This window comes from Aythya fuligula, chromosome 3 (genome assembly GCF_009819795.1).
Source record: "Aythya fuligula isolate bAytFul2 chromosome 3, bAytFul2.pri, whole genome shotgun sequence".
NCBI classification, from domain to species: domain Eukaryota; kingdom Metazoa; phylum Chordata; class Aves; order Anseriformes; family Anatidae; genus Aythya; species Aythya fuligula.
Window position 1 is genome coordinate 40,761,455 of NC_045561.1, and position 58,234 is coordinate 40,819,688.

Below are 58,234 nucleotides of genomic sequence, written 5' to 3' on the forward strand. Positions count from 1 at the left end.
AAGCTCCACTTTGTGCACGAGCTCCAGTTTCCAATGGTCTCAACGTACAGTCCTGTATGGACTGCACAACAATAACATAACACAGCCTCAAGGTGTCTAAGGCATGGCTAACTATGACAAGGTTTCTCCACTGGACAGAAAAGGCCCATTTTTCTTAATATCAACATGCTTAAAAAAAAAAAAAAAAAAGGTGAATATTTCTTCAAAGACTTTTCTCAAAGTGTTTTTATGCCCTGGACACCGCCAGCCTTGGAGCCCTTATAAAAGCTCTATTATGGACCTGGTCTCTGCTTTGAGAGAGTTTTCTGACTTCACGCTGATGAAATTAATAAAGTTGCCTAGGTGTGAAAGCAGTGGAGGGGGGGGGGTCACATCAGCCCCGGAACTCCTCTGGTGTGAAAATTAGCTAGGATATCCCGAAGAAATGTTAGTGGATAAAAATGTCTATCTTTGTTCTCCACAGAGCTTATTTCTGTCACGCCCCATGAAGGTTTACAGTCAGTTAATTTGTCCGCATTTCAATTCAGGGCTGAGCTGTACGAAGCTCTATTTTTTTGAAAGCTCATTTAAAATCATATCTAACTGAGCTGATTTTCTCTGCATTTCTTATTTTGATACTCACACTTTGACTGTAATAACATAGTTAATGCAAATGACTGTTTAGGACTAGATAAGAAACTAAAATAATACTACTCTTTGCTCTAACAGACTTTTTGACCAAAAGCATCTCAGCTGAGATAAACAAATACTGTGCATCCAGTTTGCAGTAAATTGCTGCATACATAAAAGCAATTCAAGCCCCCAGTAGTCCAGGTGGGAGCGTCCACCACAAGCTCTGATATAACAGACTCCCTGCATTATTAATTTATGAGTAATAATATGCAGTAGGGATGCAAATTAGGCATGCCTGGAGATTTATTAGAATTTCCTCTGTGATAGAAGTAATCTATGTAAGTAGGAGGCTATGTGTTGAATTACCAAGAATGCATCAAGGTATTTCCAGCTAAGTACCTTCTTCACAAGTGGCGAGTCAACAACATAAGGCTCCTGGCCAAAGTAACAAAGCTGCTTCTCCTGGCTAAAAAGCTGGAGATCAAAAGACCACTTCAGTTAAAAAGCCTTCTAAGAGGAAAGGGGTCACAGAAGCTATCTAGGGAGATAGACTGACAGAAAGACTGAGGGAAAGACTAAGGAGTGGGAAGGGTTCCTCCTCCATTTTATTACAAACAGCAAGCATTAAACAAAATTCAAGCAGTCTGGTACCTCAAAAATAAAAACGTTGTTTCTGAAGTAAAAGAATGTTAAAGTAAACATACCTCCAAAAATATATTTTTGCTTTAAAATCCATTTATTCTAAACTACTTAGCCAGAAGAGAACCTCAGGTCACTCTCCCTCCCCTGGAAGGAAGAAAAATGAGAGATCAGTCATTCCCACAAAAATGGTTACACTTAGAGACGGATACACAACCAGGGGTTGATCTGAAAATCAGAAAATATTTTTATATTCAGGTTCAGCTTAAAATATAATCAAAGCCTTAACAATCCAGGCAAAGAGATTTCCAAGGTATTGTGAGCTCCCCACCAACAACCATCTATGATGACCACAGCTCCTCAGGATATGTTCTCCACAGGCATTTTCAATGTCGGCGTGCTTTCCTGTTTCTAGTATGTGCCTCCAGGATTTTTCTGTTCACAGCAATACTCATAGGGGGTCCTCCCATGCCTTTTTCCTTACTTGGAAAGGTATATGACTTGGAGCCCATCTTCAAGCTCTCATCTTTTCTCGATTTTCAAGTCAAAAAGTTCTAGACTACAAAGAACTGTAAAACCAAGTATCAAATGTGAACGCAAGTGGAATACAACTCTTGAAGGATACCGATTATTGCTATGTAACTTCTCAAGAGAAAGACCACGCTTATTCAAAACTAGTGACTGCAAGCTGTATCCAACCCATTCACAAGTTCCCAGAGTCACAACCCCAGATCTTCAGTGGAAGAAGGGTGGGAACAGAAAAAGCATGATTCTGAGATATTTTAGCAATTGTACTGTGCTCCATATGGTATCAATGGAGCTCCAGGCAGCCAACCTGCAGATTCCTTAGAAAGATAAATGGTCTGGTTTTACTATAGTGAACTCCAAATACTGTGAAGGCTATGGGTAAAGAAGATCTAGCATAGAAGAATATTGGCATAGAAGATCTTAAGAGAGCCCATCACGATCCACTCTCGAAATCTCTGCTCAGAGGTGACCATCACTTTGGGGCTTCATTCCAACAGAGACAAATCATTTTAGGTATTATCTAGAGAACCAGAGAATATAAAAAAGGCAAAGTCTTTCTTATGTCTTGGATGTATGGGAAAAAATTGAGGCAGCAAGATTTAGGAAAGAAAGTTGGCAGACTCATGTTTTTGTTCTGGTGAATCTTAACCAGCTTTAGGAGAAGCATTGGTCAGATTATGGGATACTCCCACTGATAAAGAAGATTGTAAAGGAATAACACAAACGTGTGTAATACAGTGACTGCTAAAAAAAGCCACCTTCTTGGAAAGGCATAGCAACAACACGTTGTCAGCAAGTACTAAGCTCAGAAGTCACTTAGATATGGGTACTTAATTAAAACCCAAATTATATTCTTGAGAACTTGAAGAATTCTCTGTTTAGAAAAAGATTTTGATATAGTAAGCCATCTAGAAGACATAAACCTTGGAAAGCTAATAGATAGTCCAGTATCCTAAAGGACAAAGAAAAACTCTCAAGGAGTCCTTATGCAGCCCTAACTGATCATCAGCACAAGAAAAACAAAATGAGTTTATTTGGCTAGGTAATCACATCTTTTAGAAGCAATACTGCTGTTCTGTTCATCATTTGAGCAGAATAGCCGCAAGGATTAGGAAAGAAGATGTGCTTACACACATGAAAACCAAACTCTAAGAAAAATAAATGGAATTTATACGAAATACATCTATAAATCCAAACATCCCTTAAGATTTTTTTCTACTCCACTCATGACAGGCTAGTATTTGTTCCTAAGTCTGTTATAACTCGTGTCTTTGTTAAATTAGTAAGATCCCCCTGCTTTTGTCAACAAATGTTGAGATATTCCAAACTTGAAAGGTCTGTCATGTACATCCTAATGTGTCCTGTACGCTGTACCCAGCACATTTTACCAGTACATACTACACCTGCATTGTAGGGGGAAAAATGTACAGCTGTTTGGATTGGACTTGGCAGAACTGGAAATAAACTGTAAATATATTATGGAGATTAACAAATTACATAGCCTGGACTCCAGAAACAGTGACCTCTATTAAAAAAAAAAAAAAAGTTTCTACTTGGCAAAAAAAGAATTCCTCACATCAAATCCTATTGAGATGCACCTCCCAGATATGGCCACAACAGAAATACACAATATTCATTATAGAATCACAGCCCCACTTCAGAAGGACACTGATTTTAATTGTGACAGAAGACCAAAATATTTAGGCATAAGGAAGCTATTGATTTTTTCTTCCACTGACAGCAGCAAATATTTTTACATTAGGTCACTGGTTCAAACTTATTTCAACTGTTTGGGCACCATTTAATTTCTTTGCCAAGAAATTAAACACCCTATCTTGAAAGTACCTGAAGACAACACACAGCATCTGAGGAGAGGCTTTCCAGTGTTCATAGACTTATCTGAAATAAAGTTCATTAACATAAGTCATTAGAAGATAAATAAATAAATGCAGGAAACACCACATTATAATACAGAAATATCTCAAAAAGATGTCTTTCAAGAAAAAAAAAATCCAGAACTCCTACCAACTACCTCCAAGTTAAAAGAAAACAGAGGTCATATGTGAATCTAGAGAATAAATAGTAAGTTAATAAAGTATCCTCCTCCAAGCTTCTAGGAGAAGAAAAACAGAAGGGGGTGTTAAATCTTTGAATAAATCTCCAGTAAAGACAGCCAGAAATGATGCTGCTGTCAGCCACATGAAAGAGAATAGAGGGATTTCTCTTTTTAAATTAGTCTTTATTGTCTTCTTCGTAAATCGTGATCACATGTGGTATTTATTACAATGAAATTTTATTGTTGCCATAGCCCTGTTTCTTGCATTTGGTGCATTCTATTAATTTTAAAGAGAAAATGTGCAGAATTCCTTCAGTTCCGTGACTGAAACTTTTTGGCTGTGGACATGGTGGAGGGTCACAGTGACAGCCAAGGAGATTGCAGAAAATATGCGTGCATTCTTTAATTCAGAGTCAATGCAACAGGAAAAAAAAAATGTAGATTGCATTATTCCATCTCTCCATTTCATCCTCGCACAGATAACTTTTTATAGGTGGGATGGGAATTCAAGTATAGCAAGAGTTTTCTGTGCCTGTGCAACCTGGGGACTTGCACAACTCACTCTAAAGCCCACCAGAACCATTCCAGTTCTGCACAATTATTTAAGCCTTTCTACAACTGACCAAACCCTTTACAAACCTGCCAAACAAGCAAAGCCAATTCACAGATTGACACAAATTCACCTCCCCACTGAGGACGGGAATCAACACACATATAAAACTAAAAAGAAGCACTGATATCACCATGGATAAACACATTCCTCACATTTTTTTCAGCTGGAAACTGACCCGCGTTTGGTTTGAATTAAAGATTCATCGCAGTGCAGCAAATAACTAAATGGGAAGATATGAGTCCCTTTGAAGAGCGTGCAAATCAAATTTGGGTGATAATTAGCAGCAGACAATGGAAACTTACTGTTTATTTGCACAGAACCTGATGTTACTGAAATGCAGCTTGAATTTAGGCACGCTGAGAACCAAGTGACTGAGTTTTCAGGAATTAATTTAGCAGCTTAATATCTGAGGTAAAAACAACCATACTTTTTACAAAAGGAGACAGATGTACACGCGCTTAAATATTTCATTTTAGCTACTGTCCCCTACTGTACAGTTACTGCACTTTCAAGACTTTTTATGCGGTAATTTTTTCCCGCAGAATACTCCCCTCTTGGGAAAGTGATGCATAGTGATGCCATAATTGGAGAGGAGAATAAGCTGCTCGCAGTCAAGTTATAATGAAGTACTACCTCCTGTAACGTCTGCCCAACTTAGTCCCTGTTTGTTTAACTTAGTTTGCCAGGGAGCATAAATACATGTGTCATCAGCTGCGTGTTTGGCAAACCGAGCAGTTTTTTCCTGAGATGTGTTTGGCCTCAGCATAAGAGGAAGCACAGTTTTGTAGCACAAGTGAAGATGAGAAAAATGGCTCTCCAGCACAGAGCAGGACAGAGCAGCAGCTCCCAAAAGATAGATTTGGCCACAGCACTGAAGGGAAATTTTGGTGTATTTTTCACTTCGCCACTTCTTTTTTTTTTTTTTTTTTTTTCTCATTAGTCCAAGCTGCCAGCAAATATAAAAAGGCCTGGTTAAGGAAGAAAGAAAATAAATAAATAAATAAATAAATAAAAGCAGTAGCATATTTGTGATGAGGGGAACTAGCACTAGTGCAATCAGCAGAACAAATTACACAGGCTGTGGGGTGGGAGCAGCATCCCGGGGGTGCTGCAGTTTTGAGAAGCAGGGAGGGCAGCTACCCAGCTGGTGTTCCCAGCCCTAGGACACCTGGCCAAGGAAAGACCACGAAGCTGGACCTCACTCCAGCCCAACCCCATAGGGCAGCAATCAGAGCTTTCTCTGCAGCACCCTGAGGTGCTGCTGGTGGAGAAGGTGGGACAGTCACTGCCTGCCCAGCCAGCCAGCAGCAGCATACAGCATAGGGCAGCTGCCAGAGGCTACAGATGGTACCCCTGAAAGAGCAGAGCTATCCTCCCACATAGGGGATGCACAACGTATAGATTCAGCCAGGTGCCAGGGAAAAGCTTTGGCTTCTCTGGACAGACAGCTCACATAAATGGATGCTTAGCACTGCTTGGGGTCGGTTATCTCTGTCCAAGGTTATGTTCGTCAGGATAAATGCAGTTTTCTTTGGGTAGTTTTGGAAGGAGCACCCATATATTTACAATACCCACCAGAGACAGCATACTACTGCTAAATTTCCTTATTACTGAAGCAGAATGATTTCTGTTAACACAAACACTGCACTATCGTGCCTAAGGCCACCGGACCTTTCAGCCTCCATAGAGTAAATCCAGCCCGGGCACCTGACCGATTTACCACACTAGCAGGTTATCACTCCTCAACCAAGCCCTCATATTTTGGCAAAATTGAAGGATGTTGCTTATTTCCTTTAGTTAAATAAATACAAATAACGCTAGTTAAAACAAATAAACAAACAAAAACCCCATAACATTGACTAAACCAACCAAACAAGTGTCTGCCCCCACCCCCAGAAAACAGGAGCTTTTGTTCAATAAGAACAGGACAAGAACAGGTCCACTGACATTTTCTCTAGTGGAAACATTGTCTGTCAAGTCTGCACCCCCCTCACCTTCCACTGCTTCCTACCAGGAGCTGCAGCTCCCAGCCCTGCACTTGGGGCAACGCGGTGTTTGTGGCAAGGTGGAAACTGCCAGCTCACAGAAAATGTTTGGGTTAAAGGAAGCAAAACGGCATTTTGTGTAAGCACCTAACTGCAGCCTCAGACAAACCTCTGCCAATAGTGGTATGGGCATAGTTGATCACATTACAGATGAATAAACAACTCACAAGTACCTCTCAGACCCTTTTCCAGCCTTCCTTCCAAGCAATTTACTATTTTAGTCTTCAGTTCTACTCCTCTGCATACTGTATGTCACCTAAAAACATCCCATTCCAATGGCTTTTTATCTTCCTGTCCTTCTTTCACAATCACCTAAGCACTGAGCAGCGTGAAAACAACCCTAACACCACTGTAAATGCCTTGAAAAATAACTCACATCACCTGCCACGTGATGACCACCTAAAACAGAAGTATGTTGTCATGTCTACATGAATAATAACAGATTTATTTTTATTTTTTTTAACAGGACTTAACTGAATTGAATTTTAAAACCAGTATTTTCTTTTTCATGCTGTTTCACTGAGAGCAGAGATCACAGGCAGAGACAAAAATCAGTCAATTGAGTAATAGGTTTTGAGACAAGGGAGAGGGCAGACAACAGCAAAACGAGCCTCTTGGCAAAAGCAGAGCCCTGAGCAGACACCTAGCCCAAGTTAAAATATCCTCCTTCTTCCCTTGGCAGCAGAGCAAGCATCCTTTAGGGAGCCCTTGGCAAAGGACAATGACTGTAAAATCCCTGTTATGGTTTATAAAGGAGGGAAGTAGCAAGGAGCCCGTTGCACGGAGGGGAGCAGACGCCGGGCTGCAGCATGAGCTGCTTCCCCCACCTCGTGGAGGAGCGGGAAAGTGGTGGGGAAACTGCAGCCGCCAGGCCTGCATCAGGTCTGGGGATCTTAAATCCAGGCAAATGCCCCTTCCCCAGCCCCCCCACAGCTCCAGAATTTGGGGAAGAGTTTCATCTTCTGGCTGATCTAGCGTAAGCAGTTAAAAATCTTGGGTTTGTTTTGTTAGTATAGAGCATCGTTAAATTTACGGGAGATTTAGAGAAGCAACCTAGAGGCCACTACTGAAAAGGGATGCTCAGTTCTTTACCTCAAAACTTACAACACTTACAGATTTGTTTCATAAAAAAAAAAAAAAAGTGTAGAGTTTCTCCTCATTTGTGGTGATTTATTTTTAGTCCCACCATGCTCTAGGTTTCAAACCCTTGTACCAGTACGTTCCACTCCTGTTACACCAGCTAGTAATTACTACACTGTTATTATTCTGGAACAGTTTTATTCTTAATAAAAGTTTTTATGGCCTCACTTGGAGTTTTTCATCTCATTATCTGTCCTTTTTCTCTTGTACTTCAGGTTTAAGTGGTGGTAGCCGATTCACCTTCTCTCTGTCAGTCACTGTTTTGGCAGGTTGCCTTTTATTTGATTCCTTTGTAACCCTGTTCAAACATTTTCTTAATTTCCTATCTCTCAACTCCCTCTCTTTTTGCCATGCTTTTTGGCATGACAGAAAAGAGCACTTTATTCAAACTAATGTTAATAGAATTGTAACACGACCAGATTTTCCTAGCCCGCTTCCACAGCCTCAGACTTCGTTTGCTCTCCGACTGCTCACTTATCTCAAACGGATGTTTTCATTGAGGTGTCTGCACCGACACCCACCCCAACACAAAGCAAGGTACCAGGCAGCTGAACTAACCAAACCTATTAACTGGGTGTTAATTGCATAGCAAGCAGCAGTCAAATTAGGTTTGAAAACCAACACTCCATTAAGACAGCTGGGAAAAATTCACACTTCGCAGTGCTATTGTGTCTGGTCACAGAATCTATACATGCTATTTCTTTCTGCAAAAACAGGCAAACAGGAAAAATAAATGAGCCTGCAGAGTAAATGTTAGCTTTTACCTAGACTGTAGTGCTTACTTGCCCCCATGCCTTCTTTCTTCTCTCAGGGAGGGAGGGGGAACACTCCCAAAAACATGTTCTCTGGAGGTAGAAGTGATTTAAGCCTAAGCCCACTTACCTGACCAAAGGTAAAGCAGGCCAGATCTCTGCAAGGCAATTGCACACCCATGGAAGGCTTTACCATCTGCACCAAACCAGCACCTCGCTGCCCTCGCCTGACAGGAGCCTGGCACGGGCAGGCTGTGACTTCCCACACGTGGGACAGCAAACGCTGTGCAGTCTTAAATACAGTTTTTGCAAGAATCTGTTCCAAAACTCCATGCAACCATACAAACCTGCTACCAATTAGCAGAGCTAGCTAAGTTTCTCTCCCACCTCTGCAGACAGCAGCTCACTGATTGGATTTACCATTTCCCCTGCTGGGGCTGCTAAGTGCCTGGCCAGCTGGATGGCAGACTGCTCTTCGCGGGATCAATTACAGCACAAGGGCCCTAAATAAATAATGCACTGTGCTGCAGACCAATTTCAAGGTGCGGAAGAAGTAGGGGCTTGAGTGCCTGCACACGACCTTCCCACCTGCCGCCTGTGCTCCCAGAGCAGCCGCGGGATGAAGGCAAGCCTGCTCTTGAGGGGGAGCTGGCAGCCACGGCAGCGCCGGGGGCACTGGGTACAGGCAGGGACTGCAGGGGACAGAGGACATCAGTTATCCTTCGTGCTGAAAGCAGGCAAAGCCTGTTAAAATGAGGAGCTTGTGCTGTGCAGTGAACGCTTTAGGAATGACTGCCTGGAGTTAGGAGCTACAGCACGGGCTGGACTCTCCAGCAGAGGATCGATGGCTGGCACTTTATGGTAAACACTCAAGAGCCAGCTCTGCTACGGATGACACCTACTTCATTGCTGTGTTGGCTTCACAAAGACATGAGGCTCAAACCAGATTCCACAGGACCAGGTACCAAAAACCTGTGAAATAACTGGTGCTGTGAGCAAACACACGTGGAGTATGAAAGGAGCATCTGACAAGAGTCAAGGCACTGATCTGCTTGGTCTTGGCACCAGCCAGCCGTTCCCCAGCAGGTCAGGGAGGCAAAAAATGGACACGCCTTACACTGAGTACAATACCCGGAGCCTGTGCCACCCTGCACACTGAGACAGGCATCCTTGGAGGAAGAGCAGGCAGTGCTAATTGGGAAGCTGGCAGCCAAAGATACTTGCAGGTCCCAAAGGTCAAAATGCAGTGAGTCTGCATAAGCACACAAATGCACGGTATGACAGAGTACTCAGGGCACAGGGCAGTGCTAACTTGACAGCACTTAACCTACAAGTGCATAAAAATGAAAAATATGCTCCCTTTGCAAGATAAATAGCCATACAGGCAACTGTAATTCTGTTCATTTTGTTCCCCCACCTAAATATATACTAAGGAAATGAGTGGAAACTTGCTCTTTTGACACGTTTCTGACACATTCTCTTCCCAGGTCACAAAGGACTGAAAGCAACCCTTTTTTTTTCAATACAACCATCACCTGTGTGACCCTCAAATGTTCAATTCAAAAGTGCAGTCAGTGAAACCAAGATAATAATTAGTGCTACATACTTAAATGTCCATTATTCACAAGTCTCACTAAGCATTATTGGCACATGGTCACAGAATGGCTGAGGTTGGCAGGAACCTTGGGAGGTTGTCTGGTCCAACCCCCTGCTGAAGCAGGGACACATGGAGAAGGTTGCCCAGGACCTTGCCCAGACAATTCAGCCCCGTGAGATTTTTATGGCAGCCTTAAACATCCACTTAGTCAATCGATGTATCAGATGTTGCCAAAATTGGCTCATTTCCTCATTATAGACCCATGTCCTGTAGTTGGTGGGAGGAAACGTATGCAATGGTTATTTCAGTGCCCTCAGAGACTTCAGGCTTTATCACTGCAGACAGCAGAGCAAGTACCCTGCCTACCAAGATTTTAAGAAGTTAGGGAAGTAGAAAAAGAAATGTGAACAGAAGACCAACTGACCCCACTCTGCATAACGCAAAATATTATCTGAGAAAAAAAAAAAAATGTACCCAGAATGAGAATTTGTTCTATCTGTATGACTCTGAGACTTAACCTAGTTACTCTAAAGCCCACCAGAACCATTCCAGTTCTGCACAATTATTTAAGCCTTTCTACAGCTGACCAAACCCTTTACAAACCTGCCAAACAAGCAAAGCCAATTCACAGATTGACACAAATTCACCTCCCCACTGAGGACGGGAATCAACACACATATAAAACTAAAAAGAAGCACTGATATCACCATGGATAAACACATTCCTCACATTTTTTTCAGCTGGAAACTGACCCGCGTTTGGTTTGAATTAAAGATTCATCGCAGTGCAGCAAATAACTAAATGGGAAGATATGAGTCCCTTTGAAGAGCGTGCAAATCAAATTTGGGTGATAATTAGCAGCAGACAATGGAAACCTACTGTTTATTTGCACAGAACCTGACATTTCTGAACTGCCCCTTGAACAGACACACAGACAGTTGAGTATGCTGCTTTCCATCCCCATAGTTCACCATTTTTCTCTTTTCTTTTTTTCCTAGGCTTTTACAGATGACCAAGTCAACTCACCAATCCAAAGCTATTGCCATCTTTTTAAGTAAAGATGGGAAAGCAAGAAGCAAGTAAATATCCTCTTTCAACTGTTCTAAAAAAAAAACAACAAGCAAACAAACAAAAAAAACCTGCCTTTAACCACTTACGTCTGCTACTTCTCTTCCCCTCCATACATACAAGAAAACTGGATTTCAGGTCACAAACTGCCTTTGGACTGCAGCACTAACAAATACAACTATATTTGCCTGTAACATTTGGAGGCTTCTTTAACCTGGTCTCACCATCCGTGGCACGGTTAATTCCAACCTTTAGTGTTGCATTCTTTCAGTGACTGCACCCTGGTATCAGAGTTGTGAGAGCTGAACTGCCATAAAACGGCTATTAGCACCTTCTGTTTTGAAAGAGCATGGCAGATAGACAAATAAATAAATGAATAAATCCAAGTTTTCCCTGTCAGTAATCATCTTGCCCTGATACTTACATTAATATTTATTTATTCTGACAGCCAGGTAAGAAAGAAAACACCTTAACCTCTTGGGATAGATGCTAAACACACACTCGGGCAAGTAGCAGGGGGCCATCTTAGCTAACTAGTCTACAAATTCGAAACGAATTCCCCCCCAAATTACTATGACTTATTTAGAGAAAATGAGAGCACAGATAAACCTTTACAATTATTTGTATGATCATCTATGATCACAACGGCTCTGATTTAAAACGAGCCATCTCTGACAGAAGACTACTGCAGAAACAGTTGGAAGAGTCTTTAAGCTACAGGTTTTTGAGGATGCTTAGTTACTTAGGGGCTTGAAATTTGACTGCCAAAGGACAAAACAACAGCAAATCAGGGTAGGGCAGGCTTCCCTTTGGGCTTAGACAAATCAAATGCAGTGTAAGTCAACTTTAAAAAGAACAGGTCTTCAACTCCCTGGAAACAGCTGAAATTTAGGTCTCAGACTGTCTGTCACAGAATTCAAATTGCCCTCCTCATCAGGGAAGAGTAACATTCTTAGAAATTGAACACTAAATATTACAGGCGTCATAAGGTTGTGCATGTCTCCACTGAACGCTCAGAATTTACCTTTTACTGTATGGAAGCTCTCTTTTTTTTTATCAGTAGGGAAAGTAGCCTTACTGGAAAAGAGAAAAAACAGCACAGTAACAAGCAGATTCCACATCTTCTTCACCTCTTGTATGGAGTATTATCAATGATGATCACTCCGTATCACGAAAACACTTGCAATCCCACAATATTTTAGAGTCTACTCACAATTTTTAGTAACCTGTTCTTGCTCAATTTAAAACCAGACCTTGCAGACTTGCAAACCTTGAAGCCTATTCTCCTTCAGGTTCATCTGAATTTCTTCCTCTGTGCATAAAGGTTTCTGAGTCCCTCCTTCCTAAGCACTCAGTGTTTAACCCTTCACAGACACAGACTTATTATTTGCCCCTGCTAATAAGGGCCTTCCAAATCCCGTTCCCTAATTAATTTTACCTTGAAAGTAAGGTGACACTGAATTGGTCAACCTAAGCAATATTAACCACGTGCATTTCTATTATTTGCCTTTTACTCGTATATCAGGTACACCTAGCAATATCAATCTGTGAGATGTACTAAAGCAGGTTTCTGACTTTGTTCTGCTGCTCGCTTAAAGGATATGCGTAACACACACATCATTCACAGTCTATTTTAAAATAATAATAATAAATTATAAAAACTAAGAGATCCATTCAGAAATTAAAATATATACATTTAGTTTCTGCGTATTATTGCATTTCAGAATGAGACTTTGGAAAGAGAAGTTCTAAAGAGAAGTGCAATCAGCTTCAAATTGAACTGAATTAAAAACAGATTATTCAAATTCAGTAATAGTGCAGCAATATTAATTATATTGTTTACATCACTTAGAGAACCCAAGAGGCAAGTGAAACAGTTATATATATATTTTGTCAGTGCTGGCCCAGTGGCTGAATGCTGCAATGTAAGAAAAGCAACTAAATACCCATATTTAGAGTATTATCCCCTTGAGCACAAAACAATAATCGCTGAAGCCAGACTGGGCCAAATTCTCTGTCACTTTCTCTCTTTTTGTGTAGGCAAACAAGTGCACACTGCATGAAGCTCACTTCAAGCTGCCTGACTCGTGAGCAAATGGAACTCATTCACAGAAATAACAATAGCATGATCTCTGATTGCACTTTCAAAAGCTATTTGAATAGTTTAAAAAGCAGGTACCTTTTTCCAGGGTCTCTTATGCGCCATCTGAGAATTTCAAAAGGCTGTACGCTTCAAGTTTCTCTGAAGGAACTGCCATAGCTTGAAGCCAAGGAGAATCCAACTGCTGAGATGAAGCACCAGGCTGTGCTGACGTAGCTCAAGAATGACATATTTTAATGATCTCAACCTCACGCTGTTCCAATTATGCTTCACAATTTGTAATTTCAGAATTTCACTTGAACTGAATGCTGAGCATTTCATGACAGTAATCCAGACAAGACTTTATCCTCATATAATCGTTGGCTATTTTAGCATTTAGTTTGTATCATACTGGCCACTGTACCACTTAGCACTTGCAATGATTTCTTACTGTGATTTGTGCATGGTTTCACATCTCAGCATGAACATTTGAAGTCAAAGTTCACAGAAGAAAATAAAGCTCCGTATTTTCAGAACTGTGCAGCAATTATTAAACACATATAATGTTTAGAGGAAAACAATTAGCAGTTTGATTATATGAAAACGTTTCCTAAAATCAACACCCAAAATAACTTCATTAATTATATTATGCTGTCCACTTGCATGCTGAGATGTTCACCATTGTAGACTCTGAAAGTCCTTGCATCACTTTCTACCCAAGGGCATAAAGTAAATTTCTTTGATTTATTTTGTTTGTTTAAGAGAAGTATTACCATCATAACCTTTAACTGAAAATCATTTTTTCCACTGATTTCATTGGACTGGAGATCAGGTCCTAAATGCCAGATTTCTAGAAAGGCCTGTCAGAGGTCTACACCACTTCTATCTCAGTGGTGTCCAGAAACAGTGACAAGACTGTAATAGGAAATTAATTAGAATGAAACGTCATTATCTGAACGAGTTGCAATATTGACAAATAAGTGACAGTGAGCAATTCATACACCTAGGAGTTCAGCACAATTCTGAAAATTTGGCATGACTGCACTATGTAATGAAGTAGACTACATGTATGCTATGCAGACATAAAAGCTAGCTGAAACATTAAAGCTGTCTAGACATACCAGCATGGACTAACTAATCTTGCTTCTCCTTCAAAGCACTGAATTATAAGATTGCTGTCATTTCATTAATTTAATATAGTTACAAGAATTTACCTCAAATTCAAACACCTCCTTTTCTACACATTTCTTCAAAAAATAAAAAAGATTTTTTTTTAAAAAAAAAAAAGGAATTAACTGGAGAGAAAAGAAAAAAAAAAAAACAATCTTGCAGTACAAAAGCAGTAGTGAAGCAGACAGAGCACTACACTCCAGACAACTAATAATCTGCAGAAATGATGGCACACACCTAAACAAAAGCCAGGATGCAAGGCCAAGCTAAGAGTATTCTCAAGAGGAGCCTTAAATTCTGACTTAGCTTGTTTCTGTATTTGTAAAACATATTTCCCCCATAAATTGTGTCTTACCTTAACTCTGAAAAAGATAAAACAGGGTTTTATGCTACGCATACAAGGGCTTTTTTTTCTTGTAAATCAAAAATACTGCTTCAGTGGAACACTTTATGTATCCTTTATCTTTTTCTTCCGTACTACAGCAAGATTATTCAAGTTTGCTTGTTTACCTGTTGCAACCGGTTGTTATGGATAATTGTTTCATTTTCCAATTTCCACTACAATAACTAGCTGCAAGACTAGCAGCACAGAATGACAGGTGCTGATCCATTAGGTATAAACGAATATTGAGCGTACCCACCACTACTAATTTGAAATCTGCGTACAGGTCCATCAGTGCATTATAATGTTCAATCTCTGCCTGACCCTGCTTACTTTATTTTCTGCATTGACTTCCTTTAACCAAAATGACAGCTGATCCCCAAGACAAAGACAATTTCTTGCATTTCTTGAAGCTGAAGCTGTTTCACAAACATGTTGTTGTGAGAACTCCAAGCAACAACAAGTACAATTTTAAAGGGAGAAGTCAAAGGCTTACATAAAAAAAAAAAAAAAATCCTAAAGAGAAGAAGAATTTCTCTAAGCTTTAAAATTACTTACATACCTGCTCTTGTGGCAAGCTTATCATGGCGATTTTTTTCTATGTATCCTCAAAATGAAAGATGTTCAGACTTTCTCAAACAAGCTACGTGTTAACTTGCATGCCCAGATCTTGCGATATTCTGCCCTGAAGATTGGAATAAACTCAGGCAGCCCCCTCCTCCCTCAAAATGCTATTAAAAGGTGATTAAAAAATATACCACCTTCACGTAACAAAAAGATATTCTGTAGTGAATACAGATACATAGTAAGCTGCACATCCAATGTTTCACAGCCCAGAAGGCACCTGGTAAGCCTACTGGGAGATGCTAAAGAGGAAAAAACAAAATGCAAGATACTTAGCCATCCTAAACCAAACAGATTAAAATAACATATAGCTGATTTTATTCATTTTGTTATTGACTGAACCCATGTGAGAAGCATTCAAAATGCAAGTTTATTTTGTCTCATTGACAAAATAACTGAATACTAACCATAAAGACTGCTACCTTTCAACACTGCAGGCCCTATTCCAAGATGAGAGGCAGCGCACTTCAGCAATCCTTCGTTTTCATTGCCTCCGAAAATAAAGTGTTGAAGTTCCAAGCATAAGAGCTTTACTAGATCAGAATCTCAGCATGCTTTCTGAAAAATTCAATCATAGCAAGAAAAAGTTCATCACCCCTATAAAAGCAGGAGGAAGCATTACATCATCAGCAACTGAAATGTCTTCTCACAGCCAAAAGGAAGGAATGGGAAATACCACAAACACTGCTATCTGCAGCCAAATGTAACTGGCACTACTCTGAAACCTGCAGCCCGGATGAGATGGCTGGCTGACAAACATAAACCTCTTTTTCTTCCATCTCTCTGAGGTATCAGAAGATGATGCCTCTATTTTGTGAAAGCATACCAGAGAAGGAGAGTGTCTCTCAGCACCCTCAGCGTGGTAAGCTTTCTAATGACAACATAGCTGGACCACTGTCAATCATGTTATTTTGCATTACTGTGTGTAGTTACAACACCACATGAACCAATCCTTAATAGCAGATGTTCAAAAGTTTCATAAAGTGTAATGGAAGTTGGCCTATTAAATATTTTATAATACATCAGAATTTAAAAAAAAAAAAAAAAAAAAGCACAGGAGGAGGAACATTTTGCAACCACGTTACTTAAATTTTAGAACAACCCTCTTTTGGTAATGTAAATATTCAACTTGGGTAAATCAAGACAATCACAGATGCACATTTTTCCCAAATCTTTGGCTGTATTGCAATGGTTGTTTCAATTTGTAATCTCCAACTAAACATTTCCTATCCATGGATTAACAATATATTTACTGACTTGTGTCTTTTAACAGTATTTATCCAACATAACAAAATAAACTGCAATTTGTTATACTTTTTTTTTTTTTACAAAACATTTTATAAATATTTTTACAAAATGTATACAAAGCAATTTCAAGTGAGACATACTTTACAAATGAAGGTATTTAAGCAAATAAAGTCCATACCACACTGACAATAAGTGACACATCCTCTTTAAGTGAAGTCAGTCTGTAAGGCCTCCCTAATCTAACAGATAAATTATACTAAAATCTTCAAAATGAACATATTTTTCTTAATTGCCAGTTCAAAATTTGTTTTAATATTAGGCAGTATTAAATAACATTGAAATCACAATGCTGATCCAGCAAAATAATGAAAACATGTTTAAAGTCATGCACATTCATAATACTTTGCTGGATTTGATTCCATATGATTAATTTATACTTTTTTTTCTTTTAAACACAACAAAAAATACATTTCTTTCATTTACTGCTTCACCACGTACCAGAATTCCTTTAGAACTGAATTCAAAGGAGTAAACAACAGAACATGAACAATTCAACATTTATCTTGCTAGGACTGTTCACTGGGTTCCTTTCGCAAGTAGTTCAGAGAAATGTGTCTGACCAAATCAACAGTGATTACTTTTTTTGTAATTTGTCACTTTTAATATCCATTGTCCCCCATCCCCAAGTAAGATCCAATAGAAGACACATAGCCTGATACGTCAATTATGTATTTGCTGTACAGATGCTGTACCCATTCTGAGGTGGTACAAAAATCAAGTGAATCCATGAATGTGCAACTTTTTTTTTTCCTATAAAAGAAAAAATTAACTAGTTAACATACAGCTGTGTAACTTACTGTTTTCCTTCCTAGATAGTTTAGAATGGTTCAATTTCCAAAAATCATAACACAAACGCATCGTGATACACAGCCATAAACATATTATTAAATCTAAAAAGGCAATAGGTGAAGACTATATTGTCAGTTTTGCCAATAAGAAAACAACTAACTGCCTGAGAGTCTATTCTATGGACACCTAACTAAAAATTTAAAACTGGCAATACTTATTACTTTGAATATCTTCTACAACACTTGGGAATGTTGGGATTTTACAAACATATACTTTAAAATTGGCACAATCTTTTTTAAATGGCAATTAGTAACATACAAAAAACAGTATCTCCATTCACTTTGAAGGGAAAATGAATTTTAAACAAGTTCATCTTTCTCATGTTGCTTTCTAGATTTGGTTTCCTTTAGTGGTCAGACAGTGGACTGTAGCTCAATACTGAGTTGCACTGTGATCTACTATCGCAAGGATCTAATTCTGCTTTCTTTTGCACTATTCAGATGCACTGAGTTACATGATAGCAAAACTCTACCTTTTGTTTTCTTTCCTGGCAACCTAACTGACAACCACAGTTTGTCACGATGAGCCTCTAGATTATGAAAACTGTAATTAGTAAGTCTGGAGAATGGCTGGTTTCTCTAAGAAATTTCTAAGAAATCTCTAAGAAATTTCTCTAAGAAATTGTGGGGAAGGTCTGGGGGAGAATATAAGCATACCTTAGAAATCACAAAAGCTATATCCTCCTGAGCAGACATATGTACTACATGCACGTGACTAACGTCAGCGTACTTATGTGCACAAAAGCACTCATGACCAAAGTAAACTCCGATAAAGCAGCATGGGCAGCAAAAAGAAAGATGGCATAGATTAAAATAAATAAATAAAATAATAAGATTCTATCTTAACAACATGACAGTGAGCCAAATACAAACCATGCAATGGTTTCACTTGGCTCTACAATAGGAGTTAATAATTACACACTTTTAGATATGTTTTAACAATGGGATTGCTGATCGACTTTGGTCTGTACATATCTTGATAATTATGACTGCTACAGTGGATGATTTTAACATTCTCTGACAGAAAAAAGCAAAAAAAAAAAAAAACAACAAACAAAAATAAACACTGGCCTTTAAATTTCATCAGAGTAAGGCTAATGTCCTCTTAAAATATAAGCTACAAATATCATAACAGTTCTCAAATAAAAGTGCTTTTGACACTTGGTCTTAAAAAAAACAGCAACCAAAAAAAAGAAAAACCAACAAATAAAAAAAAACATTTATACCACTTCAGAAAGACTCAAGGCTGACTACATCCAATTATAAAATGCAAAATCTCTTCCTCAAGAGTTAACATATATATGTATTATATATATAAATTCATGGCTCTATCATGGCCTCATCCTGTACACTTTGCCATTCATTGGCTTCCATTCTACCTTCCTTAGTCAAGCATTTATTACTTCATATCATGCCACTGTGACTAAGATCATATAATATCATCCCACAGACTAAACTTACCCACTACAAATATATCGAGTACTAGTTTCTGCTCAGAAAGCAATAGAAAAGCACTTTAAGTTTAAATTATGAAGCCTTGTAAACACACTGATGACATCCTTCCAACTTAAGAATTCTAGAACACAGGTTCCTTAACAAAGCAAATTATCACTTCTGAATAGAGGTACAGTGGGTTTCCAGAACAACTTAAAAATCTGATGATTTGTGGAAAAGAAGGGTAGGGGAGAATTGTTGCTTCCATCACTTTTTAAAAACATTTACTTAATAAATATATCCTTTCAAATGACTGTGATTGTCAGTATATTACCATGTTACATAGGGCCTAACGACCTGCAACCTTGTTATGTTGCAGTACTGCACAATTATCAAAAGCACTATCATAATAATACTTGAAATAGTAAGGCCCTAACAGACTGCATTCTAACAAGGATTAACTTTACTTGGATATCTCACTGTAACCACAATGAGTATTGCTCTCAAACACAGAACAGAATCTAGTTTAGAAAGGTTAACCTTAAATGTATGTCAGGCTGTACTTGTGGTGTCATTCACATTTGCTTCTGCTAAGAGAAACATATCTTGTCCATGGTACTGTAACTATTAACACTCTAAGATACTATTTACAGCTGCTTCTAAAATAGAGTCAGTTTCTACAACACCTTCGCTGTGGTCTGGAATAAACTTTTCCAGGCAGTTTTCCTGTGAAGCAATAGGTGAAAAGTTAGGAAATTCTAAGTCAACAGAGCCACTACTCGATGCCTCATTTTGTGGCGGTCTCCCAGCTTTTTTAAGTTCCAAGATGTTTTTAAATGTCGTTTCTAAGCTCTTACTCAGCAGTAAGTCTTGCTGGGGTTCACCAGAGCCCTTCATGTTATCAGGATGTAAAACCTCATTCTTTGGAGGGCTCCGCAGAGTTTTGTCTTTGAGGGAATTATTACATGTTACCTTTGAGAAAGACTGAACTGTATTCCTTGATATTTTATTGTGTGTTCCATGACTGCCTCTTGATACAGTTTTTGACAAGTCTTCAGAACTCGAAGAATTCTCAATGGACTTGTTAAGATCTTTACCAGCCATCTTTTCTTCAGAAAGGGCCTTGTACTGGCTCTCAGAAGAACAATTAGCTTTCTCAAACTTTAAAGCTTTAGTGAGGCTCTCTGATTTTTTAGTAGAAGCTGTTCCTTCTTGTGGTGTCAAAATGTTGTTAGGCACTAGAGGAAGATTACTGTGATTTGTGGACTCTGCTGAGCTGGATTTTGGTCGGTCTCTGGCTTGGGTTTTGGTAGTCTGACTTCGAGAAGATAATGTTTTGTTAGACTGATGGTCACTTTTGCTGGTCTGTGCTTCGTCAGCTGTTTTATCAAATTGTTTGGCAGAACAACAAAAATCGGCCTGATAACCATCTGAAAATTAAGTAGCAACATTTTACATTAACTACCTATATACCAAAAGAACACGTTCCATCTTTTCCTTAGTACTGAAATTCAAGTAACATCCACAGCCTAGAGATTCATGTCTTTAAGAAACACTTAAGTGTTCCTCTGCACTAATGCTTTAGGGCAGGAGATTATGACCAAATTTACCAGCATGATATGCACATAACGTGCACTGTAAAACCACATTAAAGGCACTTGCAAGCATTCTAAATATCCAAATGTGGTATTAGGAAGATGAGTATTTCAATCTAAACTGCCATATCATACTTCCTCTGATTATTTTTTAAAATAGGCTAGCAATCAGTGCCTCAGTGGGGCCAGAGATATTTTTAAACAACCCACGCTTATGCTGCTTTTGTAAGATTCAGAAGACAACCATCACTTACCAGGATCCACTAGTGCAAGACGCTTCTCTCGGGACAGAGATGCCCTTTCTTCCTGGTTAAACATCCTATCTATCATAACCATTTCTGCAGATGGATTTATCCGCTGCAGGAAAAGGAAAAAACAACCATCTCTGAGGTAACTCATATGTCTGTACTAAATCAAAGCACTAATAGCTTAGTCACTACTCTAAGAAAAAGAATGACTTTCATTATGTGTTTGTGGAGAACATTCACAATTTCACGGCATCTTCAACGATCTTGACCCTGACCACAAGAACTAATGAAACTCAACCACAAATTATTATTCACATTTTATGGTATATTTAATTTGTTAAAGATTTGAAAACAGAGAATTGCTATTCCTGTCATAGCAGTTATAATTTTTCACAACTGATTGTATTTACCACTGGACACCACGATTTTTTTTTACATCATGTACAGCAACTTTCTCTTTCAGAGGGAAGAACAGCAAAAATCTTCCAATTGGGACCACCCTATCATCTTGTAGCTGCACTTCTCTCCCAGCAATACTAGTACTTTCAACTAGCTGGTGCTGTTGCATTTTGCTGACCACACTGTCAAGCCAGTAGCCCCATCCATCACAGAAGAAAAGTTCACTCGCTACCAAGTCACAACACCAGTAATCCTGAACACTCTTTCAAATAACTTCATTCCAAAATGAGTGAATAGGACACACCATGCAAAATACCAGATGCTAAAAGAACAGATTTTCGCCTCTATCTCCCCCTTTGCATCTGCAATTACTTCCAAATATATGATGGTTACTATCTTTTTAATGGGACTGCCAGATTCTGAAACCATGCGAATTGCAACATTTTTATTAAGAATTCCTGCTTTACTACACATTCCTGTTCCTAAACGAGTGATTTAAATGTCTTTTATACCTAAATTCTGTACTTTTCCAGACTCAAAAACCAGCATGTTTGAAGCCACAATGAGATTCCCTAATCCTTGTAAAATACATTCTTAAAGTAAGTTTTTTCACTTCACACCTGGGACTGTGAAAGCGTTTAAATTGGAAGCATTTATGATGAAATGTCAGACTCCACCTAGCTTCTAAGGAGAACTAATGATTTCCTAAATTATAATAAATTTGGCTCCAATTATAATATGTCTGGAGGCCTTTGAATGGAGCTTTACAACATTCTTTCAGGCATTATCTCTTGCAGAAACATATCACCTGACTACCACAGCCTCCTCAGAGGAAGAGCAAAGAGCTTTGTTGATGTGTATACTAGCTTATACTTTGTTGATGTGCCTCCAATGTCTATGAAATGTGTATATAACAACACCCTTGCTTAGACAGTATGTAAAAATAGGGATAAATAGTATCAACAAAATTTATCTTAATGCTAGTTCTCACATTCCTGTATTTTTTGCAAACTGAATCATTATAAACATTATTGTATCTGCATTATACACCTTACCATTGCATCTTCTATAAGTAAACATCTGTATTTGTTCAGCATAGCTTGTGTCCTCTTCAGAAGCTGTGTAGCTACAGATTCAAATTCACTGTCCACTAGAAAGACAAGAGTATACTTTCAAATACTGTTCTTCAGTAACCAGAAGGTTTAGTAAAGTGCACAAAATTTGAAATGTTCCTTCCCTTATTGCTCTAAATTAGATGAGGAATTCTCTCAGTACATTCGTTACAATCTTATTGCCAATTTTAAAGGAAATTACCTTTTCTTAAGTCTTCGTCTGTTGGCAGTGATCCCTGGCACACGTGATATGAAAGGAGTCTCTGAACTGCATCATTTAATGATCTGAACTGACTTTTATCTGGCGTCACAGCATTCACCTGATCCTTCTGTAGTTGTTGCAGAATACTACAACAAAAATTAATGATATCTATAATTAGCACATACTCTAACACATATAAAAGTTTATACACTATCAAAAATTAAAGAGATGAAAGTTAAGAGAAAATATCTGCAGTAAAATTAAAAAAGAAGAGAATGACTTACAAAGCTCCTTTAGTTAACTGTTTAGCAGCAGGCCTTTTCTGTCCAACTAAATGACCATCCACCTAGGTACAAAATAAAAGACAAATTACAGTATGTGCCCTCCTTTGTAAAGCCTAAGTTTCAACATTCGTTTCTGCCAAATAAGTATTTCAACAGTAGTAACTGCAATCACCAAGCAAGTATAAACACTTAACCATCTCATGTTTTCATAGGGCACTTTATGAAATACTCAACGAAATACTCAGTGAAATATGGAAGTCACTTCTACTGCATCACAAATGTAAAGTTTCCAGGCAATTTCCACTGTGGTGCACATACACGCTTCACTAGAGAAGAGGTTTGTTATCAAATTTAGCAGGTGAAAAGGTACAACTAAAAACTTGAAAATATATATGTTCTCAAGAACTGTCTGCATGTCTCAGCTGTCATCACCTTGCCCAATTTGAATGGATCAGAGCATCTGTCAAGGAAGCAGGCTAGGGTTCCATATATCAATTTTCTAAAGCCACAGTGGTTGGGAGGGAGGCAAAAGCAGTCCCAGAAATTGTTTCAGCATCAAAGGTGCAATCAGACAGGTCCATGTAGTCATCTCCTTGCACACTTACGAAGCCACAAGGTTTTGCAGTGGAACACTGCCCTAAGATGTTATGTTTTCTGAGATGGGAGAGGCTCATGTTCCTATTGTATGACAGGCATTACTGCAATCTACATATTCTCCCCAAGAAGCCATTCTGAAACAGCCTTTATTTAAAACTTTTATTTTTGCACGACACTAATCAACTAGTCTAACAAAACCAGCCACAGAGGAAAAAGTTACTTCTGATTTAAAAACAGACTGGGGGAAAGCTCTTTTGAACTGCAACATGATTAGAAGGAACCAAAGAGGATGTGGTTCAGAGCATCCTTCTTAACAAAGTAGGAGTGGCATGAGGCAGGCACAGTGCAATGGTACTTGCTGGTCAAAAAGGCTCTAGCTTCAGAGAACAAAAAGTATTCACCACCACATGAGAACACACATCTGACCAATAATTACAAAACCAAGCTGAACTCATAATTGAGTTATGCATCTTCTGCTCTACTTGTACATCGATCAGTAAGACAACAAAAAATACGTATGCCATGCTACATTGAAAGCCTTACTGCAAGGAACAAAAATTCTAAATCAAAGCCTCTCTTGTCTTCTGTGACTTTGCAGTTTAGCTCTATCCACAACTAATCCCAAACTTTCTAGCCTACTTCAGACCCTCACCTCTCGCCCTCAGCTACTCCAGTCCATGAATGTAACAACTGTGTCCTTCCTCCAAAGGTACTTGTATTCCACCTCTAAAAAATCTGGTCTCCCCTTTCAGCCCCAAACCTTGGAAGCAGTGTTAAATTTTTCTACATAGTTGCCATATATAGGAAAACTTTTGGTGGGGAAAAAAAAACACTGGGGAAAGAAGACAATGCAGTAAAGAATCAAAAAAAGGCCAGACGGAATTTTTCTGCTACTTCTCAGAAACCATCCCCTCCCAGACAGCTACAGAATAGCAGAGTTTGTAAGAAGTAAGAATACCAGCAGGTCTAACTCATGCTCAGCTAAATGAAGAACTGTGATGTCACACGAAATTATCGTCAGGACACCACAGAGTCAGACTCCACTTACTGAGTAAATCTCAAAACAGCATTCATAATATCAACTGGCAAAATACCCATTTTTTTTGTGTCAAGGTAAAATTTAACAAGCTTGAGTGCCTTCCTGCATTGTAAAACAACCTGCAAGGACTACTACATTATCACTATGGAGTTGAAGCGTCTTTAACTTCACTGAAGTTTGAAGGGAAAAGGAAGCATATAAATGAAAGTATTTTCTACCTGTACACTCTGCTGAACTGACGATGCTCCTATTCCTTTTTCTTGTGGCTGTGCTGTTCCTAGAGACTGCTGTATGACTTTTCCTCCAGAGTCCTGTCCTATAAAGAATATGTTAAAAAGACTCTGTCATCCTAAGCAAGAACAGAACAATTTCATGTACCTGTCCTGATCATTTTACTTGAGCTTTTAGCTTTTAGGTGAGAGATTCCTCATATGCTTAAAAACACTAGTGTAACTACCCTGCAGAGAAACCAACACATAAAGATGTAAAAGGACTGATACTCTGTACTGCAAAGTACAAAAAACCTTACATATAAGCACCTCCTACCACTGCAGTGGTAAGAAGAAATTCAAGTATTACAAGCATAGGGGCCAAAAAATTTACCAAAAAAAAATCACACAGTACATTTTATCAAGATTTTCTATACTAACCTTCCCTGAAGGATATAAACCTAAATATTGTAAAGTTCTTGCAAGTACTTAAACAGCATAAGTTTTTCTAACTTCACAAAAAAAATCTAAATTATAGCTGGGCAGACTTCCTCCAATTGCCTTACACAGGAATGCAAACAGCATCTTACCCCCCACACACACATTACAACCAACACAATTATTATTTTTCTAAACATACATCGTGCTGATTGGAGAGAATGCCTGGAGAGCTTGCATATCAGCACAGAACAACAAAAAATAAAAAATAAAAAGCAAGTAGATTATGGGACCTTATTCAAAAGGGTTACTAACATACAAAGATATTAAGGTTACTGCATTCTTCTGTTTGCTTTGAACACGTTATAATCTGGCATTGGGTTTGGCTTTTTTAATAGCATGATGCTACTGAAAAAGCCTAGTATTTTGCCATAAACAAGAAATTATCTATTCTAACTGAAAGTTACAGACTTATTCAAAAACAAACCGAGTGATGGCAGCCTGCACAAAACATTGTGATCACTATTTTTATTTCCTCTGGACCTGAAGCAGCCATCACAAGAGAAGCTACAGAAGCTTCACAGAATTTTGTAGCTGATGTCTGTATTTTCAAAGTGACCTACCTCTACTTTTCTAAGTTGGAAAAAAAAAAGAAAAATAGAAGAAGGTACAGTTTGGGATTTTATAGAGGAAAGCAGCAACTGCTTATAGTACAAATTCAACTTTACACTCTACAAAATATGTGCCATGGTTGAGAAAAATAATAGCACACATCCAATACTGAAAAACTTAGTTTGCAACTAAAAAACTAAATTCTGATAACCTTTAGGACTCTACCAGCATGAGCCATCAATGAAAGCCTAACACTGTGAAGAAGCACTTAATTCTGTTGCTGGAAAAAATGAGAAAATGATTTTAAAAAGACCTTAGTTGACCTGATAGTGTGTTGCTCAGAAGACTTGTTAGCTGAGGCTGTCTCAAATTATCCTGCGTCTTCGATGCAGAAACTGGTGATGTCTGGTTCATAGCTTTTTTCTGTGCCACATACATTAAAAACAAAAACAAAATCTACAGTCAGATCTACACATCCAATCTACACGTCCTTCTTCCACCTCAAACCTGTAATTGGTGAAGCCTCAGCCATCTCAACTTCTCAATGTAAGCTCAAGAATCTAATAAAGTTAATCAGAGAGGAATAGAAACTAAATGTGGCCCTCAGACAGCTCAGCTTTTGAGTCTCAAAACTGCAAAAGGTGACTGAACTGTCTCAACAAAATACAAAGAATCAGTGGAATAAACTCTGCAATGCTTACTGACTAATGATACACTCTTTATGATACCATATAACATTTAAAAAGTAGGTACAAACTAAAAAGATTCTGGTGAACAGTAGAACCTGTTCTCTATACTTAAAATCATATTGCCATTTCTGGCTCTGAAGTTATAGCAGAAAAATAAAATTATCATTTACAACAATACGAAATACTGTGCTTCTGAAACTGCTGAAATTCACTGACCTCAACACACATCCTATAAATATGAAGATAGAGGAGTATGTAGAGAACTACTCTCTCATCTGCAAACAAAGCTTTACAACTTGTGGTAGCAGTTTTGGCAAAGACTAAAAAAATTGGTCCTACAACATGTTTGCCTTTATTTTCTACGTAAAGCTTCTTTACATCCTTCCTATTTCGGTCTCAGTTGACAAATGCAATATCTTTGAGAAAAAGAGAAAAAAAAAAAAAACTGATATTTGGTACAATTGCATTCTGAGACAATTATCAGTATTTTAGAATGACCAAGGAAAAAAAAAAAAAAAAATGGGGAAAAAAATGCCAGGAAGTTATTTATGTGACTAAGTTATTTATGAAAGCTGACAAATTTAAATTCAATATATTCTGCAACTGCATCAACTGGACAAAAAAGACCAGTTTTCATCCTAAAAGCACATTCAAGCTTTGTTTCATTAATATTTATCAGAACTCTTCTTCCCAAGAAAACTTCTGATCTCAAATATGCACCGGCCAAACCTTGAAAACACATACGTAATTCTTAGTGAGGTCAAAGGACTTGGAGGCGCTAAGAATGTACCCAAGACTTTAACATCGGTCTCTATAGCTAGATTTTCAGGAGAGCCCAGAGCTGTTTAACCTCACAGTGTCCATTCCTTTGAATGGGTACAGAAATACATCAATACACCAGTTTAGAAATTATCACTACAAATAACCATTGAAAACTTCAGAATTAATGAAATCAACAGTCATTCACTCCATGAAAGACTTTACAAAATACTGGGTGAAATGATGCATACAGGTTACGGTGATTTTCAGCAGTTCCACAGTACTTGTAACAATATAACCTACCAAAATTAATGTTTTCCATATAACATTACCACTTTGTTAACCAGATTTTAGCACAGTTTAGGAGCATTTCTTTGGCTGCACCCCGAAGCAGCTTGCATACCTGACCAAAGGCGAACTGCTGCTGCGTCACTCCAACTGATGTGTGACTGAAGGTGCTGTTAGATTTGGAAGAGGATGCTGGAAGACGATGCGATGCGCTGACGGGAACTTGAGTTCTGTTCTGCGTGAGCTGATCTCCCGTGAAGTTTCCCCCTGACGCCACAGACTGAACCGATGGTCCCAGGCTAGGATGTACCGAACCAGAAGAACTTACAGCAGCGAATCGATTGGAGGCTGACATGTTTGAGACTGTAGACTGCCCAGGTGACATCGTAGTGAAACTCGATCTACCTTGAGAAACATTAGCTTGACTGGGTGACAAATGCAGCACTGTTGGCGATGCCTGCTGCAGTGGCACCTGTCCACCAACGATTTGTGAAGTCCCGTGGTTCACTATCACTTGGTTTCCAGGAGCTGTGAAGGTCTGGCCAGAAACAAGCTGAACAGCTGTGTTCTGATTATTCAGCATCTGCCCGGAATACGACTGGTTGGCTCTCAGCATGTTTGTGGAGTTCCTGTTGAGCATTACATGCTCAGCAGACACTTGGCTAGGAACCAGCTGGGAAGGCTGAGTCTGAAGAAGCTGTCCATTTATGGCCTGGACGTGATGAACCGAATTGGAATTAACAGACAGACTCGTAGGTATGAGAAACTGGTTCTGAGGTGCGTGAGGCTGTCCCATGGGGGAATGGATAACAATACTACCTCCAGCATTGCTAACTGTCTGAGGTGTAACTGATTTTCTTGTGTTTTGCTGATTAACAATATTAACAGACATATGGGGACCAACTACTGAACTCTGAGGTGAGTTTGCGGAGGCAAACGGAATCCCTTGCTGCACATGATGCTGCTGTATTCCCAAGTTATTCACATTGTAAGCAGTTTGCTGACCCATCTGGATAGGCTTTGGTTGGATATTAATGGGTACTTTGTTAGAGTTTGGTGCTAAACCTCTTTGAATGATGATATTATGGACAGGTACAGATGTCTGAAAATTTGTGCTGTTAAATGGGACTGTTACAGGTTGTGCTACTGGACTTGAATTTGAGTTACCAAACAGCGAGTTACCATTTGGAGTCTGTCTATGAACCAAGAGGCTACTGCTCATGTTTGCAGGTGTTTGCTGACCATTGCCTTTCAGTATTATCTGAGATCCATCAAGGTTATTAATGGTCATCATGGAAGGTTGATTACTAAACGAACCAATTAGCTGTATCTGCCCAGAACCACTAATCTGGTTGCTATTAGACAAATGCTGGCTGGGAACACTAATTCCGACATGTTGCATAAAGCCATGTTGCACACCGACTGTATTGCTTGCAAAAGATGCTCCAACAGGTTGCTGTACCACTTGAGTAACTCCTATAGGTTGCAACGTCTGACCTGAGTAATTAGAAACATTAGAAGCCTGAGTAAAGGATGCTGATGAAGAAGGATGAAGCTGAGCTTGTGCAAACTGTTGGCTAGAACCTACGCTGGCATCCAAATATGCCTCTTCTGCCAAAGTCTGTTCGGTAATATTGGCCTCCTGCAAGGACTTCTGAAGAATATCAAAAGGTTGATCCTCACTAAGATCAGGTAAAGGAGAAGATACAAGTTCATCTTCAAGAAACTGAAGGCTACTGGACAGCTGCAGTCCATCACTAGGCCCCTCTCCAAGTTGACTGCTTACACCTTTTACAGATGACTTAGGATCAGTGTTCTGAAACATAAAGCAACAATAAATAAATAATTTTCAGAAATTACCAGCTCTAAGTTGTTTCCCCATTAAGCTTTTTCATGCAAACAAGCTTTTGTTATAAAATTATCTTCTATGCATAGAATGTTTATAAGGGGAGGTTCATCCCATACAGCAGGCCAGCACAAACGTGTGCATCACTGACATCCCACTCGTGCCCTCATAACAGACTGCTGGAGACACTTCTCCAGCCTCCCAACACCACCACTCACAGCTCTGCAGCTGCACTGTTTCAAGAGGATCCGATACATGCTCTTGAAGAACCCTTTTCCCTTCTTCAAGCTGAGCACAGTGTGGACGAAAGGATAAAAGAAAGGAGCTCCATCTCCAGAATACTGCCATACTACAGTCACACAATGCAAATTAGTGGCCAGTTCAAAAAATTAAGGAACGACGTTAATTCTTTGTTTAGAATAATTTTAGAAATAAAGGACTAAGAAAAACGGTGCTACAGACTTGGCAGTTTATTTCATTAAAAAGATTACAGAGAAGCTATTAGCATTGACACTACACCAAATATTAAGTAGCACCTTGAAAGAAAAATCCTTCAAAGCTACATCTATAAATACTGTGAGATGAAAATATTTTATTTTGGCCTACTGTCAGATTTTCCTGAAACAAAACTATGCCTAGAATCTCTAAGCAACACAAATGTCAGGTTTCTAAAAGAGGGTAGGAATGACAAATTTAAATGGGATTAGAAAATTGCAATACTTCTAAGTTAGATTGAGTACGCCTTTCTAAATTCCACAATCCTCTTTCAACTATTAAAAAACCAACATGCAATTTCTTCTTTGGCCATGACTGCAAAATGTGGTCGTGAAAATACCACTCACATTCATATTCCGAGCCTTCACTACCTGAAGGTCATAGACATTAGTTTTCACCTCGTATAAACAGGTGAAGGCACTGCAAGCTGTAATTATCACATGCAGTAATGTCCCCACCCTAACTACAGCTCCACAAGCATACTCAATGTAGAATTTTACCCCAGTCTGTCTCTGAATCATCCTGTGTAGTTTACAGAACTTCGGTCACGTTTTACAATATTAAGAGATTGTTCTTAGAACTCAATATAATATTTTAAAAACATAAACATCAATTATATACGTATATGTATTATCAAAAGGCATTAAATTGGTACTTAAATGTCACTGGTACTTAAATGTCTTGATGTCTGCACCTCATGAACACCTGAAATTACAAATTAGGTCCTTGAATGTACCTAGCTACCATCAAGCAGAGCACAAACGAATCACTAAATCGGGCTCTACTAGAATTCAAGACTCACATGTTCCTGGGGATAAATCCTTACTGCATCTGTAATTTGTCTCCAGTGAGAGCAACCAACGTGAAATCTTTCAAGACTGTATAATTTAGAGGCTTCCAGTTAATGCTGTTCCAGTCAGAACTAACAATACCACTACTGCTAATAATAATTACAATAGCAGTAGTAGTAATAAATAATAATATTATATGTAATCAAGATTAACAGCTTGAAACTCCCTCTCTGGAATGGGAAATCCTGAGGTTCACTGCCTGCTCCCAGGACTGTTTAACATTTAAAAACAATTTTACATGCATGAGCTGGAAACTAGCATCTTCCAACTTAACATCTGAATCACTGCTGCCCAGATTCGTAAGAAGAGCCACACAGAACACCATCCTGATTTCAAGGAAAAATTAGCACCTCTGCAACTTCGTGAATCGGCACCACCAAGACTCTTATTCTCAGTGGCTCTGTGAATATTCTGCTCTCTGAAACTGTTCTGCTATACCACAGTAGAAAGGTGGAAGAAGTCACTGAATACAACCCAGGAAATAGGGCAATAGCTAGGGAACTCTCTCATGAGAGATGTAACACAGACTTTATGACAGCCCAAGGAAACAAACCTGGAATCAGCAGAGGTGTTCTGTAATCATCCAACTCAGAGGGGAAGGGAGGGAATAAAAGCAGACACTGCCTTCTCTCCCTTTAGTCACCACAAACTTGATCTTGTTTGTGGCATATGTTGGCTGAGAAGGCTTACCAGCTGAGGCACTGAACCCCTTGACACCGAATTTGTAATCTTTGCCACTGAAAGGCATGAGATGGGTATCAAGACAGTCAATCCTATGTCATGGTAGCAGTTTTGAGTATATACAAAAGCGGAACTTTCAGTAAACTTTCAGTAGCTGCAAGAATTTTGATGACAAAAAGGTCAGAAGCCTTCAACTTTTCAGATGTCTTAATTTATAAGCAAAGCCTGTGAAACCATCCACCACTGGGACTTTGATTTTAGATACTTTGTCCCTTCACAATGCGCTGTAAACATCTATCTTCGCAATCAAGTCATTCTTCATGCAAGTCAGCACAGGGCTTCTACCCAAGGGAAGAAGGAAGAGAAGAGAAGGTATTGGTATTCATTACAAAGACACAAAAGTACAAGAGCAGAGCACAAAGGGAACATGATATGGAGAGCTTAAAAAAAAAAAAAAAAAAAAACAGTAAGCCACCCTAAAAACAGACACTAGAAAACCCTGCGCCTCTTATCTGTCTTCTAGATTACCTATCACCCCCCATCTCATACACCAGAAAGCTCTTCTGGCATTCACCTAATGTTTTCGTTTCTCCCAACTGCTATTTGCTACCCAAAAAATCCATCTTCCTCAGTACTTATTTCCTCTCAAAATCACTCTAAAAGCTCACACTCTGAAAATGCACCAGAAATAACCCCCTGACCACTTACTCATGCCTATCAGAAGAACGTCTACAAAGAACAACCAGGCTATGGCAACAGCAAATGTGTATGTCATCCTTTCTCCCCAAGAGCCCGGTATATTTTTAGGATGTGTCCTCAAAACTCACCTCTGCCAAGCTGCATGTAGGAAACTGCTGTCTGATAACGGCTAGACTCATACCATGTTGACACCACTGTTACTGATCAGCAGAAAATTGGGCACACCCTACTAGGTACCCCACTTCCCCCACAACTATCTCAACAGGCTGAGCTGTCTTGTTTTGATCTTTCAGCCTGTAAGCTCTGTGGAGAAAGAACTGTCACACCATTTATGTTTCTCCCACAATATTTAATAATGATAATGAAAGGGGAAGGATAGGGCAAACACATCATATCCTAATACTGTAGGCAGACAAAAGTCACTGGTTCTCTATGAACAGATAAACAGTTTTCAGGAGTCGTTTATGCCAATTATTTAAGGGTCCTACACATCTACAGTATATCCACATTATTCGCTAGGAACATGGGAAAAACATGCAGAGTCAAGACAACACTACAATAGACAATTACCAAGGAAACCCAACTGTATATACTGAAATAACTGAATTCTGGGATGAAGACATTATACCTGTATTTAAATTTTAAAAAAATAAAAAATAAAAAAAGATAGAAACGTGTGACAGAAATCATCTCCACAAGTCATCTAGTCCGACCGTATTTAAAACAAGTCTGTTGCCAGCACTCAGTCAGATCAGCCTTGGCTGTGTCTCCAAGGATGGCAAGTCCATAACCTCAATGGGTAAAATTCAGTCTAGTGCTGCAATACTCCTCGTAAAGAAAGAACACTGAAGACTACTTACAACACCTAATGAATTTCAAGTGACTTCTCTAACACTGAAGTGACAGGAAGAAAACACCCCCAGCTAGCTATTCAGTCCAAAGAACAGCAACAACAAAAAACCTTAATTAAAATTGCTAGCTCAGATACTACATAGAAGAAAAAAATTACCCCACAATACACAGGAAACGTATGAATGACTGACTTGAAGGTCTACGCTTCAGCACTGCTACATCTACAATCACTAAACTTACAAATCTTGTTCACTGAACAGAATTACACTGCAGAATATTTTCATGGATCAACAAGGTGTTTTTTTTGCGTATTTGTGAAAAACAGCCCAGTACTGCTATATGTATTCTGGTTAAGTCACCACTGAAAACCTAATAAAAATACTTACACAGCGCAAGGTGATTTTATGCTAGCACTCAAAATTTTCATACGGAAAAGGTCAAAGCCCAAATCTCCTTTATTTGGTTATATAAAAGCCAAATAAAGCTGTAAAAGAAGCATGCAGTTTCAATAAAAACATGATTTCTCTCCTGACCACTTACATTGGAGTTGGCAAAAATTGAATTTGAGTTGGCTACAGAATATTCGGCATTCGTCAAGTCTTCATTGCTCTGGTAAAAGACACAAATCATGTTTAGAAATAATACACACAATTACAGTTATGCATGTCTAGTACACAGGAATACTACTTACAGATTTACTACTAGGTCCATGTAGAAAATAATTCAGTGCCTGTGGGTCCCTTAAGAAAAAAAGAAAAAAAGTTACCACTTCTAGGCAACTGAGCTAATGAGGCTGATTTAACTGAGACAGATACTCTTAAATCATAAATCAGGTTCTGCTGGCTCCCATGCAAAGCTGAAGAGTTTATACCATCTTAAGATCTGTGTGTCTTTATCAGCATGATTTGCAGATGCTGATCACCTCTACTGTCATTGCACAAAGGCATTTCCAGCGATAAACCCTGTACATCACAAAATCTTGGTTGCACTCTACCTCCTTTTATGAGAGTACTACTCTCATTCTCTTACAATTCAGTATTTCACAATGTGTAATACAAAACCTAAGGAAAATACGTGACCAAATAACATGAGAACTACAAGAGGCATCATCTATTCTACTGGGATCAACTATAATGCCTGCTCAGCTAATATCTAAATCAATATGAAGTTTATAAACTTGAATCCTTTACAATGTTTTCTGACACCCTATTAACAAAACACACTTGTTTTTGATAGAGTAACAGTCTCTTCACTTGGAGAAAAAAAGCTGCATCTTTTCCAAGCAAAATCAACCATACAAATAACTTATTACTGAAATACAATTTCAGTGCACTTCATGAATTTAGCACTATCACTGAATAGAACTAAGATTTAAAATGTGGTCTGACAGAACGAGCATTGGAAATTCAAGTAAATTAAAAATATTTTAACATAACTGCACATACAGACCTCATAAAAAAAAAATGTATTACATGGAATTATTTGGGATTACATGGGAAAATAAAGTGGGAACAAGTTAATTAGTCCTCTGAAAGCACACACGCACATGCTCTTTGTTTTATTTGGCAAAAAAAATAAAAAATTCATTCATAACATTTGATAACCTAACTCATGTTAAACAGGTATTGCTCATCAGAGACTTTATGGTACAATTACATTTACAACATATAAGTGGTAACAAATATTGTCAACCAAAAATATTATTTTCATAGGAGATGCACTGAATGTCAAGAATTTAGAAGAAAGATCACTATACAAGATCATGAGCCTATCATAAGTTTTATTGATACATGATCGGGCCATTTAATACCAATTACACTCACTGTCCAAGTCATGAAAAACGCAATTAAAATTGAAGAACACTTCATCACCTTAAATATTGTCTTTTGCAACTGAGGAATTTTAGAAGACACTTACCAAATATCAAAGATCTGTTGGGAAAAAATGTTGCCCTCCATTCTTCTAGATGCTTAGGGCACTAATTGCTGCGAGCAGCAGGAAGAACACTGCAATTTCTCAAACACTTATCTGGATAGAGAGCACTTCATTTTCTGGACCACGTGTAAACTTGTACCGGGATCCTCATGATTCACACTCACAAGGCAGCATTTAATTGTCCAAAGCAGCCAATTATCATCCTTATGTTCCAGGCAGGATGTGCTTTCCTTTTTTACAGCTACCATCAGTAGCACAGTATATACCACATGGAATGGAAGTGTGAGCCAATACTGGCAACACTTTTGCCATAGCATCTACAGAGTAACCCCCAAATTATAACAGCCACTGCAACAGTATTTTGTCTTCTCTGAAGTTAAAGCTCTCACTGGTTTTGCCAGAAGTTCTGAGCACATATGAAGCATAAAAGGCCTATTTATTTGCTACATTTAAGAGTAAAAAAATAATTTGTATGAAGTTGAAATTATCTGGTAATAGCTGCTACATGACTGATACCTCACTAATTTCTGACAGTTTGAACAAAGTACCACGTATGAGATGTTCAAGTTTCATCTTTTTTTTTTTTTTTTTTTTTTTTTAATGTATTATAGGGTATTACCTGTTCTTAAATACCTGACATTAAAGCTAGGCAAAAAAAAAAAAAAAAAAAAAAAGGGTAACTTGTCATATAAACAATCCACAAAAATCTTGCTTGTTAATTATTGTTTTATGAGATTCCCACAGGAAATACATTATCAACTTGCAAACAAATCTGTGATGGAAGTAAGGAAAAAAAATAAAAGTCCCCAATCAAGCATCTTTGCGTAAAATGCTAATAAATCCTGGTTTGTTGTGGATACTTAACAGTACTAGGTAGCAATTCTTCTAGCTTCTTTTTATGTATACATGCTATTAGTAGAAGTTAAGTATTTGTTGAGAAAAAAATCGAGTTTACTTTTCTATTTAAAATACAAGCATACTGTTAACAAAGTTTCTAGCTTCACTGCTCAAAAAGCTAAGTTGTTTTTTTTAATCCAAAAAGTAATTCTTTGCAATGAACTTTGTAACAGCACCCCTACCGATGTGCTTGTGCAATGACCTGGTATTATCACTAGCTAAGAATTCCAGCTTCCATTCAACCCTCAGCTGCTCTTCTGGAGGACGCCAACAAGCGGAGTGGCCTCTAGCATGAACTGCGACTGAAGGCTGTGTTAAACACATATCTCTGCATGAAGGGAAGCATAGCTTTTATTTATTTATTTATTTTTATCATTTCAACGCATCATAGATACTCATTACATTTGCAAGGCACCTAGAATCCCTTCCTAGAAGATAATTTTGTAAAATGGTTTTTCACACCTTTTCTGAAAGAATTGCATAGGGAAAACTTACCCAATAAGATCAAGGAGACAGGATTCATCGTCATCATCATCCATGACAACTGAAACAAAACGGAGGGGGGAGATATTTGACACGCATCAGACAAAAGATTGCTTTTAACAATAAAACCATCCTAGAATATCTCAATGATTTGTATCTAACAATTCACGGGAGTCAGGTGATTACTACTGGTAAGCTCTTACACATACATGCACCTTCTACGGAGGTCCATATAAATTTGAAACATTTATCTCAAAATCACATTGTCACATGTAAGGATCTACAAAACCCCATGCAGTACATTATCATTTAGTTTTTGGGTTTTTGTTTGTTTTTTTTTTTTGTTGTTGTTGTTGTTGTTGTTTTAAAAAAAAAACAAAAACAAAACTTTAAATTGGAGAAAGACAAATGATTAACCAAACTGATCAAAGAGAACATCCATGACTTAAACAAGTGAAGATCAACTCCAAATACTATCTCAAGACTCTCACTGAAATCCTTCTATGGGAATTTCTTCCCAGCTATTCCCAGCGAGGATATATATGACCACTACAGAGCCTACAAAGACAGCTACAAATTGGTGGCTTTAACCAGCCAAAAAGATAAAGAGATTTGGTCAGCATCATAACAGTGCTTTCATAGGCTAGAGAGAAAACTACAGCTAACAAGCAGCAAGGCATTAGAAAGAACATTGTGTTTTTAGAATGCCCTTCTTAGCTATTGCTATCCGCAATACACGCAACTTCAGTGTCTACTCAATACTCAGAAGTGTGTTTAAATGAACGTGTGATTAATAATGGAGAGTTCTGACAATCCTTTGAAGAACGGGTGGGGAATTTGTTTGGATTACCGAAGTGATGCAAGCATCCAGCGGGCGCAGCGCCTTTTTAGCCTCACAGCATCACAGCCGCCAGCTCTCGTGCTCATGCCTGGCTCAGTCTGGTACTGGCTGTACCAAGGATGTTCCCTCGCTTTTTCCTCTGACTGCTGTTCCTTTGAAGCTCCTGTTTGCATGACCCTGGTTCTCCCATTCACCCTAGCTCCCACAATTTCATCTGACTGTAACATCTCCTCCCTTTTCCCTGCTCTCAGAACCTCTTTATCCTCCCTTATTCTCTGTGAGATCCCACCTAATCCACCAGTTCAATTACCAACCGCTGCGAGCATTCCCTAAACCTCTTTGTACCCCAGCTTCCATTCAGTTATCCAGCCTCATCCCCACAATATTGTGCAATCAAACCGAACTGATCCCTGAGCATTCCATGTTTGGTTTTCCCTCAGCTCCCCCTCAAAGTCTACCATCAAACATAACACCCAGATTTACTACGGTTTGTCTTTAATTCCTTGGGCTCCACCTCTTGCTTCTGGCAAAACACAAACTTACTGCCCCTGAGCAGCTCCACACCAATCGTTCTGCGGGCTCCCTCCCCTGCAACGTCCCTAATGATGGAGCTGATGAAGGGACCTGCCATGCAGGAGGCCGAGCACACCAGGACCACTCTGCCAGCAGAGCAGGAGGCCGGGGGGGATCTTCCCAATGCGTATGCACAGGGAAGGGTTGAAACACCTATTGAAAGGGTACAGCAGAGGCGGAGGGGCCATCGCTGTAAGGGTGCCTCAGTACCACTGCTCTGGGAGGACACAAAAACTGATCATGGCTACAGGCAGCTGCTTCAAACATTCGTGGATTGGGTTTGTGTGGCAAGGGTTTGGTAGTGGGGAGGTTGCAGGGGTGGCCTCTGTGAGAAGGATCCAGCAGCTGCCCCATGGCAGATCAGAGCCAGTTTCAGCCGGCTCCAAAGGGCCCCGCCACTGGCCGGAGCTGAGGCAGGGAGTGACGTTTGCACCTCTAGGAGAGCAGATTGAAGAAAGGGAAAAAACCCTGCTGCACAACAGCAGCTGGGAGAGGAGAGGAGTGAGAAGCAGCTCTGCAGCCCCCAGGGCAGTGCAGAATGAGAGCAGGAGGTGCTCCAGGCAGGCAGCAGCAGTTCCCCTGCAGCCTGTGGAGAGGCCCCTGGTGGAGCAGGCTGTCCCCCTGCAGCCCGTGGGTCCCACATGGAGCAGATCTCCACGCTGCAGCCTGTGGAGGAGCCCCCGGTGGAGCAGGTGGATGTGGCCTGGAGGAGGCTGCGGCCCATGGAGAGCCCCCAGGCCGGAGCTGCAGCCCATGGAGAGGAGCCCACGCTCAGGGGGAACACAAATGAGTAAGAGGGTGGATGGGGGGAAGGTGGTTTTAGTTTTGTTTCTCACTGCTCTAGCTTGCTAGTAACAAGTAACACATTTTATTAATCTCCCCATGCTGAGTCTGTTTTCCCCATCCCAGTAACTGTTGAGTGATCTCCCTTGTCCTGATCTCAACCCCTGAGCCCCTTCTATTGTATTTTCTCCTCCTTTCCTTTCCTTTGAGGAGTGGCAGTGAGAGAGGGGCAGTGGTGGAGCTCAGCTGCCCAACTGGGCAAACCCACCACAGCTAGACAAAATTAGCATTCATGAGCCAATTCTGCATTTTAAGGAAAATACCTTCTCTCCCGTTTCAGTAGCAAACCTGCTCGCTGCTCGTACCACCAACTGAGCGCTGAGGGAACGACTACAGGACATTCGATGATGCCCCCGTGAATTTCAATGTAAGTGTGCATTAGCAAGAGCAAATCAGTAAGTGATTAGCATTCTGCTTTAATTGCACTGGTAGTGGTATTTGCAGAAAGCTATCGTTTGCTTATATAGCATATACAGCTCCCCAAAACAGGTTTCAAAGGTTCCTGGCTAACTGGGGGAAAAAAAATCTATTGAAAGTCAACAGGATCTTTTTTCCACACTGCAAGCCTATTTCTGAAAATCCCATCCCATGTCACTATGGCAACGCTGACACTGTTACTTGAAATCAAGAAATAAAACTACCAACACAAATTAAATGAATTTGCTAAGTTCACCAAACTCTTAAACACTTGCATTTGTAACAACTAGAGGAGAAAAAAAAAATGCATGAAAATGCCAAGGAGATAAAATCTTAATGGTAATACATCCTTTTCACTATTCGGCCCTTAAGCTAAGCATTTAGTTAGCTTAATTAGAAAAAAATAATCTGTTGATGTTTTTCTCATTCCACAACTCATACAAGAAAAATCTACCCAACAGAGTGTTACAACAGACAATAAAAAATGATGAAAACAGCTACATTTTGGTAAACACCAAGAATTGCTACCAGCCTCTCCAGAAGCACATCCTTCTAGCAATTTTTAACGAAATTCTTGCCATCACTAGCAGAATTCTATACACAAATGACAAATTTGTTACCTTTTTTAAAATTAAAAAAAAAAAAAATGGTTTACCAAAGAGCTGTTGATAACAACTGCCAAGCTTTGATAGAGCTGATGAATGTAATACCACAGAGCCAAGGTCACACCTATCATACTTAGCTCTTGCTACGTTCAAGTCTCTCTGAGCAATCACAGTCGGAAGGGCTGCATCCTCCCAACACCTTGAGAACTGCAAACCAAGCAGAAATCACATCACTGCCACCTCAATATCCCCCCAGGGACAGTGGTGTAACACCGCACCAACGTGATGCCGAGTGGCAGAGCTTCTGTGAACGCCACAGGACAACCATGCAGTCTGAACACCACACTCACAGGTACGCGGTCTGCCAAACAGCAAGCGAGTTCACAGCCAAGCCACATCCACTCACTACCTATTAGGATTCAACTCTGTTCTCTCTTTGCTATGTATTCCCAGGATCTACTTCACCACGGAAATGCAGCTTTGAATCTTTCTGACTGATGCTCGTGTTCAATGACAATTTGTGTTCTCCTAACCTCGGGACACCACCAGAAAAGGTGCACAATCAAACCAAGTCCTTCAACGCCCAAAAGCAGCTCCTCGTTCAGTCTTTTTCTAAAAGAGGGCAGGCTGAGCAACACGAGACCTTGACACAGATAATCATTTCAAAGTGTGTTAATAAACATAAGCCTACCCCATGACATTCTCCTAATGTTTTCTACAGCACAAGTGGTAGCAAAAATAAAAAAATAAAATAATAAAAAAAAAAGTCGTTTTTCTTGCTAACTGCCCTTTATCTTTTTACATACAGGTTCGATTTTGTCCTTGGTGGTATTTGTTAACACATAGTGGCCCAAATTAATGACTGATGTATGGCATGGGTATAAACCATATTATACCAAGACGGCGTGACAATGCAGCTCGACACAGTGAGCAGGAACTGAAGGATGAGAGCTACACAGCCTGCACCAGCGGTCTGCCGAGCAGAGTGTGCACACGACAGTCTGCTGGGGCACCTGAAGAAAATATTAAAACTTCAGTAGTACCCATATCTAATTCATTAATAAATACACATATTAGGGGCTCAAAAATGTATTACTGATGAGGTGTGTCATCAAAAGCATGTGGAGACCACCAGAACAGGCTCTTCAAGATGGACTCGCTCCTGGATTTGGGTCAGCCGCCCACAGGGCCCCCACAACAGCCCCTGCCAGAGACAGCTGGGGCAAGACAGCCACTGGGGCATTCACACAGTCCTGCAGCCAGCTCTTACACTGTGTCCTAACAGGTACCTAATTATCATCAACGCAGTTCAACAGTGTCTTTTTTTTAATTTAAATGCAAAGTTCACTTCATCGTAACTAGGGCAAACTCAGCCCTGCTGGTGCATCCAGCTAATATACCGATAGCAATCCTTGCTAATTAGCAGTCACAACCCAACACAGATATCCCCTGTAACTTGTTATTCACCAGGCCTCTGCTATTTCGTTTCATGCCCCTGGTACTGGAGGAAGGAGAACAGAGCGCACGCTTCCACTTGGGTCACCGGCACCAGGGGGAAACACGCTGCCTGCTTGTAACAACATCCTGACTTATTTCTAGAAAATAACCAAACTTTTCCTTATCGCACGCCCCTGAACAGATCATAAAATACGCGAAAGTAATAAAGCTGACAGTGAACTACCAGCTACATGGGTCAGTCCTCTGAGGGGCTGCTACTACATGGCCTGAAAGCCTCCCCCTTCCTTCCAGCCCTCTAATCTAAACCGCAGGACAGACCAAGAAGCAGCCCCACACCCCTCCTGTTCACTTTCCCCAAGTCAGCTCCAGGCATCCAAGAGTCACTGGGAACGGAAAATTGGTCTGACAAAGTACATCGATCCGTTTCAGCTTAGATTAGCTTCCCGATTGGGTTATGGCTTGTCACAGGGCTACCAGAGCACTTGTGAGGTCCCACCTGAAATACTGCGTCCAGTTTCAACCCCCGGCTTTCAGGTAAATGCCAACCCAAGAGTCCAGCAGAGCACCAACACAATACAAGGGACCTGGAGCACAGCACCAGGGAAGTCCTTGTGAGGGAAGAGGGTTTCCTCAGCCTGGCCGGCCGGAGGCTGCATGCGGCCTGCCACTGGCTGAGGGGCGCTAAGAGCAGCCGAAGCAGCCTCTTCTGCCCAGGGCAATGCAGCAAGACCTGTGGGACTTCCAACTGCATGTAAGGAAAAAGAAATTCACAAACGAGAAGGCTCAAGCACCACAGCCGTGGAATTACAGGCCTTGGTTATTTCCAAAACTCACGTGGGCCTGACCAACCCGGCCTAGCCTTGCAGCGAGCGCTGCTTACAGCAGGGGACAGGGCCGGAGAACCTGCCCATGGTCCTTACCAGCCCCAGTTCTTCATCACCGTGCTACACAACCCAAAGTACCCTACAACACACACATTTTTTATAGCCTGCACAGTCATTACAAATGGTTTGTCCAGAAACAGCCAAACTAAACTACTCATAGGCATTTCATAGACTGTACGCTATTCTTAACACAGAAGCAATGGCAGAAGTGTTTGGGGGAGGCAGAATGATGCAAAATATGAATCCCAAGAAAGTTTAAACACTTAATTTTTCACAAGGCCCATCATCTTTAGTTGGTCACGAGACACAGATAACCATTTCTACTCTCCCTACATTTCTAAACCTTCCACAGCCCTACAGAGTGTAGAGAAATGCCAGGTACGATCCTGGGCAGCGACCCAAAAGAACCCCTTCCCCAAAACCCTGATGCCAGTTGCTGACATTTCAATACATTTCACTATTATACTAGACATTAAGGCAAAACCACTGTAACTACTTGGCTTTAAATTCACTCCAATTATCTTAACGCCTGTCACAAAGATTTTCCTTTCTCGAAGTCATTTGTAACTTCGTTACCAACTTCATGCATAATTTCACACACAAAGCCGTAAAATACCATCTTCGTGGTTTGTAAAAATCCTAGAAGAGTGGTTACTACAGAAAGGCATCATTTAGAGCAGTAATTCTCTGAAGTGTGATATGATCAACATCAAAACTTGGTAAGCCACAAGTAAATTTATTTATCTGTAAAACCACTGTAAAAAGAAATCAACAAACTCACAACTTGCTTGCAACTCCATGGTATCGGTTCCTGGCTGGCAGCACACTGGCCCATGAATTTGAGAGTCAACGCTGGCATTTGGTAATCAGCGTTTTAAAACAAGGCAATGACTGCTGTAGCTACAGCTTTATAGTGAGAGAGAATTCAGACAGCGTAAAGTAATGTACTTGGTGCCTGCAGCAACCATGGTCCAAGTTAGGAGATGGTCTAATCCTCACAGGTCCCCTAAGACTTTGTACACCACCAGTCAGAGAAACTCTAAAGCAATCTCCATTATTATTTATAATAATTATAATATAACTGAGCCATGAAGTTGTCTGTACTGTTGTGTTGTTCTACACCACTTCCCAGAATTACAATCTACAGCCCCAACATGAATAATTTCACTATAAATAGCTGGAGAAATAAATTGTCACCATAAGAGTAATCATCATCAGAATAATGAAAATAAAAGAAGAAATCAAACTTATGGTAATATCCACTGTAGAGAACAGCACTGTAGTGAACTGAATTTCAACATCAAATTTACGACACTTGTATCCCTTATCTTCTTTTTGAATAGAGATACGAGGTAACTCTACCAAACACAAGCATCCTCCCCTTGTTAATCACATGAAAGAGACCACGGCAGCGTTATGACTGATGCCGCATCGACTGCAGAGGCAAAATGCCCAGGTCTGAAGTCCTTCCCTCACACAGATTTCCATCACACCTCCCAGCAGCAGTGCCAATATTTTGAGGGTATAAAATCAAACCCTTCTTAACATGTATTTTGTTCTTAAATCTCAAGTCCACGCTATTTGGAACAAACTAGTACCTTGCAAACTGGGCGATTTCAGTCTCTTAACTAACCAAGCACGTTTGAAGATCAGCTTAAGGGCTGCTCGCCACATCCGGCCCTTTCAAGAAGCTGATTTTTACCCAAACAGAATACAAAAAACAATTACGAAGAGCTATTTTCACTTCCCCTCTCTCAGTGTAAAAAGTTAGTGCACCAGAATAATGACGCCTTACTCAACAAAAAACAGGCAACTGCTGAAAATCTTGATTGCAAATACAAATCCCTCAAATTTTACTCAGGCAAAAAGACAACGATCAGAAAGTTGTCATTTCAGGGCAAGAGGAACAAGAAAGCAAAATAAATTTCTAAAATGTATTTTACAAAGCAAAAGGGCTCAGCAACTTTCTTATAAACCACACAGTGCTTATATCCTATAACATACATATTTCTTATGAATACTCTCCCTTCCAAAGTAATCAACAAAAAGCAACTATTATGTATTCGCAAAATCTACCAGGAACTGTACTCTAAAGAAAAACCAACAAAGGAAAAAATTTGGGATCCTAAACTAGTACCAGAATGCAATTTTCAAGTGTGGACTTTCTCAAGATCTGAAAACATGGTTTCATTCCAGTATTATGAACTGCGGTAGTACTTTCCAGATGAAGACACAATGCTTGAAATCAGTTGCGGAGGCCGGAGTTTAAAGCACTGCTATTCTCAAAAGCTTTCTGTATGTGACACTATGGGAGGAAAATTGTAATTTTAAATATTCAGAAGAACAATGTACTACCTCCCTGTGATGAACTATTCCAAAACAGGCGCTTTTTTTTAAAAAAAAAAAAAAAAAAAAAAAAAGCACTCAGGACTCAGATAAATAGCAGCACTTAGGAAACACGTAAGTGCTACCACCTCTTCTGAACTCCGTGACCTACACAACAGCATGCATCCCCACGGTTTCTGGGACCTGGCAGGAGATGAGCAGCTGAAAGGATGGGCAGGGTTTTATACAAGTGTTAAATGCCAGCTCTGCATACAGAAGGGCAAAAAAAAACACACACTAAAGCACAGCAGTGTGCACAATAGGCTGTTCATTCATCCTGTAAATTTGATTTCCCATTATCATACCACAAAAAATTATTCTTGATTTGAGTTTGGCAAACACCTTAAGGTATTCAAGCTTCCAAGAACAAGTGATATTTAAATGTATGAAGAAAAAATGGGAATGTTCACTTCAGCTGCTAGCAGTGTGTATGATAGGGAAAATTAATCCAGCCACAGTCAAGCACTCTGGCTATATCCGTGAACCCCCAGTGCAGCTGGCCAAAATCTGGTTTCCCTCAGACACACATTACATGTTCAGAACTGAATTTCTTATTTATTTGATCCAAATTTTTCCTAGGGCACCCTGAGCTTTTCCTGGCAACACCACACTCTTGACAAGGCTCTCACCTGACACCAGATTCTCAAAACGACACGGAGAAAATCCTGAGTAACTCATAGTCTGGAGGTCAGGCTGCTTGCTGGCCCCACGGGACCCACAAGGTTGCACGCTCCACTCAGCCCAGCGGGAACTATCCTCGTTGCCGTGCTGTTCCCTGCTTGGGGCTCCATCTTCTGAGCTGCTCCAGCACCAAGAGTTCTTTCAACATTTGTAAACCGTTTGGGAACTCCCTGGCATCATCCCACGAGAGGAAGAGGAGGAGGCATACTACTGCCCCTAATTGAAGCTGACCAGAGATCGCTATGCCTCTCAGTTACTATGTTTGGGAAATCAACTGGATCTCAAATATGATAAACTGACAGATGTGTAACAAATTCAGCAGCACAGTCCATGACACTGCCCCCAAATCACACTGGTCACGCTGCAAATCTTGTCCCTCTTGAAGCTAATGGAGATTTTGCAGCCCACGTCAGTGGGCTGAAGATTTTCTTCTGTAGTCAACATCTCAATAAATTCAAGCTTCAATGCCAGATCCTGAAAATCCCCACCAAGAACAAGCTCACAGTAAAATCACCGTGAGTTCCACCAGAGCCAGGGCACACGATCAGCCCTCACAAAAAGGATCCATCTCCTGCAGTGAGGTTAATTCACTGGGAGTTCATTAACAAACTCCTGCCTCCACCCCTCCTTCATACCTCCAATAAAAGAAATGTGGTTGTATTAAGTTTTGACAGATTTGCCCATTCCTTCTTTCCCTTTTGGTAAACACTTCCTTACTCAAAGTAACATCAGAAATGGCTGGAGCATTTTAGAACTACTGCAAGTAAAGGAGTTAAAGGAACCAAACTGCCAGTCCATTTGTGCTAGTTGATACTTTTTTATTTTGTCCAAAAGTTCAGCAACTCTCCATTAAAACAAACAAATTACAGACACAGCAGATGGCTTTTCCACAATGAAAGTGAACATTAGAAAATAGAGATCCGCCTGTACATTTAATTACGTGATCTTCTTGAAAAAAATTATCAGCTAAAGTCTCAGTGTTCACGCATTTACATTGATATGAGGGCTCTGCCAATGCTGTTGATCCCAGCTTTGTAGCTCCAACAGTGAATTTTGCTGGTTTTCCTCTATTGCAAGAAAACAAAATGTTTGTTTTTTTGCAGACAATTCCCATGCCTGTGCTGGACAGATTATGTCACCGTATAAAAACCTTCCAACCGCAGATGCAGCTTATTGCCGCAGAACGACTAGAATAAATTATCCCAAGTCTCTGAACAGAATGAACAACATCATCAGAAAGGCTGTTATACCTGGACCAGACGTGTTACTCAGACAGGGATGCCACTCTTTCACACTCCCACTGCTACACCTACATTAAAAAGTACCAACCAGTAGGCTTATCGTAAGCGTACCACAGCATGAAAGGCACAATCACTGACCACTACAGCCCCATTGTAAAACATAACCGCGGTTATGCAGACACAACTTTCTTCCTGGAATCAATGTGGAAGTATACCAGCAAAACTCTGAAAATACATCTAGGGTGTAACATCCAAGCAGCATACCACCATGGAGACACCTGCCAAGATCTTCAACTCTGGATTAAGTATGCTTCACATGTACAGAAAGCATCTTTTCAATATTAGAATCATTAGGGTTGGAAAAGCCCTCCAAGATCATCTGGTCCAACCATCCCCCTACCACCACTGTCACCCACTAAACCATGTCCCCAAGCACCACGTCCAACCTCTCCTTGAACACCCCCAGGGACGGTGACTCCACCACCTCCCTGGGCAACCCGTCCCAGTGCCTGACTGCTCTTTCTGAGGAGAAATGTCTCCTCATTTCCAACCTCAACCTCCCCTGGCACAACTGGAGGCCATTCCCTCTAGTCCTATCACTAGTTACCTGTGAGAAGAAGCCAAACCCCAGCTCCCCACAGCTTCCCTTCAGGCAGTTGCAGAGAGCAATGAGGTCTGCTTTGAGCCTCCTCTTCCCCAGACTGAACACCCCAGTTCCCCCAGCTGCTCCTCACAGGCCTTGTGCTCCAGGCCCTTCACCAGCTTCGTAGCCCTTCTCTGGACACGCTCCAGGGCCTCAATGCCCTTCTTGTAGTGAGGGGCCCAAAGCTGAACACAGCACTCGAGGTGTGGCCTCACCAGAGCAGAGCACAGGGGGACGATCACCTCCCTGGTCCTGCTGGCTGCACCATCCCTGACACCACCAGGATGCCGTTGGCCTTCTTGGCCACTGACCTGGGCACGCTGCTGGCTCACGTTCAGGTGAGCATCAACCAGCACCTCCAGACCCTTTTCCTCTGCACATCTTTCCAGCCACTCTGCCCCAAGCCTGCAGCGCTGCATGGGGTTGTTGTGGCCAAAGTGCAGGACCCACACTTAGCCATGTTGGACCTCATCCCACTGGCCTCTGCCCATCGACCCATCCTGTCCAGGTCCCTCTGCAGGGCCTCCCTACCCTCCGGCACATCGACGCTTCCCCCCAGCTTGGTGTCATTGCAAACTTACTGAGGCTGCACTCAATTCCCTCATCCAAGTCATCAGTGAAGACATTAAAGAGGATGGACCCCAACACCGACCCCTGGGGAACACCACTGGTGACCGGTCACTAACTAGATTTCTCTCCATTCACCACCACTCTCTGGGCCCGGCCATCCAGCCAGTTTCTACCCCAGCACAGAGTGTGCCTGCCCAAGCCATGGGCTGCCAGCTTCTCCAGGAGAACACTGGGGGAGACCGTGCCAAAGGCCTTGCTGAAGTCTGGGCAGACTATGTCAACGGCCCTTCCCTCGCCCACCAGGCGGGTCACCCGGTCATAGGAGATGAGGTTGGTCAGGCAGGACTTGCCTTCCATGAAGCCATGCTGGCTGGGCCTGATCCCCTGGTGGTCCCACATATGCTGTATGACTGCACTCAAGATGAGCTGTTCAACCACCTTTCCTGGCACCGAGGTCAGGCTGACAGCCCTGTAGTTCCCCAGGTCCTCCTTACGGCCCTTCTTATAGATGGGCATCACATCAGCAAGTCTCCAGTCATCTGGGACCTCTCCGGATGACCATGACCACTGATAGATGATGGAAAGCAGCCCAGCAATCACACCCACCAGCTCCCCCAACACCCTTGGGTGGATCCCATCTGGCCCCAAGGACTAGTGGCAGTCCAGGTGGAGCAGCAGGTCTCTAACTGTTTCCACCTGAATTGTGAGGGGTTTCTTCTGCTCCTCATCCCAGCCTTCCAGGTCAGGAGGCTGAGTACCCCGAGGATAAGTGGTCTGGATGGCTAGTAAAGACATGCAAAGAAGGCATTAAGAACCTCAGACATTTCCTTATCCTCAGTAGTCACGTTCCCCTCTGCATCCAGTAAAGGATGGAGTTTCTCCTTGGCCCTGCTCTTACCGTTGATATATTTGTAAAAACATTTTTTGTTATCCTTAACCACGGTGGCCAGGTTGAGCTCATGCTGGGTTTTGGCCTTCCTGATATTTTCTCTGCATATGCTGGCAACTTTCTTGTACTCTCCTTTTTGAGGAAATACACTAGTACAACTGTTTTGGCTTTGGTGTTTATTTTTTTTTCTGAGTACAGTTAAACTAAATAAATAAACTCTCCAGAAAAGAAGATGCTGGCAGCGGAGGCAGGAAAAATGCATTTCTGTACGGGTGACATAACTATTAAGATACAGCAGAACCATACCTGTCAAGCGCACTACTACATAGCCCTGACCTCACCTAAGGCCACAGACATGCTGAGTATTTGTAACTCAAGAATACAGGAGTAACATACCACACAAGCCCTCACAGTAAGGACACAGTCAGAACACGTTTAATATGTAACAGTATAACACTAGTGAAGCCAAGGTGCAGCAAAAAAGCACAACTGGGCCAGGGCATCAACATGGTGAGCTTCTCCATTCCTCAATCAACACAAGCAAGCTAAGAGAAATGCAAGGTGCTATCTGAAACAACACAAAATAAAGACAAGCCAACAACACAAAAAAGATTTTAAAGGTTAGACCCGACCGAATAAATATATGAGGTCTATTATTTTTGTATATATCTAAATTCTACCTTCCAAAGATCGCAACTCAAGATGAAGAATACTTTTCACTTTAATGGAAGCATGTCAGAACAGAGCGCATACCTGGTTATTTGGCAAGTATTATATACTGGGAGAATGCATGCTAGTCATTTTTAATCACATTTTTGTCATTTCCTCGTTACTGTCACACATTAATGAAAATTCCACACAATCAGCAAGTCATTAGTGCATATTACAGGAATTTTATTGTATAAAAATATACCACCATTAAAAAAAAAAATCACTCCTATCTTACTCCCAAGACTACTGTTCACAAAAACACAAAATAATTGCTTCAAGGTAAACATCATGTATAAAATATTTCTGAAATATGTAAGCAAATACTACACTCCACACATAGATTTTTAACCAAATTACTGGTTAAGGGTTTTTGGCAGGTGTATCATTAAGAGGGAAAAAAAAAAAAAAAAAAAAAAAAAAAAAACTAAGACACTAACAAGGTTGTTCTCATGACTTAAGAAAAGAGTTTGTCTGTAGGCAACTTTTTCAGGGTATTTCAAGCAGTAAAATGTGTATTTCACTAGAAACACAAATGAAAACCCTTCAACACCAACAGGTGGAGGATTGAATCCCAAAGGAAAAAAAAAATAAAAAAAATTAAAAAAATAAACCTCCCACTTCCTTCAGAAATGAGCAAGAGGCATGGGGAAGCCCTTCTATAATGTGTCAAAAAGCATAAAAGTAAGAATTAAACAAGCATTCCACACTCCTTAGTGGGCTCAGCATGAGCTGGTCTGGCAGCATCCTTGCTGTTCCTGAGCAGTGATGTTGCTGTTAAGCACCACAACCATTGATCAGATTGTACAGAAATGTGTTAAAAAAATAAAAAATAAAAATGTTTTGATCAAAAAATAGAAGGCTATTTACTACAGTCTCCCTGAGAAGCCTAGTAAAATGGTGCTGCCATGTTCAAATTGTTTGGAAAAAAAAAATGTAATTTCTGGGGGAGCAAAAAAAAGGAGCAATAAAAATTTTGGATGGCAAGTTATCAGCCCTAGCCAAAAATTAAAAATAAATAGATAAGTAAAATAAAGTAAGAGTTGTCCAATCACTACAAAGTTACTTGCCCTTGATTTTTTGCAGACATTTTTGAAGGTGTTACAAGCTCTTTTATGATGATTACTTTGCTGCACACAGTATGTTAGAGCATTTTATAGAGATAGGTTTCTTTAACGGTATCGCACAATGTTGGGCATCAGATCATCAGAAGGGTTGCACTTTGAAAAGGTTTGACCTTTTTTTCCCTTTATAAACCCTGAATGCACCTCAAGAAACGTGGATGTTACACCAGCAGACCAAACTAGAGTGCTGCTTGCAGCAGAGGCCCCTGACAGGCGAGGCAGGGCGGCTGGAGGAGGGCAGGATGCGAGCAGAGCTGCGGGAGAGGATTGCAGGGCCCGTCCCCAGCAGACCTCTGCTCACAGGAATCCTCCTTTGTGCCCGCCTCGACGCGCACAGCCTAGAATCCCTCACCAAACCCCGTACATCAGTATCGTAAGGGAAAAAAAAAAAAAAAAAAAAAAAAAAAAAAAAAAGCAGCTGTGGGATCTGGGGGAGAGGCTTTCCCTGCCAGAGACAGAGAGAAACAGCCCGGGAGACGCGCGCCGGCAACGCCCCTCCACGGCGCAGCGACCAGCGGCGAGGGCCTTAAAATGGCGCCCGTGGGGGAGGAGAGTCACGGCGAAACTGCGCAACAAACGCTGGCAGGCAGCCAGACAGCGCCATCTTCCCGGCTCGCTCCCACTCCCACACGCACCGGCAGCCGCTCGGCACCGGCTGCCAGCCGAGCCCGGGCACGGCCGCAGCGGCTGCCGGCCGCCCTCTGCCCCGAGCCGGCCTCCCTTCAGCCCCACTGAGCCCCGAGGAGACGAGAGCAAGCGGCTGGCGGCGGAGAAGCAGGGGAAGGGAAGGGAAAGGAAAGAAAAGGCCTCGGCGTCTCTTTCCTTCCCCCGCTGGTTATTTAATAGCAACTCCAAGTACATTTTAACGCGTCTTCTGAGCGTCGTACGCTTTTTGCCCGGTTTTTCACGTTAGCAGATCGCCATGATCCGTAAGTGAATTTTACAGTGGGTAGGAAAAGCAAATTAAACCCGGGTACTCAGTAACACTTCCCATAACGCAGCAAAAGGGAGCTCCGAGGACTGCAGAAAATCCCCTCCACAACCCACCAGCCATTGGTTTTATCCACAAGCAAAAAACTACTTATAAAACGCTTGTTCTCCTGCAGAAGACAAACGCAGCCAGCACAAATAAACAGATTCGCATCTACTCAAAAGGAAAACCAAACGGGTTACTCCAGAAAGAGGCGGTTTATTGTTACGTTTAAATAGCCACATTACAGTTAAATATTCTCTTTCTGGAAAAAAAAAAAAAAAATAGCACTAATAAAGACACCGCGGCAGACTCGATCCCGAAGCGGAGGAGCAAGCGCCTTAGCCCAGACCTACCGCCCAAGACTTTCGCGCACACACAAAAAGGAGAGCCGTCTCCATTCCGGGTTTAAAAGCGGGAGGCACAGAGCAATTCAGAGGAAATTGCAAATAAAGAACCAAACAAATCAAATCAAATCTAGTGGCGGCACCGAAAACGAGGAAACGAGTGAAAAATAAATCCCCAGAAGGCACAAATCTGAGACACAGGCTCAAAGAAATGACAGGATTAGGGTGGTGGCGAGTGGACGGGGGAAAGGAAAAAATCGAGCCAGGACTGAAAAAGAAAAAAAGGAAAGAAAAATCCTTCCCAGCTCCACAGCCAGGAGAGAGACGAAGTGTCTCCATTTTCCCGAGGAGGAGGAAGAAAGAGTGTTTCACAGACCACAGAGCTTTAGAGAAAAGCAAAGAAACGAGGGGGGAAAAAAAAGAGGGAGGAGATTTGAAAAGATTATTTTTCTTTCTCCCTCACACACTCTCTCTATCCCCCTCTCTCCCGCTCACTCTCTCTCTCACACTCACACATACACACACACACACACACACTCTCCCTCCTCTCCTCTTTCCATCCCTCTCTTGATGGCCATCAAGGGGGCGGAAAATAAAAAAAAAAAAAGACAACAACAACAACTAATTTTAAACCGGCTCAATCAATGAGTCATTAAAAGAGATTTTTCTTCCCTCCTCTCCTGAATTTGCATGGCATCAGCAAGAAAAAAAAACCCACCCCAAACCTCTCCCCTCTCTGCAGCTATCAGCCTGGACCTGAAACCTTATCTCTCCCTTCAACCTCCCCCCCCCCGCCTTTATTTTAAGAAACAACTTTTTTTTTTTTTTTTTTTTAAGTGCCCTCAGCAGCCACCACCGCCAGCCTCGCTGCAAAAAAATATATAGTTCATTTCCATGTGAATCCACATCTGCCCAAACAACAGCCACCCACAAAATATCCCTCTTCTTCCTCCTCGTCTCCCCTCTCGCTCGCTCTCTCTCTAGATATATATTTATATACATAGCCCCAGAGCCAATAGCTCTCTGGGCTGAAACCTAATATCCTGGTTTTGGCAACTCCTGGCTGTTAATTTGCTCCTCTTTCTTTTCTGTCTGTCTGGAGATAGATTTCCCCCCTCTCTTTTCCCTCCCCGAAGGAAGGGAGGAAGGAGGTTGTGTGTTTTTTTTTTCCTTGAAATTTTTATCACAAAATTATAATACACTCAAAGGGAAACTCACCGTCATGAAAAAGCAGTGCCTTGTCAACGGGGTTTCTTCGCCATCACATCAGGGGCTGGCAGTGTAGGAGAGAGAGAGGGAGAGCGAGAGAGCGAGGGAGGGAGGGGGGAGAGCGAGCGAGAGAGAGCGACAGAGGGGGAAAGAGAAAGAGAGCGGAGCGGCGCGGCACAGCACAGCACAGCACGGCGCGGCACAGCACAGCACAGCACGGCGCGGCACGGCGCGGCACCGCACGGCGCGGCCCCCGGCGCGGCACCCGGCACGGCTCCGCGCCGCCGGAGCCCCGGCCCGCCGCTCCGCCGCCAGACAATGCCGCAGCGAGCGCGGCGCCACACGCAGCCGCCGGGCGGGCATGCTGACTGCCCGCTGCCGCGCCGCCCGGCCTGCCCTAGCGCAGGCCCCGGGACAGCTGCGGGGTCGGGGCGGTTGTCAGCAGCCCCCCCCCAGCCTCCAGAGAGCCGTACGGCAGAGCTCAGGTGCTGGGGGTGAGGGAGAGGCTGGGGGGCTGGGGGGTAACCGAGAGCTGACGAACTGGAAATAAAAGTTTGTTTCGCCCGCTCGCCGCCACGTCGAGGTTGTAAAACCACTGCGGGACCCCCCGAGGTAAAGCGCAGGGTCACCTTGAAAGAGCTAGGATGGGACCCTCCTGCGAGTGGCAGTGCTTTAAATCTCTTGGCTGTTTCTCTCATCTCCCGTGGCTGAAACAAAGGGCACGAACTCCAAGTGCTGTAAAAAAGTTTCAGGTAACTTAAATGCTTTAAAAAGTTTCAGGTAACGTAAAAATGCTGGTGCGAGTCAAAGCTTACAGCACCGACCCTTCGCTGCTCCGCTTACACAGTTTCTCGCACTTAAAAGCATTAATAGAATAATTCTGTTCAAAGCTTTTTGGTGGTACAAGGCTAATTCAACAAGATATTCACAGGATTCATTAAAAATATAATCACACATTCTTTACTCAGATGACCTTACAAGCCTTTACATATTTATTGACCTTTACATGTTAAAAAAATAATAATAAAAAAATTGGAAACTGACTCTTAGCATGAAGAGATATGTAAGCTAATGCTTTTAAAACACGAATCTTTTTCAAGACCGTTTTCCTGCCGGTACTTGTAATTCCCAAAGTCTTACAGAGAGCGGCCTTTTTTTTTCCTAAAAATAAAGTAACTCTTAAAACTCCTTTGAGAAAAGGGTTTAAAGTAGCATTCTTTTTTATTAGCTTTACAGTTCAAAAAGTACCCTTTTGGTTTTTAAACACAATGACATGAAAATGCGGATGGGCACTGTACTAGGTGGAACTCCTCTAAGAAACAGACAGATTTTTTTATGTTAACAAAAAAGCACCTACATTTTTATTATTATTATTAAAATCTGGTTATATTCAGCCAATTCATATTATAATACGAGAAGCAAAGGTCAAGCCTGGTCCCAAACAGGCGAAATCCAAGACACACCTGCACTTACTTGCACGCCCACCGCAGACTATGTAGGTGCTGTTTCAGCCCGCTGTATAAGCAGAAAGGCCAGGCCGTAGCGTGAGCCCAGCAGAGCCATCGCACAGGCTGGACAGACTGAGCGCACACACAGCACTGTGGAGCGGAGTGGCCAGTTACAAACTTCACTTCTGATAAAGACAGCGCGGGTGTGAACGGTCAGCGATAGGGATGTGGACGCCGCATGTCAAAGAGCTCAGCGTCCTAATTGCTCTTACTGCTGACACTAGCGTCAGAAAATCGAAAAGGCCACACTTCAGGGACCTGAACTTCAGCACGTTTCCAGGGGTAAAACTCTGCTGTGAATGAAAGCCTGCTCAGCCTTGCTGACTTCAGAGAATTTTGCGCCAGTAAGAACCTTTGAACTGGGGAGACACCACAGTTGTTCTTCTGATTTGGTTAACAGGAAGGAACTGCTTCAGAGGGACACCACTCCGAGGCAGATAACTGATCGGTATGCTATCAGCCTCCCAGTCCTACAGAAACCACAAACAGGAAGCAGGCAATACAAACACGGAAGAGGAAGAATGAGGACAATGATTTTGCCTCATCATAACAAACACAAGGAAGCCTCTGTAAATTGTAAAAGATGATACCATAATTTACACTTATTTCCCCCAAATGACGTTCAAAAGCAGCACTGACAATAACCTCGCTAGGCAGGGACAGTACAAAAATGGAAGAAGTGATGTATCCGCAGTGAGGCACCTGAAGCTGTACCATTTCTCAGGATCTACAAAAGTCAGCGAGCTTAAGGTTGAAAACCCTTTACATTGCCACTGAGTGGACAAAGTCAAACCAGAACCCACTAAAGCTTTGTGTGTTTTCTGCAGCAGCAAATTTGCATATAATTCTATATTTACTACATCTGTTCAAAAACAAATTTGACTAGGTAGAAACAGTTACTTTAAAAAAAAACAAAATCAAGACTTGGACGTGACTTACGTCACACTGAAATACACTCTTAAAGCAAAATTACCTTCAGTAAGTTACCTTCAATACTAAGAAGTTTGAATTCGGTCTTCAGCTGCACTGTACTCACTTGCTGGTGTACAACAGAATTTTCCAAGCCACATTTGTAAAGTTGTACTTTTGTGATGAGCTACTCATGCTTTTTTTAAGAGGATCACATGATGCATCTGAACTATCGTTGCCCTGGGAGCTCCCCCTCTTCTCACTGCCTTACTGCATTAGTGCCGAAGACCCCAATGTGTCAAAACTTACACCCCAAGGTCACCTGTCCAGAGCTGTCCTTTTCAACTAGCCCTATTCTCCAAATTGCATGCAATGCACATTCGGTTGCTGTCTCTCTGTAGCTTCCTCAATCACATTCATTCATTCTCTCATTCATTTTCATGTAGCAGTTTCAGGAGGAGTAGGGGGAAATACGGAGAAAGACCAGTGTCAAAAAGGAATAGGAGAAATCTCTGGAAGACAGACGTTGGCGTAGTAATTCTTAAGTACAGCTACCAGGAACACCATGTGCACCCGTCACACAACATAATACTTGGATATATTTTGACATCAGCTGTCAAACTGTGACCATGCAATTTGACAACTGCTGCTCTCATAGGTGTGCAAAGACACCAAATCACATTTGGAGTGAGCTGAGATACGTAGCCCTGAAATGACAGAATGTGTAGAAGCGAGAAGTAGGCTGAGTTACTGAGAGGAGGAACATAAGGGCGCTACAGAACTCTCCCCATTCATTCTGCCCTCCGGTTTCTCCTAGGTCAAGAGCCCATTTCTCCACCTCTACGTTGCAAACATTCTTATTCTTGTGCAAACCTACATTACCACCCCAAAAGCAAATCCCGAAGCAGAAGATTCATATGAAAGAATTTAAGGACTAAGCATTAAATGAATGAATTCCACAGTCATCCTAAGAGTCCTGCATGAATAGCTGTTTTGTAACCTCGACCCACTGCACCCTCTCTGAGCTATATCGGATGGAAAAGAATGTCATTTACTCCACTGCAGTCTTGCTTTCCTCGTGCCAAGTGTAGATTGTGGACTACTTCAGCTCTATTTATGATTCTCCTTCCTCCCATTCTTCTTTATCCCTCCATCCCTTAATATGTTTCTCGTGTGAGCTGATCAGCAGATGCAACACTTCAACTGCATACTGCTTTTAAGAATTACTAATTTAGATGAGCATAAATAACTCTGAGCTTGAAGGCACAGTAACAAATAGGTCATCATTAGAAGCTACAAGCAATACAGAAGTAGAGGTCAAAGCACTTGAAAAGTAGGGCACTCATATAGTGCCAGGAAGGAAGACAAGGAATTCAACTTCGTATGTAAATGCAACATGCCATGTGAAAAATTCAGTTCTTTGATATCCATATGAACTGCCAAATTTTGAATAATTACCACCAGTACTTAGAGGACACACCAGTAAAATTTTCCTAAGCATTACATACTTCAGTTAATCATAGAAAACATCTCTTCAGTATTAGAATCATTAAGGTTGGAAGAGATCTCCAAGATCATCTGGTCCAATCAACCCCTACCACCAATGTCACCCACTAAACCATGTCCCCAAGCACCACATCCAACCTCTCCTTGAACACCCCCAGGGACGGTGACTCCACCACCTCCATGGGCAACCCGTCCCAGTGCCTGACTGCTCTTTCTGAGGAGAAATGTCTCCTCATTTCCAACCTCAACCTCCCCTGGCACAACTGGAGGCCATTCCCTCTAGTCCTATCACTAGTTACCTGCAAGAGGAGGCCGACCCCCAGCTCCCCACACCTTCCTTTCAGGCATTTGTAGAAAGCAATGAGGTCTGCCCTGAGCCCCCTCTTCTCAGGACCAAACAACCCCAGTTCCCTCAGCCGCTCCTCACAGGCCTTGTGCTCCAGGCCCTGCACCAGCTCTGTAGCCCTTCTCTGGACACGCTCCAGGGCCTTGATGTCCTTCTCGTAGTGAGGGGCCCAAAACTGAACACAGCACTCGAGGTGCGGCCTTGCACAAAACATTACCCATAAAATGAGTGTCGTAATTGCGTAACATAACGCACAATAGTTGCTTGACTCCAGTATCAGTCTCCACGTCAAACACAAGACCACCTAGCCAGTACTTGACCAGAAGGGTGATTGGTTAGGGTGTAGGTAGCAAGAGGAGGTAACTAAGAACAAGTGATTTACACCAATACCAGGAGAAAGACAGGTTTATGTGACTGGAGGTTGTGTAAAGGCCAACAGGGCTGTTCCGTGATGAATCATGAACAAATTCTGGAGAGGTAGAACTGAGCTATGAAAGGTGATCAGTAGAAACAAAAATGTAGTGACTGGACCTCTCACTGAAACAAATTACAATGGAAAATTATTAGTGGAACAGATCAAGAATAACTATATCATGCTCCAGGTTATTTAAATGGAGTCTCATTCTTCAGTTTAGAGTACCTTAAAAAGGAGAATTGAATTTGAAAGATTAATAACTCTCACTCCCGAGTTAAAATAATCTTAAAACCTTCAGCCACTAGAGTGTACTGAGAAAAAACACCTCTGAAGAGACAGAGCTTTACTACAGCATCTGGAGAAATAATCTTCAACAAATAACACTGCCAAAATTTGTAGAAGAAATTTAAACTACAAAACAATGGCAGAAAATTGGGAGGAGATTGTATAGTATTAATAGCTAGTTTAGCAGAGACAAATGGGAACGAATCAGGTAAATAATGAGCACACAGACACAAGGCTTAAACATAAAATATCAGTAGTAGTAGAAACAGCAGCCAGGCAATGAAGCTGACAAAAGGGCCACTCCTTATACAACTGAAGTGCCATGAATTTAATAATAATAATAAATTTAAAAAAAATGTTAATGGAAGGAACCTAAGTGCAAAATGCAGATCTAAAGCATGAAAACAGGCATTACAGGGATCACAGAAACACAGTGAAATACTAAGTCACTCCAAAAGTATTCATGTTCAGGAAAGAAATACAAGCTTGCTAAACTATCCTTTATAGTTTAGATAAAAAGAAAGTCTTAATTAAAGAAGGGACATTATGAATAAAGCTTCATCTAAGTCACAACTTCTGAGAAAAAATGGTTTTCCTTGTATATTTATTGAGCCCTACTAGAAGCCAACAGTATAAGATTTGGATGTGAATTAAGATTGCTCTATTGTAAGTCTTAATATTATCATGAGAAAGTTCATCAACATGAATGGAATTTATTCTCAGACTTTCTTTAGAAATGAGGGTCAAATGCTACTAATATGAGGAAGCAGT

General features: G+C 41.0%; 1 protein-coding gene across 2 annotated transcripts; it reads right to left on the minus strand.

The window, feature by feature from the left end:
* Window positions 1-18,534: 18,534 nt before the first annotated feature.
* Window positions 18,535-52,590, minus strand: BICRAL (BRD4 interacting chromatin remodeling complex associated protein like). 2 transcript variants are annotated; one of them, XM_032184910.1, is made up of 12 exons: window positions 52,504-52,590; window positions 36,119-36,167; window positions 33,483-33,531; window positions 33,332-33,400; window positions 27,483-29,183; window positions 25,955-26,054; window positions 24,591-24,688; window positions 22,737-22,798; window positions 22,453-22,598; window positions 22,194-22,288; window positions 20,746-20,848; window positions 18,535-20,326 (listed from the first exon to the last, which is right to left on the minus strand). In XM_032184910.1, the coding sequence occupies exons 2-12, from the start codon at window positions 36,160-36,162 to the stop codon at window positions 19,524-19,526; spliced, it is 3,270 nt and encodes a 1,089-aa protein (XP_032040801.1). In that variant the 5' UTR covers window positions 36,163-36,167; window positions 52,504-52,590; the 3' UTR covers window positions 18,535-19,523. The 2 variants fall into 2 exon arrangements, with proteins under 2 accessions (XP_032040801.1, XP_032040802.1); XM_032184911.1 differs by lacking the exon at window positions 52,504-52,590 and adding an exon at window positions 51,295-51,722.
* Between the last annotated feature and the right edge of the window lie 5,644 nt (window positions 52,591-58,234).

Coding starts and splice junctions, on each gene's coding strand:
- BICRAL (XM_032184910.1), bottom strand. CDS start 36,162: ATGGATGATGATGACGATGAATCCTGTCTCCTTGATCTTATTGG. Junction 33,532..36,118: donor TGTCTCCTTGATCTTATTGG/GTAAGTTTTCCC, acceptor TTTTTTCTTAAG/GGACCCACAGGCACTGAATT. Junction 26,055..27,482: donor AGCAGTTCGCCTTTGGTCAG/GTATGCAAGCTG, acceptor TATGTGGCACAG/AAAAAAGCTATGAACCAGAC.